Here is a 72,089-nt window from a genome sequence, read left to right as displayed (position 1 = left end):
TCCACTGTGAGCACCTTAAGTTTGAGAGATTTTCTTTTTCAGTTGCAGAGTATTTTAAGTTCATATGAAGAGTTATTTTGATAAACGCGGTTTTATACAGAGGTTGTTTCCTTTTAATGAATACAAGTTTAAGTCCATGTGATGTGTCTGTTTCCTTATTCTGTTGAATCAATATATGTGACTTCTGTGTTTTAAGGTGCTGCTGGTCTTAAATCTAATTAATGAATTATTTGTAAAGCATAAAAAGTCCTCACTTTAGATCAACTCACAAAACCATGAACAAGCAGCTTATAAGTCCTTTGTGGCTACCTTAATTAATCATAATTTGCTATGTAATAAGGTGTTCACTAACCCTTACTAAATGTTAGAATCATAACCTATAAATGTGTTTATAACTGCTTTATAATGACCATAATAGCTCATTTGTAATTGGTGAATCCATCATTTATAAAGTATGAACAAAGAGTTAGTTAACACATTATAGAGTCATATTCATGAATAATAAAACATTTATAACTGTGTTTGTACATGATATATAAATGAGTATTAATGTATGAACAATGCTTTACAGATGATGAGTTAAGTATTAATTAATGCTTAACTAATGCTTAAAAGTGTGTAGTTAATATAAAGTGTTACCGTCATGATAATCGTATGGTGCTATTTGTACTTTTCTTTTCTTCTCTTTTTGTTTGTGTTTTGGTTTCTCCTCTACCTTCTTATTTTGATCTTATTTTACCCTACTTTATCATTGTTTAATCTTGATTTTTTTTAGGGAGCCTTCTTAACATCTGGCAAGGGACTACGGATGTAAACTAGCCTTTTGGCAAACTCTGGCATATTTACAGAAGTGTTAATTAATATGCATGGTCCTTTTTAAATAATAAATAAATAAATAAATAAACGTAGCTTAATATAGATTATATAAATGCAGAAACTGTCATCACAGTGTGGGTCTCTGTTGCTTTATCTGCCTTCATCTTGTGGACATTACACTTTGGCTTCTGAGGTCACGTCCCACCTCTCCAGACTCATTCCCTCGTCTGACAGGAACAACAACTTCACGTTCAATCAATCAATCAATCAATCTTTATTTGTATAGCGTCAAATCACAACAAACGTTATCTCAAGACGCTTAGGGACATAGTTGAACAAGCAACTTTGGAAAATCTCTGCAAGTGCATGTATGAAAGAAAATGACCAAAGTTACATCTGATTTTGGATGTAGATTCAAGAAGGTTAACCTTCTGTTGGGTAAAAGGTATTGGTAGGTTCTTCCGTACGTCTTGTTGTGACTCATGCTTACTCTTTTTCATGGCTGGTAAAACATGCTAGGGGGGAACTTTGTTGAAATCTTTAGGGGTGGTATGAAACCATGTTTAAAAGAAACACTCCATGGTTAATGTTCACCTTTTCATAGTTTTCATGCTGTTTTCACTCCCTAAAATTTAAAAGGAATGGTAATATGATAGGAATGGAATAAAGACAGAAAGAGGACTCATTGAAGTAAACATAGTGGATCCAAGGTGTCTTTGCTTTTCTATCTCAAGCCTAACGTATGAAGACCTCATGACAGCTGCTTGGTATCAAATATTTGAAAAAGGTCAGATGAATATTGTAAGACTTAGATTCTTTTGATGCTAATGCCCATCTGTGAGTGTGTATCCTCCATGTTCCTCTCTGGCTGTCATGGATTCCTTCAAGGAAAAATGACTGTGGAGGTAAATGAGCTGTGAGGTATCAGCTTTGAAGCAGATTCTGCTCTGAATTGATGTGGTGTGACTCTCAAACCCACAGTGGGCTGTTATATGTTGGATCCTCTCCCACCTTTTGTCTCCGGAGTCTTTAGCCGGCTCTGTTACACATCAGGAGAACACGCCTGACACACACGCAAAGACACGCATACAAGGTGACCCGGCTCACCTTATACGAGTCCATCCAATCAGGCCACATTAGGATATTACTGCAGACTGTTAAAGGAAACGGCTGCAGTGATGAGACAGTTTAGCGGTGCTGTATACTGCGAGTCTTTATGTATCTCACAAACTAGGCCAGATGAATAAAAGATGAAGCCAAAGAGTCGTGGCTTCCTCTGCTGTCGGAGCATAAAAGTTTAATTGACAATTTAACTTTAAAGAACGCATTGAATGTAGTATAAAATAAGAACTTCTTCATCAGGTTTGGCACATTAAAAGTTTGGCTGCTGCTGACGTCAGACTGAACACCACTCTGTTTGAAATTGAAATCGCGTGGTGTGTCAGCATGAGCCCAGGCTTCTTTGGTGATGCACAGAGAAGCTTATTTTGTATTCTTTCCCAAAAACAGCTTGATCATATAGGGAAGCCATCTTTGAGCTTTCAAAATAAGCTTTACCATGAGGCTCTGTGAAGTCTTGCTGTTCCTGCAGTTGGCAGAGGAAGCTAGATGTTGTCTGACTTGAGTCACAAGCGATTATGACTGATCGAACGGGTTGGCTTTGTAGTATTGTTTGAGTTTGGCTTGAGCTTCCCCGTGAGATTGGAACCTGAACCTGTCACATCAAATACAGTGGTTCAGTGTCGGTCTCAGATAGTCAAATCTACCCTGATAAGACTAGGAAATGTGAAGCACATGTGAAGATACAACAGTGCGCTCTTTAATAATCGACAGAACTTCTTCAATGCAGACGCAGAAAGATGAAAACCAAATTCACCTTTCTGTTGAGCTGTGTTTCCAACAAGTGGTCTGGCTCAGTTCAGTGTTCAGGTATGATACGCAATCATTAGCCTTTCCACTGTCAAAGTTGTAAAAGTACCAAAAGAACCAATCTGCACTGTCCTGCCTTTTTGGCATCCTTCTGTTGGGGTACCAAGCATAACAATTCTAGGTTGACCAAAAGTAAAGTTAAGTCAGCATTTCCAATATGGCGGCCCCTGGTGCTTGGCGTTGAACCCCCTTCTCTTTAGAAACCAAACGTTGACATGATTTAGTCTTGGAGCATGTTTTATATAGCCTTTAAGTCTCACAACCATTCTGTGAAACTTGGTTTGTTAGCTCGTTAGCAGCTAGGAGCTAGGCTAAAGCCAACTGGAGCATCACTGGGAAACCAGTCATCTCCCAACCTTGGTATTGCCCTAAGGACTGGAGCAGATTAGGGAGGATTTTCTACTGTGAATCATTAACGTTACTACTTTAACCGTTAGCATTATCATTATCCTGCTAGCTTCTCGGGTTGCAGTAAAGTTGTTGCTTTTAAGGCTTTTTATTATGGTATGTATTTCTCTCCGGCACAGCGCTAACGGTGCTACTTAAATCAGACATCCAATCACCCAAACCAAAAAAATACAGTATATCATGTTTATTCAACAAGTATCAAAGTTCTGCAACATCTAGTTCAGTGGTTCCCAAAGTGGGGCTTGCGTGACACTGATAGAGGGTCGCAAGATAACTTCCTAAAAATCAATACAATTTAAATTGCATATTTTATGCATTGTTTTAAACATATCTCCAAAAAATAGCAAAGGTAATACATTTTCTTCTTTACTTTGTTGCCACCTGACCAGAAGAAATGATGCTGCTTCTAGTCTTTATTAAATTGCAAAGAAATACTGTATGTCGGTTATTGGACTGGCCTGCTAGCTCTTGCATGCAGCTGTGAGCAACATTTAACTAGCTCAGGACAATGGGGGTCCCCAATCTCTGGCACTGTTATTTTGGGGGTCATGAACTAAAAAGATTGGGAACCCCTGATCTAGTTGACTCTTGGCTTAAAACCAGTAATGTTCTGAAGGGACTCATTTCCTAGTCAGTTAAATGGGAATTTAAATTCTGACTAGCTGACCAGCCTAAATATACAAAAACACTTAAGGACCAGTCAATATTGAGAACAATCTATTTAACACACAGCAAAATGGGAACACAGCATCTGCAGTTAAACAATGCCAAATAGTTTTGCCTAACATTAGCAGAGCTAGCACCACCAGCCTTTGGTCCTCCTTGCAGATTCACATCCACATGCCTGTCCTGGTTTAGTAGTTGTATGTCAGTTTATCCAGACACTGCTTTCATCAAACAAAGTTCTATTTTCTTGATCAACATACCACCATACCGCCATGAGATGCCATCTGTCATCCATGCTTGTTTACATCCAGGTAGTAGAGCATTAAAGCACAATGGTGGCAACCATTAACCCGACCTACAGGGTAAAAAAAAAACACATTTTAAAGTTTTATTCAATGAAGGCATTATTTTTAATTCTATAAACTTAATAAGGAAATTTTGCTTACCTCATGGGCAGATTGTTATACTCATTCAAACAACTCAGGTCTTACTTTCTGCTTGTAATGTTCAAAATAAGACATGTATCTGGACTTGTCAGTGTCAGGTAGATGTGGCTTGTATTAAGTTAAATGAGACAGTATTGACTAAAATAATACAGAAACACTTGCTTAGTTTTGAGTTTTTGCAGTAAACTTGTTGGTACGAGTTGTCTGGGAAAATCTTTACTCAGGGGAATCCCATTTAGTGAACATTTGATTGTCACGTGTTTTTACAGCGTGTTTATCTGCCTGCACACACATTTTTGAGTCTGTCCATGAGCTGTTGAAATGTTTGTGGACTTCTTCCTGCTTTGAACCATCTATTAGTCTCACCCTCACTTTCACAGAACCCTCGTCTGAAAGGAGCGCTGTGATTAATGAGCACTCAGGGTCTAATGAAAGCGTGTTAAAGCAAAGGAAGTATTTCAACATGGCACAGCACAAGGTAGGAGCCTGGTGTAACACGGCCCCCCCTACATCACCCACGGGTCCATATTTCACTAATGTTTGACCTGCAGTTACTCATTAGCCCCTTTCAGCTCACTTTTGTGAGGCTGTTTGTCGTCCTTGGAGTCTATTATTCCACCATCATCGTCCCCAAAGGAAGACAAACACGGCCTGCGTTGCTACGTGCAGCAGAAGTAAACAACCATCCCGACAGAGAGCTGGTATTAGGTCTGTTTGACAAGGTTGATCCGTCATACTTTTCTTTTTTATCACTCTGGCTGTTTGCAATGTTACAGAGAGTAATTATGAGTAAACATGTCACTGGAGTTTCTAGCTTTGTGAGTTTTCTTCCATATTGCTTAAAAGAAGGAATCAGTAAAGCATTTATTGCCTAACATGAGGACGTGTGGAGTGTGTAGGGGTGTGTGTGTGCTTGGGACCTGAACATACGGGTGTACATGTGGTTTTGTTTGAATGTTAGTGAATTTTGAAAGTGTTCCCTTTGCCTTTTTGACGGTTTTAAGGTCATCTATTAACCAAAAATGTCAACATTTGCTTGATCCAGCTTTTCAAAAGCATTGTTAATCTGATTTTTATTCTCATTTCATCAGTTTGAACTGAAAATATATACATTTCTGACTTTTGTTTGGACAAAGAAAGATATGTAAAGATGTCAACATGGTCCCTAGGAAACTGTGATGAGCATATTCCACTCATTTTTCATGTTTTCATGATAAAAGATTTGCAGTAAGTATAAAATTCAGCTTGGTAGATGATGAAATTCAACTGTTTGTGTTTCTCTGAGTAAATATTTGAGTTAACATATCTGTATCAGTATTTTGGGAGACATGTGGTCACTGCAGTGCGAGTCTGTCCCGTCCCTGTTTCATGTGGCAGGCCATTAGTGCGGCACTCTGACCGAATAAACAGTCATCAGCAGCATGCTGCGGACCGGGTCATCTGCAGCTGTACTCGTCCACACAGCGAGCCAAGAATGTCCGATATAGCCGGTAGGCACCGTGAAGGCTGCAGCTGAAGTCTGCCTGGTCCTGGCTTTCGCCTGGCATGGAACAGCACGGCCCAGGCATGGAGGAGGGCTCTGATGTCACACCCCTGCTGCATGATGGATAGAAGAGAAGCCAATATGGAAACCTGGAAGCTCCGATATAGTGGACTCTGTGTTGTGGCCGCATGAGCTCAATGACGAAATTCTCCTTTTTTGGGAAACGTTGAAAATACATCCCAAAAAATGAAATGCATCCAAAAAAGAAATCCCAAATTACCATTTATTTGTCAGTCCATCATATATCCATCTATTTGGATATTCTAATGTTCTAATATTTAAAATTTTAATATTTTTTATTTTATATCTTGTCATCTTAATATTATGATGTCCTAACATTTTATTATCTACCTCTTTGGATCAGTAGTGGGGGCAAGGATGACATAAAAAATAAATAAGAGAAGGACTTTTTTTTTATTATTATGCACAAAAAGAAAAAGTGGAAATGTCAAGAATAAAGTCAAAATACATTTTCAGGAAAAATAAAAGTTGATTTTCAATTCTGAGAAAAAAATGGAAGTTTAATTTTGAGAAGAAGTCCAACTTCATTTTTGACAAAAAAAGTCAAAATACAATTATGAGGAAAAGGTTAATGGCTGGAAAATGGTGATGCAGCACTTGCACTTAAAATAGTTTACAAGTCAAAGCTGCAATCAATCAATCATCAATCAATCAATCAATCAATCAATCAATCAATCAATCAATCAATCAATCAATCAATCAATCAATCTTTATTTATATAGCACCAAATCACAACAAACCTTATCTCAAGACGCTTTTACAAACATAGCAGGTCTAGACCTTACCCTATGTTAAATTATGAGCAAAGACCCAACACTGAGACAGGTTAAGACTCAGTCTTACCCCACCTTAATCCACCATGAGCATTGCACCTCCCAGTATTTAGCAAGTTACAGTGGCGAGGAAAAACTTCCTTTAACAGGCAGAAACCTGGAGCAGAACCAGACTCATGTTAGACAGCCATCTGCCTCGACCAAAGCAAATAGATTTTCAATATGCTGTGGTGCTGTGTACATCGCTTTTTTAACAGATCAGAGTCTTATGAGTTCATAAGTGTTTTTTTCTGATATCCATGTGATGGGAAAGAGAAGAAGAGATTCCTTAAGTTGATCCTTTCGGTTACCTTCAAAAACAACTGAAAACAAAAACTTCTATAAAGTTCCTTGATGTTAGTTTGTGATATATCTTATACCACTAGGAGTACAGAATAATAATAATCTAGACATGTTAACATAACATCACAGATGGCCACAGTAAGATACACTTCTGAGGTATAAGTGATCACACAGTCTGTACACAGTTCTTCTTTCTCTGCTGGGGTGACTCACTGCATGCAGGTTACAGTACCAGCTATATCTGCAATATATACAGTATATGTGCAGCTGCTCAGTTTACAAAAAATGTGCTATGTGTTGAGATCAATAGACAACGTAGCCTGAAAGGGAGACTAAATAGTGGCAACTTTGTTTGACATGTGCATAAACAATCAGCATGGCAAGCTGAGTAGAGAAGTAATGGCATCATGTTGACTGTAATATTGGCAGTGATACTGAGAGGTGGTTAAAACCTCAAATTGCACCAGATAATACATTACGCATAATCAGAAGATTCTTAAAGTAATCGTGAAAGTGAAAATGTTTCTGTGTTTTCATGCTGAACATCAGAGCTGCCTTAAAGCTATCAAACACTTGTGGTAAAGTGAGTCAAAGATCCCTGAAGTTGAAGGTACAGACAGGTGGGGTCAGTGTGGTGTTAGAGCAGCTGAGTTAACACAGCACAGCGACAACCAGACACATGCATATTTCAGAAGAGGCCGGTATCAAAGCTGAGGGGAGAGGCCGGTAATCGGGACAGATTGTGTGCTTTGGCTGAGGTGCCGGGTGCTGCTGGGTAGGGAGAGGGGGAGCATATGGGCTGAATTCTGAGGGGTCTTGGCCCACCTTAGTATGGTGGGCACGCAAAGACGGCCCCCCGAAGACAGGCAGGCGATGCCAGGAATCTTAAGCCACGTAGTCGTGCCAACAGCTCGCTATTGAAATCCTCCCCGCTGCCTTGGCTACGACATAGCATCTTATCCCCTCACATCCACCTTCTCTCCAACCGTCCTTCCACCCCTCCATCCTGTCTCTGCGCACTTCTTCAAAGTGGACCCCTCTGGTGGTTAATCCATTTGAATAAGTATCTCTTTCCACAGGACAAGATGAGCTAAGTGGCCACAGGGGCGGAAGATGTGAGTGGAAAACTGAACCAGCCGCTTGTGATTGGTTGAAATAAAACATGGCACAGCCTACATTTGAAATCCTGGCCCGAGCTCCTTGTATCCACATGCAGAAAAACATCAAGGGAACCACTTTAATGAATTTGATTTGATGCTGCGGTTTGTGCTTGTTGACATCAGTGACCAGACACTACATAACTTTTCGCTCCACAGGACGCTGCATCTCTGTCTGCTGGTGGAGACGTCCACGGTGGGCCGTTGTGTTTCTGATCAGTGTTTGTATGTGTGCACACATGCTTTATTCATTTGCGTATTCTGTAATAGATATGTGTAATGATATGCTCAGTCAGCAGGCCTGGAGTCGAGACGGTCCGTCCAGCCGGTGACTCATCTGAAACTCTCGTGCCAATAGCCACAGCAAACACGTTTCATCATGCGTGTGATAAAAAACAGAGTCTAACATATAATAACCTCATAGGGCACCAACATTAATGTTCCTTTTATGCAGTGCGGTTTTTAAGCCTCAAAGACGAGATGCAGCCCGTCATCACATTTGCCATCCCTGCATGAATTAAAATTTCATGGAAATGGCTTCGAGACAGACTGGGAGTCGACGCTGACTTGACTGTGCGACTTTAAAGTGGTTTTAATGGTTTTCGGGGTCAAAAGAGCTCATCCAGGTTAACATGATAAAACATCCGTAGAGGCATTAGGGTGTTTTTATGGACCATGTTCAGGTCACAAGTTATCTTTGATTTAAAACGTAGGTGTGAAATAAATTCCAGGTGGTCCGGGTCTGCCATGCGTCGTGTAGTCAGTGCTTTAAGTGGACTTCTAAATTTGACCCTTTGGCACACTGGACCTTTTTTTGCACACTGAGACTTCTTCCCAGCTGCCAGTTCTCTTTCCTGTCCTCTCCATATTACAGTTTTTCTTGGCACCGAAAATACTTGCTGGTGTCCTTTTGCATCATCACACGACACTCATTTCTCTGTTTTGGAGAGTAGGTGCACCCTAGAGCAACCAAAGCTACTGTATTTCCTTTATATGGTTTGATGGAAAATTGGATATGATCAAGGTTATTTGATTGTAGCACATTTGCATGGATTATGCATGTTATTAAATCACCTTAACACACTCCTTAATGCGCATGTGGCATTCATCAAATTGAAACTGTCATGCAAATGCAACCAGGAGAGCTCAGTGAGTCACAATTGGAGCTTCTGTACAGCTCACAGAAAAAGGTGAGTCAGGTTTGAGGTAGCACTGTTTTGGTATTTCCTCCTGTGGTCAAGTGCTTTGGAAAGCATTTTGAGGGCTTAGGTTTGGATATTAAATGGATTATTTAACAACGATGTTTCTACAAAAGGTGCCAACCTTAAATTTTGCAACAGGGAGAAAATCCTGCTTGTATATTTGGCACAGGCAATCATTCAGAGATGGAAAAAGTTATCTTTGCAATTTTATCCAACACAGATAGTGCCGGTGAAAATGTAGATATAAATCAAAACATTTTACAAGTTACATTAAATAAAACTTTTATTTTACCAGATAAAACCTGTTGAGATAAGACATCTTTCACAAAGGTGACCCGGCCAAGAGGTCAGAGGTGCATGTCTTATTAAATAATACATGATACAAAACAGATTACAGTTAAAAAAACAAACACTAATTTAAAAAGTGCAACTAGTTTGCAAATAGTGCAAGTTGGGATCACAGATAACAATTTTAAAAACACAGGCAGTGTTCAATGGTCAAGCACTGTCTGTCTTTTAAGATAGAGCCAAAGGCTGAACTGAAATCTACACTGATCAGCCGTCACATTATGGCCACTGACAGTTGAAGTGTTTATGTTTATGTATTTGCACAATTAAAAGAAAATATATACAAAAAAATTTGCAAAGATAAATAATATAATGTGCAGGAAGAGGCAGAAAACTCAGAGAGCTTATATGAAGCCTCCACCCAAATAGTGTTCTAATATCAAAAATGAATTAAAAAAAATTATTAAATCGACACATATAAAGACAATAGTTGATACTTAAAATAAAGTAACATAAGAATATACAAAATTAACAATTAATATAAATACAGTTATTACATCAACAGAATTCAAAAGTGACTAACATACAGTAGATTATCACCTCACAGTAGCACCTGACAGTGGGTGGGATATGTTAGGTAGGAAGTGGATGCTCTTTCTTTGAAGTTGATGTGTTGGAAGCAGGAATAATGAGGATGTTAGCACCTTTGACGAAGGCCAAGCTATGTTGGTCAGAGGATCTCCAAGACTGCGTCTCTTGTGGGGTGTTCCTGGTTGGCCCCAAAAGTGGGCCAAGGAAGTCTCCCTGGGGACTCATCGTCAGGGTCATGGGCAGCCAAGGCTCACTGATGATGTGCTGAAGTGTGAAGAGCAACCGGAGCTCAAAGTGCTCAAAAGTCACAACACTTGGTTGTGCAGTTTGTTGCATATGGGGCTGTGTCCACACACCAGTTAGGGTGCCCATGCTAACCCCCGTCTAAAAGCGCCTTAAATGGGGATGTGAAGATCAGAGCAGGACCACAGTGGAATTGAAGAAGGTGGTCTGGAGGAGCATGACACAAGTCCAAGGTGTTAGTTCTGCCTCCAAATTTTCCAGATCTCAATCTAATCAAGCACCTGTGGGAAGGACTGGACAACCAAATCAGATCTATGGCGAGCTCACGCTGCAAAGTCCAGGACTTAAAGGATCTGCTGCAAACATCTTGATGCTAGATTCCACAGCCACAGTTTTGCCCACACTATTTGTCAGGTGGTCATACCGTTATGGCTGATGGATGTTATTTGGTCAAAGCCTCTGGTCTTCACGTGTCTGCGTACGTATAACTGGATCTCTTCAGTGACGATGCTCAAGCACTCTGGGATGACACGTGGCTGGTTGTACAAATATGATCCGGATAAAAGAAAGAAAGCAGACGAGTAAGAGGCCTGACACTGTATTAGAGATTTCCACTGAACACTTATATAAGTCTTTGCAAAGATTGTTTTAAAAGGAACACCCAAGAATTTTCAGGCGGGCTTCATTGCCCAGAGGAGCCGTGGGGTTTTGGCTGCTGTTTTCCTCTCCTCAAATCACTTACTGCGCCTGAACAGTGGTGTCTGGGCAGATCCGAGCTGGTTCCCATTTAGAGACAGCGGCTGGCTCCGGCCTGTAATTCGCAGAAGGGGAAACAAATTGCTCTCTGGTCTCTGTCTCTCCTCGAAGCCAGTTTATTTCATGCTACTTTGGTTTGCCATTCTATTCCTTGCGTGTGTCATCCTTCCAACTATTTCAGACACTTTTTAGGGGCCATTACCGAGGGCCTCTCAGGAGGGGTGCAGGGTGGGGCCCGGCTGGTTGCTTAGCTCGTCTGTTGGTAGAAAACATGTGTCTCAAGACATACACCACACCCTGCGCTCCAAGTTTTGCACGTCTCTGTTATGCCAGCTGAGTTGTCGCAGCACTCATCAGGAGATTTGTCTGAAACGGCTCGGTAGCTATTACTTAACCAGTGACATCATTATTAGCTCTTAAGCTAACTTCTGAGGAGAACGAGGAAACAGCTTAAGAAAGGACGGAGAACTAAGAGACATCATTGATCTCCGTCAGTCTGTCTACTTTGCTCTGTCATCCAGGCTCAGATCTTCTCTGGTCCAATGTCAGGAACCACAACAAGGACTGGAGCAGCAGAACTGAGGAGCCGTAACCCCGCCGGAGGCCTTTACTCTTGCAGAGGATCACTCAGCAAACATTTTTTTTCACTAGCATATCAAAGGCCAGACAGGATTAGGCTTAACCTTCACATTAGAATAAACGGACTGCTCCTCAGCTGCACTGGAGGCCTGGTGCCACTCAAACAGCCTCAGGGGACGTGAGATTTAGAAAAACTCTGAAATCTGTAGAGGGCTTTAGAGTCTCTTGAGGTTGAGCTGAGATGAAGAGGAAGTTCTGAAATGTGGATACTGGTGACAGAGACGTAGAAATGATCCACATTCACTTGTACTTTATAACTTCATATGGAAGTACAGACATAACTTTCTGTGTGTAAGTTTCTCTAAAGTTGTTACATATTCCAATTAGAAAATCAATTAAGCTCTTGTTGCATGGTGGAAATATAATTAAATATAACCCAGTAAGCATTTTTCCATTGAATGAATATGGCCTCCGCTGAAAAGATGTTGAGAACTGGTTTAAATATGAAAGTTTTCAAGCCTGTTTGAGGATGATAGACAGCAAAGTTCTGAATTTCTGTAAATTGTCTTTTCAGAAATGTGGTCATCATCAGGGGTGTGTCCAGAGGGGTGGTCAGGGGTGGCATGGACCCCCTTGAAACCTGATTGGCCATCCCATGTTTCTTTTGTTGGTACTTTTAGAAAAATACTTCACATCTATTGAATAAGACAAGTGCATAGAACAAGAGTCCGACATTAAAAAAATGGCAGGCGAATCCTGACTTAAAGTACAATCACTGTTGATGTGCTGGTACCAAACTTCAAAACCAAAGCTTGCATGCAATTTTTTTTGTATTATAAATTTTGTCTTTGGACAAACTTATCTTTTACAGTCCTAAAAGTACACATGGTTAGCAGAGACATGAATGGTTGATAAATCCAATTCATTTTTATGTTTGCGCCAAGCTGCAACTTCCGGCCGTGAGAATTGAAGCCAATGTGGAAGTGTTAAAAACTGCAGTTCCTTGAGTGCCCACTTGAGGCACGCTCCGGAAGTACCTGTAACCACATACACACCCATTAAAAAAAGCTGATCTTTACAGCAGAAATAAACATGTTTACAGCCTGGTGCAAAAGATGAGTTTTGTCTGAATAGCTTTCTCTTTCGGCACACACTGTACGGGGGTGAATTTTTTCTCAACGTAGCAGTTTCAAAGAAATTAAGTTTTCCATAATGAGAGGCACAGCTGACTTGATTGACAGGCGGGAACACTGTAGCTGTTGGCTAGGAGGCTCAAAGCCCTCCTCTTTACCTGACACTAGCTCGACAGAACTTAGGTTGAGTTCAGCGTTTCTCTTTTTTGCTAGATAGACTTCAAAACAGCACTTCAGAAACAGATAGGTGACGTCACGGTTACTACATCCATTTATTATACAGTCTATGGTTTGCACACATCCTTCATGCTACCCCAACATGAGTCAGTACCCAAGTTGGGCCACCCCAGTTAGAAAAGGCTGGAGGCGCCCCTGGTGATAGTAATATTTTCTCTTCTCTGTTAAAGCTCTGGTGAGGAGTTTTATAATTCTGGAGGGCGCCAAAATCAGCACAAACCAAAAGTTTGTCACAGGAGCTTTAAGCCGATGGAAAATTGGTTGGAAAAAATAATAAATTTCACCCTGTTTTCAATCAAATGTTAACATTAAAATCTCAAGTAGAGCTCTCTTTGACTATTAGTTTAGTGCTTCAAACAAACAAATAAAACACAACACTAAAATCCACGTTCATGCATAAGTGAGAGGCAGATTTAAAGAATCAAAGGAAACCACTTAAAAGACTGGATGATTAAATCGGCCAAATAAAACACAAAGGATAAAATGTTGAGATCAAACAGAAAGCATATCGTAAAAATAGGACTTCAAAAGTGACTTTAGAGAAGAGAGGGATGAAAGATGAAATAAAGGAACCATCAATGAATGCCACAAATACTTGTGCTGCTTATGCTTTCAAAGGTTCTTTTATTCTCAGCTGACACCACTGACACAAGAGTTTATTATGCATGAACTAAAAAATAAAAAGGGCATCAAAATGTTTCTTTTTATTAGTTTTGTTTGGGGGGGGGAGAGAAAACAATTGAGAGAGTACAGAAAGCTGGAGAAAGTGTGCAGGTACTCTCCATATATGTTTGTCCTCAAGCTATTTTTGAAGAGACATGGACTATCCTAAGTTCCAGCTAACCTGAACTCAAAACAAAACCATAAACCATCTCTTAACCCTCAATCAGGACCTAAAGAAAAGTCCTCATCCATCAAAACTCAAAGTCAAGTTGGTCTTCCCAAAGATAAAAGTACACACACACAGCATGTATAATCAGACCTGTCAGCCCATGTGCAGTAAACATATTACTGAAAGCACTTATCCACACACTCCTGTTTCATGTTCTCACATGTGTTCTGCATGTTCTGCATCTGGCTTGTGTTTATTTAGATGCCCCTGGCTGTCGAACCACCTCCAAACCCCCTTTCCGTCTCTCCTTCTATCTCTCTTTCTCTTTTCTCTTTCTGAGTGTATAGAAAGTGATTTCTGAGGCTTTCTGCATCCTGTTTGCCTGAGGGGGTGTGGAGCCTCTGGCTGATTAGAGGAAACCCCATATCAGATTGCCCACCAACCCCCCATTCTCTTCTGTGCTGCAGCCCTGGTTTAATACCTTTCATACCTCAGCCTCCTCATCACAGACCTGTGCTGCACGTCTGGGCTCTGTGCACTGAGACTGGCTGAGGGAGGCTGGAGCACACAAACGGATGGCAAACAAATAAATGTCAGGTCAGAGGTCAGATCACATAATCCAGAGATATATGATATTGGAAAAAAAAAATCAAAGGATATGATCAATATGATGAAAATTAATATGGTTTAAGACAGTTTGATAGGATTTAAAACACAATTATTTAATATGAGTGTACCATACAATATAGTATGAAACAATATGATCATAATTTATTCAGTACGACACTACAGATAACAAAATTGTAAAAGAGGCTACACTTTTGGTACAAGACAATCATGATATACCATATATACCATAATATATATATGTATCATCCTTAATAGAACAATAATTTGAAAAAGATACAATAGGGTAAAATACGATACGATACTATACAATACGACATGACACGATACATTATAATACGATACCATATGAAACGTACAATACAATACCATATGATAATGTACGATACCATATGATAACGTACGATACAATACCAAATGATAATGCATGATACATATGATAACATACGATACAATACAGTATACTAACGTGCCATACGATACCATATGATTATGTACTATATGATACCATATGATAACGTACGATACGATACAATACCGTATGATACCACATGATACAACATAATACCATATGATAATGTATGATAAGATACGATACCATATGATAACGTACGATACAATACCATATGATAACGTACGATACGATACAATACCATATGATAACGTACGATACGATACAATACCGTATGATACCACATGATACAACATGATACCATATGATAATGTACAATACAATACGATATGATAACGTACGATACAATACGATATGATAACGTACGATACAGTACCATATGATAACGTACGATACGCTACAGTACCACATGATAATGTACGATACAATACCACATGATAACGTACGATACGATACAATACCGTATGATAACGTACGATACGATACAGTACCATATGATAATGTACGATACGATACCATATGATAATCTACGATACAATACAATACCATATGATAACGTACGATACGATACAATACCATATGATAACATACGATACGATACAATACCATATGATAACGTACGATACGATACAATACCATATGATAACATACGATACGATACAATACCGTATGATAACGTACGATACGATACAATACCATATGATAACATACGATACGATACAATACCATATGATAATGTACGATACGATGCGATATGATAATGTATGATACGATACAATACCATATGATAATGTATGATACGATGCGATATGATAACGTACGATACGATACAATACCATATGATAACGTACGATACGATACAATACCATATGATAACATACGATACGATACAATACCATATGATAACGTACGATACGATACAATACCATATGATAACATACGATACGATACCATATGATAACGTACGATACGATACAATACCATATGCCAACGTACAATACCATATGCTAACATATGATACGATACCATTTGATAACGTACGATACGATACAATACCATATGATAACGTATGCTACAATACCGTATGGTACCACATGATACGACACAATACCCTATGATAATGTACTATACAATACAATACCATATGCCAACGTGCCATACGATACCATATGATAATGTACGATACGATTCAATACCATATGATAATGTACGATACCATATGATACTATAAGAAAACGTACAATAGATATATGATACTATACAACATAACATGTCTCCACAGTAGTACCAATAATAAAAGGTAAAATATGATAGTTTACTGCACATGCAACAGGATAAGATAGGACACAATACTGCATGGTATGATTCCATAGGGTACAATACAATATGATACAATCCCATACTTATGATACGATGTGATACCACACAACTGGACAGAATATACTTGTCTTGTCCTCAATGGGAAGAATGCTTTGGACTGTAATGTTGCGTACCTGTCTCCACAGTAGTATCAAAAAGAAAAGATAGGGCAGCACTTAGCATTCATGGTCATGTAGAAGACATGTTGCATATCTAAAAAATGCAATAAAAAAGTATGAAACGCTTTTAATATCTGGAGATACTTTTTATTTCATGAGACTGTTAAAATTGTTATGCATACTTTTGTGCAAAAACATACAAAAGTTCACTACTGTTTTTACAGATTTGTAAAATCAACCTTTTGTTCAGATGATACATTGATGTGCATCCCTCCACTATTAATCCACTTGTCACATTTCCCAGGATACACTCATCCACTCAAGCTCTACATGACAGATATGCTGAAACCCTATTCGTTTTTACTTCAACACCTCAGCAATCCACGGCTTATAAGATTCTACTTTACAATAAAGTATTGCACTATGATTAATTGGCCCTTGCAGACTCCCATTTCCCCCCTGTGCTTCCATTTACATGCTCTTCAACAGCTTTCCCTCCAACAAAAGCCCAAGCCAGAACTCAGTCATCAGATAGTGAGTAATACCGAGGGAGCTCTTTGTGCTGAACAAAAGCATCGCCCATGCTCTCTCCACGGACGTACAGTATATTTCCAACAGGAGCCTTTTTTCAACCAATAGGAAAATGTATACATGAATAATGTGTCTTTCAAGAGGACCTGAGGCCTGTATCCCAAAAATGGCTGTTGTACCAAAACCCACATGTTACTTTCAGAAGAGTTACATCTTCATCAAAGTACGATAAAAATGTATAGCCGAGGGGTATTTTCAGATCCTGACTCACTGAATGACTAAGACTTTCCATGTCTTCAGTAAGAACTTGCTGATCTGACCACCGTAACGTTTGGTTTGATGGCACTAAGTTCATTCCTGTTTTTTTTTAAACACAAGATTATGTGTTTAGTGATGTCTTGCTTCAGGGAGGGATGAGCGGCCGTCTAATTTTCTGAGTCCCTGATTAAATCTACTAATGTGGTTTGGTCTCTGTATTTGAGAGCTCTTAACATGATGTTGAGGAATCCACATGAAGGGCACATCCTGTTGTGCATGTTTGAAAAGCAATAAATAAGACACAACCTTTGCATCCTGTTGCTTCAGTTCTTCTCTGCATGGAGAAAAAAAAGCTGTGAAATAATTAAGACTTGAAGTGACGCACAAAGAAACCACATCCCAGACTGTTCATAAGAAGTGGAAGTGCTTTACAACTGCATTCTTAGTTATGGCCAACAGGGGGGCGATGTCACTGGTTGCACAAATGAGTCAAACCAGATAAGAAAATTAACCTACTTCTTACTTGTCTTACTACCTCAGTGGACCCTTTTCTAATGACTTCATGACCCCAATCACAAGTTTCAAGTTTCTTAAAGTGAAACTGACACAAGTTTTGTAAATAATGGTCCCACGTTTGGTGGTATAGAGGATAACATGGGGTATGCTGCAGGGTGTGGCTACCTGTGATTGGCACTTCCCATCCATTGTTACTTCTAAAACAGGAAGGAGGTGTTACTTTGTCCACCCTGTCTTCCAAATATGGTCACGTCTGGTTTCAAGACACAATACGGGGAATTTGGAAAATATGGGGAAGGCTTCAAAACAATTGTCCCTAAACCAAGCATCATGGAGGTGACAGGCTTTCCTTTGATACAACCTTTCATGCAAACACATCCTTAGAACAAAGTCACTTCTGGTAATATAAAGAGATAACAACTGCAAGGAAGTGTAAATTAAGGCTCCCAAACATGGTCCCTTCTGGTGCCAATATCAAGAAGATGGCAGCAAATATGGCCAAGGTTTTGAAACAGTAATGCACAAACTAAAGGTTGATGCCATTAAGGTGACAAACTCTTCTGTCATACAACCTATGATGCAAAGACATACTCAGAACATGGTCACTTCTAATTCCAAAAATCCAGATGGCGATGGCAAATATGGGAAGGCTTCAAAGCAGTGGTCCACAAATCAAAGGTTGGCATAATGGAGGCAAACAACTCTTCTTTCATACAACATATGATGAATGATACTATCTTCAGGTGGCCTCAGAAGTTTTCTCTACTTCATATTACATACAAATGTTTCTATCCCTTACCACAAAGGGTTAACCAACAATCAAAAATAAATCTGAAAAATCTGACCTAGATTAGAGGAAGCAAATCTAACTAATTAATCTTTCAAAAAGCTTCAGGCTGGGGAAGAAATAGGCCTACATGTTGCTACAAATTCTGTCTCCCACCTGCCATTTCAACATCTGTCTGTCAGTCAGTGCCAGGTAGCCTCCAGCTCCCTTGCTCCATGCAATTAAACAATTACCAGGTTTTTTACTTTCCCCCATGAACACAGGTGCTTATTTGTAGAATTTGGAAAGTATTCTTCCAAACCTCCAATTCCTGCTGTTTTTTCTCATCCCCAGGCAATCAGCAGAGTCAAGACATTGTTTTACTGTAAGGCATGTCTGAGCCAAGTGTGGCCAAAGCTTCAATTGAACTGTTTTGCTCCATTTGCAGTTAAATAAATGGTCTCCACTGAGCCAAAGTGGGTGTCAGCAGCACGCAGCATGGAGAAGCGTGCAGGCGTGGAGCATGTGATTGGAATATATGGCTCAGGCGGTGTGTGCCGGATGCTCGAGGTCTCATCAAGCTTGTGTAAATGTTTACCCAGCACACAGTTTCCATTTCAGCTTGTGGCCCAGCTTCACCTTACCACTTAGTGGTTCGTAGGTTTCAGTTCTGTCAGCGCTACTGTCTCACAGACGGAGCAAACTGGAGGTACAGTGACAGAAGCTGCTTTGTTGTCAGAGCCTCTTTGATATTAGCTTTGTGTTTGCCCTCACATCGATATTTACCTGGTCTCACTGTGTCACCTCATATATAAACAAATGGCCAGGTGTGGATAATCCACGGTGTACCAAAATCATCAGTAAAGTCTAATCAGGTAGAGCCAGGGTTTAATGAGGGAATTTCATATTGCAAGAGAGCCTCCAGGCTGCTGCTGTAGCACAATGATGAAAGATGTTCTGAAGTGACTAGTCGTGTAAATGGAATTTTAAAATTCTGACTGACCGACTAGTCTAAAGGTAAGAAAACACAATGTGTTTAACACTTTTAAAAGAATCTGTTGGTAAACTGTGTCAATTCTGGTTGGCAGTGTGTGGCTACCATTAGTAGAGCTAGCACCACCAGCCCTCGGTCCTCCTTGCAGGCTGGCATCCACATGCCTGTGATGGTTACACATTGCTCAAGTCAAGGGGTCATATACCAGTTTACCAAGATACAGAAATTGACTAAAATTGACTCTTTAATCCAAATATTATAAAGGTTAGACTAATTAACACAATTTTATTATTGTATTAGATGCTTTTTGCTCCTTTCGGCACATCATAGTTAATCTACCGCAGTGCCTTACTGTTTCCTGCTACCATGATGGATAATAGCAACACCACTCAGACCACTTTTTCAGTCTGACAGCATACAGGTGCAGCTAGTCAGACTGATCTCAGCAAGCAACAGCATCACGTAAGCCATCAAAGCACTATTTTGGCGAATTGCCTCAGACCTGTGCATGAAACCAAATCAAAGAAGTCAACTACAGTGCTTGCTAAATGGGTGGTGTAATGGAAAATTTGGTATAATTATTATGACCCTCGTCACCCTAGTTCGTAACTTCTTAAAAGTCATGGTTTCAGTACGAATGCTGCCTGTGTTCAACAGATACTGTGTAAATCATGAGACTATGTGAAACTATTAACTCCTTGTAATGTTTAATGTCAAAACCAGCAGACAAGGTCGCATATCCTGTCTTGCTGTTCACCCCTCCCTTCATCCTCTCTAGAATAGAATAGAATAGAATGCACTTCCTTTGGGACGGCAGTAGCTCATGCCATAGGGACTTGGCTTGGGAATCGAAGGGTCGCTGGTTAGAGTCCCAGTATGGATGAAGTTTGGCAAGTGGACTGGTGGCTGGAGAGGTGCTGGTTCACTTGCCTGGGCACTGCCGATGTGCCCTTGAGCAAGGCACCGAACCCCCAACTGCTTGGGGTGCGCTGGTTGATGGCAGCATCCTCAATCTGAAATATCTCCCTAAGTGCATGTCCACTGCATGTTTGTGCATGATTGTATATATATACCAAAAACTGTGTGTGTAGCATGTCCAAAAAAAAAAAAAAGAATAAATAACACGAGTGAAAAAATTGAATTTCCCCCATGGGGATTAATAAAGTACGTTTCTTCTTCTTTCTTTCCCTCCCTTGCTGGGCTTCTTTGCAGACTACTGTGATACTCTGTCATTATGAGTTTTATTCCTGCATGAAGGAGCAAACTATACAATTTCATTGCTCAGAGAGTCTTTATTGTTGATACAACTCAGTTGGTAATACAAATTTCCAGACAGTGGCAACTGACTGCAGGCCTGCCAGCATTGTGGAAGGCTTCATTGCATTCATTTGATTTACAAATCAAGACACTTGTAGGGATTGCTTTATATTGTAATATGGATTTAAAAAATGTGTTGAAATGGAAAATAATGGAGTTTCAAATATGCCATTAAAATGTGATAAAAGAAAATGAAATGGTTGAAAGCTCTTTATTAACAAGATGTTATATATTCAAAGAGTCCACTAATAGTTGCTGTACTCGTGGAGTTACATGAGGCCACAAAACAGGACTAAACTTAACGCTGACAGAAAATCAGGCTGGATTCATACAGTAAGAAAATGAAGACGAGTGAACCAACTCTGCATACTGAAGCGTCCTCTTCTAGTTTAATTCATGATCTACCCTCACTGTTTGTGTATCTGCTTCAAAGGCTTGCAGAAAGACAGAATTGGGCTAATGATGTCGTGACCATTTTAAAACTCATTGTCACATTTCTTACTTCTTCTTTTAAGTTCCTCTATTTTTGCTCCTGAAGAGCCGCAGTTTTAAATCCACTTATTTTCATCTCAACTCCACCATCACTTGCTCGTATGGATTCAGAGAGACAGTACAGTAGGTTTTGAAAAGCACAGCTTGTACTCGCAATCTGTATACAGTAAATCAAGAAGATTCAGAGGCCCTAAAAGACAAGAGCTGCAGTCTGTGATCCTTTAGCCACAGCTAAGGGCTTCAGCTCAAATGATTCATCACATGATGATTGGTTGCGGCCGGGCTGGTATCCTCTCTCCGCATACTCTGGGCCTGTTTGAGGCTATTTTGGAGATGAACAGTTGCTTGCCGCTAACCAGACTTCAGATGTGGGGAAGAGATAAGTGTTATGTCTCTTAACAATCTGACAAACCTGCAAACCATATGAGCTCCGCTGCAGATTTTGTTTCACTGCTGCATGTGCTGGTGTTCAGAAGTGTGTGCGTGTCTGTGTGTGTATGTGAGGGATTGGAAAGCAGGAGACATGGTCTGGTGGTGTTGGTGGAACATAGACTGTAAACTGTATATGATCCTACACACTATTGCAATTGTTTTTCATTGCAGCATTATGCTCGTTTAAATAAAAAAAAAAGTCTTTTAAGCTAACATCGAGCACAAAGAAGGGTTAGCTAAAGGGCGTGGCTACCTTTCAATCGCAAGCTACTTCAACTGTGACCTAAAAAAATAGCTCTGTTCAGCCTTAGTTAAGCTGAAATACACAACAAGGGATTGATTGTGTGCTTTATTACTTTTAAGTTTAATTTTGTTTGGAAACCACTCACATATTTTCTGGTTTTGTGTAAAATTGAAAACATTCTGGGATAGTGTTCTTCAGTGTTTGGAAGATATTCTATGTTACAAGATCCCCAGAGACCCCTGGATTGTGTATCTGGGCATGATCCCTAATGACTTGATCCCTAATGAGGATATCTACCTTTTTAAAATCTTGATTCTTGCCTGCAAAAAGGCCGTTACAAGGAACTGGTTAAAAAGTGATCCTCCAAGTCCAGCACAGTGGTTGGCCATAGTGGAAGATATATATTCCATGGTAAAACTGACACATTACCTGCGGACTAAATCACCCATGATCAACGCTGGAATAAATGGACCGAATACTAGAATAAAAAGACAGGTGGTGATACCTGCTGTGCCGAAAAGACCTCATAAAACAACAATATAGATATTGAGAAGGAGCCCCTTACTATATTCATGTTTGTTTGTGTATAATTTGTTGTGCTTTATGTTTGTCAATATTGGAAAAAAGCAAATGAAAAGTTAAAAAAAAGTATTTTAACCTGCTTATCAGACTACTAACACATTACTTTGACCCAATACAACATTTTTTTATATTGTATTTATCAGCAAGCTATTTTCTTATCACTTTTCATTACCAAAAAAAAACAACCAAAGCATTGTTTACTCAGAGAACAGTTTAGCAAAAGGATAGATTATTCTGAATGTGAATTTTATGAACCCTCCTTCTGTACCAGGCCTGTTCTGATACAGAACAGGCAGTGACTTTGTCATTTAATATCTCCAAACTTCTAATGTTTGGCTGGCTGTTTGTTGAACCTCAGCATCAAGATGAAGTACAGACCTTCTGCTCACGACCAATTCGCCTGGAGTCACGTCAATGGCTTGTCTTGAATTACAGGTCTTTTCAATCAAACCAGCACTCCAGAAGGTGTGTTTACTTAATAGTATAACACTGTTTTATTTAAATACATTATGACCTAAGGAGGGACTATGTTAATCAGCATGCTTTGTGCAACTAAGCGGCTGCTATACGCAATGAATGGGGGCAAATGTGCAGTGGGTGACTGCGTCGGTCAACAGCGATGTACGCTAACTTATGAAGCATAATTTTTTCCATTAAATATAGTTACACCTTTCTATTTAATATAATTTCTTTGAGTAAGTCACTTTGTACATCTGTGTTATGCTAATGTTGCCCTTTTATGTTTTCCTCTTGGTTTAAAGAGGGGAAAAACTCTCTCTGCATTTTATACTCATGTACTAGTTACATCGGACATGGGATCCCAAACTTTTCAGGCCACGACCCCCAAAATATAAGTGCCAAAGACTCACGACCCACACTGTCCCTCCATGTAATTAAATGTTGCTTCATATTTCATTTAGCTAGTCTGCAGAAGATTAGCCTAGCTACAAGCACATGTTGCTGTGTTTCCTGTGCTATTATGAATTAGCCTGCTGCTACTTGCTTTTGTTGATGTATATAAACAATGGGTAAAATATGCAATTTTAGATGACTTAAAACATTAAAAAAAATTATTGAAGACTTCCCGTGACCCCCCTTTATTGTCTCGCGACCCCCCAGGAGGTCCTGACACCCACTTTGGGAACCCCTGACATAGGAGACAGCCTACTGTATGAAAAAAAGCATCAAAGGTGCGTCTTTCTGGTGTCTGGTAGTAACTGATATTTACTTTTTCAGTTAGCACTTATAGTTTAAAAGCAACTTGCCAAGCCTTTGTGGTTTCTGACTACTGAAAGACAGTGATGGTGAAAGATCATGTCAAGTAATAGTACAACTTCCAGGAGTAAATACTTGAGGTTGCCCATTTTTCCACACTGTATTGTATTGGGTAGAACTTTGCGGTATTTCGCAGGGTGTTTTTCCCATCCTTGGATTTTTACATAGCCGCTCCAACAGTGAAATGGATGCACCCGTCAGGAATGCATGTAAACACTCCTGCCTGTTCAGTGATGGGCCTCACTGTCCTTGGGGCAGACAGAGAGACAACGTGCTGCCTGTGTGGGCTCCCTTTGTGCCTTGGCTCCTCTCTGTTGGTGGCAATGTTTTAACAGCCTCCTTCCCTTAAACTGTTACCCAGCAGCAAAGAAGGGCTGCTTCTGTAAACCCCTATGTTTAATTAATCTTGTTTTGCATGGTGTTTATATATCATAAATGCCTAGAGGGGAGCATGTTCGAAGCATGTTGTTTATCAACTGTCTGGCTTTTTAACAGCATGCTGTTTTATACAAGGTCTTTGCTGCTGCTGTGAAGGTGGAAATAAAACGCATGTCTCTAGAAGGGTTAAGGGTGCAAAGCCCAGTATGGGCCTGTGATAAAAAGGTTGTGGTTTTACTTGGACCGGTGTTGAGCAGGGAGGTGGTCATGCAGGGCTTGACACACTTTGACGAGACCACCAGAGGTAGCGGTCTGAGCGAGCAGGAGGTAACGGAAATGTGTCCCATCTGCAGGGAAGAGGAGATGGAAAAAGCAAGGAGTAATGAATCAAAACATTATATCGATATCCTGGATTTTGTCCTACTATAACAGAATAGAAATGAGGGAGAGAGAAAATGGAAATGAAAGAAATTGAAGTGAGAAAAAGGCAAATAAGACCATGCAGCAGGGTCAAAGTAGGACAAGAGCTAAACACCAGGGAAACAGTGAAAGGTAAGCAGACTTGGAGAAGCGGTGAATGATGATGGTGGGGGTGTGGCGTCTCTGTAATAACGTGCAATCAGACACATGGTACAGCAGTAACAGGAGCCACAGCTGTCCTGTCCCTCAGCGCCTTGTAATGAGAATAAAGCCAGGCTCTCCCAACTACCTCACCTTACTTCCTCTCCTTCTCTGTCACCCCTTCCTTTGTCATCACCCCTACTCTGCTCTTTTTTCTCCCTGTTATCACCCAAAAGGTCTCCTTTATCCTCTACAGCTATCTTTTATGTTCTTTCATCCATGAAGCGTTTTGTTACGTTTAATGTTTTTTTTTCTTGCAGTCAGAGACACTGGTCTCCGCATCCGCCCTCTGCCCATTCCCCTCTCATCCCTCCACCTCCACCCGCCTCTCTCCACCGTCTTAATGTATTGAAGCCAACAGATCAAACAAAATCCCCTCATAAATACCAGCCTAGTTCAGCTAATCAGCCAAATTGCAGCAGAACGCCGTGCCTGGGGGGAAGGTTTTCCCTTGCTGGGAAACATTACTTAATGGCATCAAATCAGCCATTGAGAGCACGCCGCTGTCTCATTGTTAAAAAATGAGTGGGTTTTTTTTCAACCTTGTAGCTTACAACACCTGAGCTTATGTAAGACATCAAAGTTTCTGTTGAATAAATCATTGAACGAGGTTGTAAATCCATTACAGAATATTAATTATCTTCTGTTGTCAATAATCTTGTCCAGATTTTAAGAAAGAAAATACGATCACTGTGACTGTAAGACAACCCCACTTTTCAAGATAAAATTCTGTAACATAATTTTGGGAGCCCAAGTCAAATTTTATATTAAAGTTAAATAATTGATAAAATTAGTAGTAGAAACACATTCAACCAATTCAAACTGACCGACTCGTCTAAAGGTAAGAAAAAACTCAGAACAGTCAACATCTAGCATAATTTATTAAATACAGCTAGCCACTGGAGCACAGGGTCTGCAGGTAAACAATGTTAAATTGGTTTTGCCGAGTGTGGCTAACATTAGCAGAGCTAGCACCACCAGCCTTCAGTCCACATTGCAGGTTAATGTCCACATGCCTGTGTTGGTTACATTGTTCCAGTTGAGAAGTTGTATGCTAGTTTAACAAGACACAGCCTACATACAACATTATAGCAAATTTTCAAAGCTTTAACCCATTGGCAATTCGGGTCTGCAGTTATGAAAATATTAATAATTTCTTCATCTGACTAATAATTCTGGTCTCAACCAAGCGGCAACCTCCGGTTTAAAAATATGAGTCAATGTGGAAGTGTTAAAAGCTGCAGTTCATCGAGGATCCGCTTGAGGCTGGCTCCGGAAGTACCGGAAGTCACATACACATGAATGGGGAAAAGACGATCTTTGCAGCATTAATAAACATGTTTACAGCCTGGTACAAAAGATGAGTGTAGTCTGAATAGCTAATTTCTCGACGTCCTCTCACTGTGAGGGGGGTGAATTTTTTTCTAATTCGGCAATTTCGAAGATATTGAGATTACCAGTCTTCCAATTAGAGGCACAGCTGCCTGTGGGAACACTGCAGCTGTTGGCTAGGAGGCTCAAAGCCCGCCTCTTTACGTCACACTGGCTCGACAGAAGCAATATGGCTGCCTGAGCCGATTGGTCTCAAAACAGCTCTTCAGAAACAGATGGGTGACGTCACGGATACTACGTCCATATTTTTTACAGTCTATGGTTTCAACTAGCAAGGGTGTTGACATTTAATCCTTTAGTTGACTTAGCGCAAACATCTCTAGTCTCTACCATTAATAGCATAAAAATGAAGATAACCTGGTTATTACTTATCAGGCCATCTGTCTCAGTTATAAAACAACCATGTGGATCCTCTCTGAAAATAGCCATGTCTTTCAGCTGCATGATGGTTCTGGTAATGGGCATAGCTTTGACCTGTTTTTTCGGTAGTAGTGTGAGAGGACCATGGTCAGTTTGGAATTTGAGTTAAGGTTAAAGGATGTTTATATTATTTATATGGTAACTATTTACATACAAGTTTATTTAAATTATTACTTGTGTATTTATGATGTTATAATTATTTCTACAGCATCTTCTAGTTGGGACCAAAACATGTTGAATGTACTTCTCTGGTTCTAATTACATTTACCTGGAGCTCGGTCATCCTAGCCTCTCATTGGTTGGTTCTGTGACATGTGATCGAGTGACAAGTGTTGTTATGCCGATCCAGTGTGGCTACAGTAAAGTGCTCTTGAGAAAGATATCTGTCTCCATCCTGCTGTTTCTTATTAATAGAGTGAGCCAACTACCACACATCGAGCCCTAACGTTACATAATCTTCAGATATTACACTGTGTGACAACATATTTCCTGGCTGCTTGACTCTGCTGCACTGAAAGCCATTATCTTAAAATGTGGCATTATAACACCACCTTAGTGATTTTCGTCACTTTGTTCGGGACAATCACTGTGTCTCTCCATCTTTCATCCCCCTGGCGCTGTAGTTGTGAGCGCCAGCTGGCCTCAATCACAAGGGGTCCACTCTCTTTACAGATAAGCGATGGCATCCATTTAAAAGTTCAGACCCTGGATACAAGATGATCCCACTTTCTTTCAGATTTGTTTTATGTAAAAAATGAGGATATACCTGTGTCAAACAAAATATAAATGTTAGAAAATGAGTGGACTCCGGCGGTACCTGTTTGCTTCCGGTCTGGGTCCTTGGCTTGTCCCCTGGCCTGGGTCTCCCGCAGCGGGTTGGGTCCTTCGGCCTGACTGCTCTCGCGGCCCGGGTGCTGGGCTGAACCGCTCGGCTGATCTGACCCAAGTGGTATCATCTGCACCAGTGGTGGTCTTGTTACACAAATAGAACACAGCACGGCGGACTAAACAGACTAAAGAAAAAAACAGCAGCACCTTTAAAGCACATAAGGGTGAGCTTCAGACTTAAATCAATTGCCACAAGAGAAGCCAATCTTCCTCCTCTCGCTCTACTATTCCAGCTTTCATTATTTCAGTGCCAAAATGAAAATTCAGTGAACCTTCATAAGAAAAAGGAGCAAATCTAAAATATATTCCAAGAAGCACGTATACAGTCTTTCTACCTGATCACTCTTTGCAAAACAGGATAGAAAAAAACAGGTCCTAAGCTTTTTCTCTGATTGCCTTTCTTGTTCCCTTCATTCTTTGGTACTGAATGCTCTTATTATAGACATGTCAATGTTAGCATCGGTCATTGTACTTTATCTCAGCCTTGATTGTTGGGCAGTAGTAAACCCAAGGACACACAGCGGCAGGACGTTATCAGAAGGGCTGATGTCCTCCAGTTCATAACCTTGGCTCATATCCGCTGCTGCTTCCCACTAACTGAATTGGCGTGGAAACCAGATTTTTCCATGTAAGATCTACGAGCTGGAGTAGCAGCAACAACATAACAATCAGGGAAGACAGATCCCAATCATGGAAGAATTCTGCTTTGGTTTTAACAATCTGTCTTTAAATGGTTTATTGTTTAGCCCAGACATCCTTCTGCTCCCCTTTTTAGGATTTTATTTCTGTCTGGAATATTGAAATAATGTGCAGATGCAACTCACTATCTCCACTTCAGGGATTTCTTTGTCTAACTTTGGCAATCACTTGACAGTATGTTCCATTTTAATCCCATGTTGCTCTGCTTCAGTTTGGCATATGCTCTCCGACTAAGATCCTAATTCGGTGGAAAATCACTTAATTACTTTGGCTTTCCTGGAAATCCACCTTCAGGAGTTCTGCCTGGTCCCCCCTCCCTCTGCAAACCAAGGGTGGAGGGTCTGTGTTATTATTAGCCTGGGTAGGCAATCAATCTAGAGATCTCAAGACTCCTCAAATGAGAAAAGCTTTGGTCAAGGTCTTGGCCGTACAGACAATTAGGAAGGGAAGCCATGTGAGAGAGAGCACGAGGCAGCTGTAAATCTTCACCACAGCCAAGTTTATGACAGTGGAGGATAATGCATGTCTTAAAGGAGGGTGAGGGAATTAATCTGACTGTTTCTCGGGGGCTTAGAACAGGCAGCCCTTCCTAAAGCCAACTCCAAATGCACTGCCTTGGGATTCTCTGCTGCTGATTGAAGCTGGAATGGAAGCTGCATGAATGGGTGACTCATTATTTGGAGTTTGAACCAAAAGAATAGATCATCATCAGCTCGTTTTTGTGAAATTTAAAGAATGTTTTATTTGCTCAAGAACACTAAGTATGGGACCATGTACCAAGCTATGTTAAGGACTTGATTCTGATTGGTCAAAACCCTTATGGCAACAATGATTAATTGGCATGGAATCAAAAAAATCAATGAAATCATTTTTATTCAGTATTTTGTGTCGACGTGTTTATGTCTGTCCTTGGTAGCTGGGTAATAAGCAGGATAATGTATAGTCCTGCTCACCCTGTCAGGATTCTAATTGGCATAAACTCAATATTCCCTCTACATTTTCCTCTACACGATCAGGTGGTTATGGCTGTATGAAATCCCAACAGTTTAATGAAAGACAGGTCTCAAAATAATCATTTCCTTCCTACTTTCAACACTAAAAGTAATGAGTTGTTGAAATTTGGAGACTAAATTATGTTTTCAGACACATAGTTGTTATAGTTTTATTTTTGCAGGTTGAAGAATGGTTGAAATGAATTCCAAGACTTCCAGATGTGATTTCAACCTTTTGTCAGCCAAATTTCAATGTGAAAATATCTGTTAGTGCCCACTGGGTGTACTTAATATGACTTAACTTTTTTTTCATTCTCTGCATTTTAGTAGACATCATTTTTCAAACGGTGGATTCATGAAAATTAAACTAAAAAGGGCCCCATTGGTGACTGATGCACATGGAAAAAGATGCCACCCTAATCCAGGAGTTCCCAATGTGGGGGTCTGGACCCCCTGGGGGTTGCAAGACACTAGCGAGGGGTCGGGAATCATAATCTAAAATGTAATATTTGACTCATTATGGTAAATATATTGACAAAAATAGTAGGTACTTTTAAAATAAAACCTTGCAAATACATTAGTTTTCTATTTTCCTTTGTTGTCAGATGAGACTTAAGGTTGGGTTGGAGTTAGTTAACAATGCTAAAAAAGCATCAGCAGCACCAGGTTAATTCAAAACAGCACAGGAAACACAGGAAACACAGACACATATGCATGTGGGTTGCTAATTTTCTGCAGACCAGCTAAATGAAGTATAGTCTTTGGCAAAAGTTTGGGAACCCCTGCTCTAATCGACTGGTGGCTTTCAGACCACTCAAGAGGTGACCATGTGACCTTTGGTTACAAGGACGCAGATGCAGACAAAGACCACTAGTACATCTTCAGGAAAAAAAGTTCCTACTCTTTATGTCTGTTAATACTCTGCTTTTCCTCGTCTGAATTTTCCTTTTTTTTCTGCTCAAGCAACATGCTGATTTTAAATCTACTGAACTTCCCTCTGCATACTGATATGAATATAGTTATTCCACCAAAGTCTTGGAACAGATCTGCCTCTCTAGCATTAGTCTGTTGGGGCTGCTCAAAGGCCCTTCGAATGCCCAATCAGAATCAAGTGTTCAACACAGTAAGTATCTCTGTTCTAGGGCTTCAAGTCAACCCAAGTCAAGTTGCAGAGTCGTGACACCTGCTTCTTTAGAGGCAGGGGCTTGAATATTCATCATTGTACTCAGCAAGGCCAGGGCGTCACTGTCAAAAGGTGTTGATGTCAGTGACGACAGAGTTTTCCTGTCAAGTGCCAAGCAAGGACAAGCCTTTAGGGAGTCACAGGTAAAGTAAGTTAGGTCCCAGTTTTGTCTCAATTACCGCTCTGATAGTCCCCATTTGGGTCAAACTAGAATGCTAGCGTCAAATTGAGTCATGAGCATGACCAAAGATCTCTTTTTAATGTGGTCTTGATCTCCTTGACTGTTTCCCTTCATGCCTGACTGGAGACCGCGGTACATTTAGGTGCACCTCAAGGCCATTTGCTGTTAGTATTGGTCTAGGTGTTATTACCGGTTCCCTCCCCCCCCAATCATATGTCGATGCCCTTGATCGACTCAACTATTACCCTTAAATATCCGCCTCACTCTGTGCTGCTCTTGCCCTGAGGGTTAACGACACATCCTCTGAGGCTTCCTTCAGATCCCAAGATCAAAAAATTCATCTTCAGCATCCCCTTTAGATCCACAGACATCTCCATAGCAACAGGCATATGTTTTGTGTACATACTGTGGTCGGGAAGAGGTAGGTGTTTCAGGGAAGGAGGAAATGAATCACCATGGGGAATTACAGGTCATCGTCCCCCCAGGGTCAAAGGTGAACAGAGACAAACCCACTGATTCCTAGAGAGACGACCCCCATTTTCCAGTCCCTCTCAACCTCTCGGCCTGAACTTCCTCTCCGGCTATGATTAGAAACCATAACCTCATGCTTCACTGTCACACTGTGTCCACATCCATTTTGTGAGGAGTGCTAAATGACTTGTTTGCCAGACTGAGATTTGGGCTTCTCATACCCTTCGGCTGTAGGTGAGTGGGGACTTGGGGATCTAATCACCTCTTAAAGTCTGATTATAGAGGCCCCCCATCTTCCTGTGACATGTTAATCAGGCCGGTGTTGTGGACTTACTTTTGTCCAACAGTGATTCCACGGCTTTGATGCCTCCTCCACTTCAGGCCTGGTCAGGGTCAGCACTGAAGACTTCTTTGATGTTACCTCGCAAGCTCCTCCGCAGGGTGAATATGTCAGCATCAATAAGAGTGTTAAGGGACAGTAATTGCCTTACACAGGGTCTTGATGGTATAAGTGGTGTGACTGCAACACGTTTATTTCAATGACTTGCTCTTTGATTTTCTACCTAAGGTGTTCCCCACACTATACCTCACTACAGTTCTGCCTAGACTTTATCTTAGAGTTATACTGTGTCATCAACCAAAGAGACACACAATGTTGCCAAAATCATGAAAACATCTGCATACTCTAATGGTGGCCATTCTGCTTAAATAGACGTACACCCAAGTGGCAACATTGGATGTTGGGAGAGTAAAGCCAATGCTGAAGTGCACAAAACTGCAGTTCCTCTAGTGTCCACTTGAGGCTGACTTCAAAAGCTAAGAAACTCTATTGGAGGTTATATTGAAATGCCCATTCTTCTTCAAAGCTTGATCCTGTACTTGGTAGAAATTCTTGAAGGCTGACTATGTGATTTAAACTAATTATGGACGATAAGCTTCTCCAGTTTGGACCAGACTGGGGACGGAGCTAGAAAATATAAGCCTCTAACAGTCGTTGGTGTGCTGAGGTAGTCGCATGGGGTTGTTGTAGTACAGTCATTAGCCTAATTCCTGACAGTTGTTTGGGTAAATGGTAATCTGTGCTTCCTTAGGGTCACACAATCTCTTCTTGATTTTGATTTGATTTGATGACTTTATTTCTTACAGCAGAAATAAACACGTTCACGGTGGGGCTGCAACTAATAAGTCTTTTTTATAGTCAACTAGTCATTCAAATTATTAAATTGGGGGTATGATGCTAATTTGTATCATATTGTCCTCATGATAGCTTACTAGCAGTACATGATTTACAGCTCAAATCTTCTGAAACTAGAAGTGGTCATGGACAAGTGTAAAAAAGACAAGCAGGGGGACTTCCTGGGAAGGGTGTCCGCCCTAAAGGCAGACCTCTGCAAGGTGTTGGCCCCTCTGCAATGGAGGTCTGGATCAACAATTACCCAAGCCTCCTGTTGATGCACATTAAAGAGACAGCGAACCACTGCCTCTTCAGCAAAGTCAGCATCCTGCCTTTTGACCTGTCTTAACCAATCAGGTCAAAGGGATGGTGTAGGATGGGCCATGACTTCAGTGCATTCCCTTGTGAGTCTTTTCAAAGTTAGAGCCATGTAATGCTTTATGCTAGTTTTGCTGTCTAGTTTTGAAAAATAACCAAAGTCCAGACCTGGGTGACCTCATAGCTGGTTACAGCCATGCTACCAGTACATCTGTTTTCCATGCAGTCTATGCACACAGCAGACGATGGAGCTCAACATTGTGGAACGATTTAGGGATGATCCATGTCAGTACCTGCTTAGCTTATGGTCTTGATGGCACAAGTTGTGTGACTTCATAGTGTATACCTTCTGGGTAGCTACACTACCCTGAGGTTTTGCCAAGACTTTCCAGACAATTTGTCCCTTATCTTGCAGTTTGGCATTCCCTTAACTCCTTCATTGATTTTTGGGGCACTGTCTCTCTTTTGAAAAATGAGACTCGGATCTGGCGATTTTAGATTAATTCTCTGCCCATTCTGAGGCTAAAGAACAACCAATGAGATATGAGTTTCAACGGTGACCTCATAAATAAGGCCATTACTGCAATAAAGGCTGGTATAAAAAAAAAAAAGCAGGATTCTGGTTTGAAGAAACATTGGGGGCAGGAAGCCTTTCATTAAGGACACAAATGAATCTTTGGTATGGGAGACTTTTGCGCAGGGCAAGTGATCCCCAGAGGATGGTAAATCAATCTGAATATCCGCCAGTGTCATCACACAGTTAATGGTTATGAAAGAGCCCTGTGAGAGCAAACGCAAACTTTCTTTTTTTCCCTCTCTGAGCCCGAGTTGAACCTTTTTACTTCCTCGGGTCGCTCTTTGAAAGAAAGATGGATTTGATAGAAGACACACATGGCATTGAGAAGAGAAAAAATACGTCTTGCCATCTGTCATTTCTACTCTCATCTTGTCATAGCAATATTTATTATCTTTAACCATAAGCACCCTTGCTTTAAACCGCCTGCCAGTGACCTCATCGCCCGTTACGGGCCTGTCATGCAAATCATTGTTATACGGTGGAAAAATGGGAGCAATAACTCATCCCTGTAAACCTAAAACAGTGCTCTTGTGTCCTCCCTTATACTGCACACCTGAACTTCATTGATACCAGGATTGGGCCTGGTGGAGGAGAATATTTCATCACTTTTTGAGATAAACCCTTCTCAAAGGAGCTAATAAATTTGAAATGCATCACAGGAGTACACCTTTAGAGATGAAAGAATCAGAGTTACTCTCAAGGAAAAAGAATACGTTCACCTTTACTTCACCTGAAACTTGATCTACTTGATATGTATATTTTCACTTTAGCGATACTTTTCATCATAAACCTTACCCTCAAAGAAATATGTTAATACCAAACTTTATAAGATTAGCATAAATGCTCTGAGGACAAATGGATTCCTGATTTGCATGCACTTTTAAGCTTGCTATTAGAATTTCTATCTCAAAGCAGGGACTTCAGTTTGCTAATAATTTGCAGAATTTTGAGTTCCTTCTAGCTTCAGTGGTTACTTTCAAAAAGGGGAACTCTTTTACATTTTGGAACACCAAATGTATGCAGATACCAAGAGGGGAAGGTTTTAGGTTAGGGCCCTTAGTTGGGGTGTAATGGGCATGTACAGTGGTAGATATTAGGTCAACAATTTGTGTTAATGACAATTTCCCTCAATAAGTCTCTGTGTTTGGTGGGCCAGAACTTGACTTGCCTGACCTCAACCATATTCAATGCCTTTGGGATGAAGACCATGTCCCCCTAACTACAGTTCTTGACCTTTTCGTTATCTTGAGCCTAAAAGGGAGCAATATTTGACAGCCAAGTCCAAAAATCTTGTGGGAAGCCTTCCCAGTGAGTGTTTTGCTGTTGAAATTATATTTAATAGACATCTGTGGTCGCAGTTTTTCCACTATTTGCAGGCATCCATTAAAAGTTCATGTTTAGACAGTATTTCATGGGGAAATCTGCTTCTGTCACAACATTTATAACAAGTTCACAGACATATTAATGGATATCTTGTAGTCGTAGCTCACATATATTGCTGCTATGTGATTGTTTAAGTGAGATGTGCGTCACTGTCACCAGCGGAAAGACACACTGACAAATCTCAAACACTCATCCCTGTCAGCCATTAAGATGTGTCGAGTTGGATCACATTAACTCTCTGTTAACTATGTCAAAATCAAGGGTCTCTGCCTTCATGGTCAGAGCTGCAGAGCCTAAGTACCTGTGCATGAGCAGGAAGTGTTAACGCTGCTCCCTTAATGAGGTTTCTGATCCTTCTTGAGGACATTACACAGCCCATAATGCACAGCAGTAAGTAGTAGTTAGTTTTGTTAGAATAATCAAATGTGTTGAAATGACTTCTTTGCATTGACCTCATGTCAACTAACACTGGAAGATTAAGCCATCACAATAATCACTTACACTTTTATCCAGTCCTCACCTATGGTCATGAGATATGGGTCCTGAACGAAAGAATAAGATCCAAGATCCAAGATCCAAGTGGCCGAAATGAGTTTCCTTCGAAGGGTGGCTGGGCTCAGCCTTAGAGATCGGGTCAGGAGCTTGGACATCAGGAAGGAGCTAACTGTTCCTTGGTATAGAAAGGAGTCAGCTGAGTTGGTTAGGGCATTTGATAAGGATGCCTCCTGGACGCTTCCCTTTGGAGGCATTCTGTGCGTGCCCCCCTGGATGGAGGCCTCAGACTCAGAACTCGGTGGAGGGACTGCATATCCCATCTGGCATGGGAACGCCTCAGGATTCCGCAGGATGTGTTGGAACGTTGCTGGGGAGAGGGATGTCTGGGTCAATTTGCTTAGACTTCTGTCTCTGCGACCAGATTTTGGATAAGCGGATAAAAATGGATGGATGGATGGATGGATGGATGGAAGTTGTAACCAACTTTAGAGTTTGACTGTCAGACCTGATTCCACCCTGTTTTCAACTACATGATACTGTTTAAATCCCAGTTACTGCTCAATAGGCCCCCTAGAGGTGGAGCATTTACAGCAACACATTATTATTTTGTAGGTCATTTCAAACTTATGTGTATGTCCTGACCCTCTTGCCAATGTGTAGGTCCACTACAGCTTTACTTGTTCTTTGTATGATACATTTCTGTGCACTAAAATTCCGGTTTAGAATGATCCCAAATATAAAGCATGGAGTCATCCATCTACCATCCTCTCCCCTACTTTCCCTCCTTTCTCTCATCTCTCTCTGTTGTCTGGAGTCCCTTTACCTGTATCCCTCCCTCCTGTTCTCCCACTCCTCTGCAGTCTCTCTCTTCTCTTGTACCTGTCATACTTGTTAGGACTCTTGGTGGGATGAGAGGAAAAGAAAAGTGTCTGCAGGCCTGGAGCTTGAAAGGACTCAGGGAAGAAGAGGAGGGGAGGGGAGAGAGGTGGAAGAGTAGGGGACCAACAGCTTCCTCTGAACATCTTAAACTCCTGTCCTTGCTTTCAAGTGCTCCTCTTCTTTTACCAATCTCTGCCAATCCCACAGGCCTGTATGCTCCAGAGGACAGTGAAAACAGACATCTCTCCCTTTGTCTCCTTCTCTTTTTATTCCTTGTCTTGAATCCTTTTCTACACGAGCTGGCTACTGTCCCTCCTTACTCATTCTGCATTATAAGTTGGGATGGGAGTGTGTGAATGTGAATGTGCATGAAAACAGTTTTGAATTGCTTTTTCTCCCCTATGGAGTTGTGTCTGAGCGTGCTCAGATCAGTCATTTTTGCATTACAGTAGACTACATTTGAATTAGTTGGCCAAGTTTTCTGCCCTTGTGAAAATTTGCACCCGAGTCACAAAGCTTGTTGGATGTGTTTGGGCGTTTCATTTAACGGTTTGCCACATATTCATGTTGTAATGTAATTTAAATGTGCATGCATGCTTGAATCTACTGTGAACTGGCTAAAGAATGAGACTTTTGGATTTTTGTGTTTGAATTTTGGTGTTTCATCAGAATCAGAAACACTTTATTTATCCCGGGGAGGGAAATTCGGTAAAGGGAGGGAAATTCGGTAAATGTCATAAGCCAGTCTGACAATATTTTGTGTCGTCAGAACAATGTTTATTATCTTCACTAAAGCTGTGCTGTTGTCCTTCCTCACAGCACATTCAAAAGCATAGGTAACAATAAATGCTGGATGGCTGTTTTAACACACTTATTATGAAATGAACAGAGGGTTTGAGGCACAGAGGCAGCTCACAGTTGCCAAACTCAATAACATTAGCAAGGCAATCATCACAGAGTGATGTGTGCACAGTTTGAGATATGATGAATAGTACTTCAAACAGTGACCAGCAGATAAGCCGAGTCTCTCAGTAAATGGTAAATGGACTTGTACTTCTATAGCGCTTTTCTAGTCTTTCTGACCAATCAAAGCACTTTTACACTACTTGTCACGTTCACCTATTCATACCCATTCACTCACTGATGGTAGAGGCTGCTATGTAGTGAGGGACCATCAGTATTAGTTGATCTCATTCGTTCACATTCACACACCTCTGAACAACAGAGGGAGCAATTCGGGGTTCAGTGTCTTGCTCAAGGACCCTTCGGCATGTGACTGCTGGAGCTGGCATCGAACCGCCAACCTTCCGATTGATAGACGACCGACTCTACCCACTGAGCCACAGCCACCCAAAAATGGGAGGAAGTTCACCACTCTGTGAGAGACTGCGTGAGCAAATTGTTCAACAGTTTCAGATTAATGTTCCTCAAAGAATTTGAATCTTTTAATGATATTTTGTACTGAAGGTGACAAAAATCACCAGATAATGTGGAGAAAACTTTGTACAAAAGGGACAAGGCCTGTAAGCAACACCGGATGTCCATAAACTTTGACCCTGTAGGCGGCACTGCATTAAGAACAAGAATGACTCTGTAGTGGAAACCACTGCATGGGCTCAAAATCACCAAAGACTATTGTCTGTGATCGCACTTTGTCGTTGCATCCATAAATGCTGGTTGACACTGTTCCATGCAAAGATGAAACCATATAGAAACATAATCTAGAAACACCTGTGACTATTCTGAGCCTGAGCCTGTTTGAGATGGATTGAGGGGAAGTGTAATAGTGTTCTGGGTCTGACAAATCAGAATCTGACATTCTTTTTGGAAATCATGGATGCTGTGTCTTTTGCTCTACAAAAAAAGAGAGGGGCCACCAAGCTTTTTACCTGCACACAATTCATGGTATTGAATGGAGGTTGCATAATACACCATTCATTCTGAACAATATATACAGATTTTGGAGCAACACATGGTGCCATCCAGACAAGACCTTCTTTAGGGAAGACACATTTCAGCAAGACAATGCCGAACCACATTCTGCACGTATTACTCCTTGTTTTATAAACATTTGCAGAGTGTTATGAAAAGAAGAAGTGATGGAGCACAATAGTAGATATGCCTCTGTCCCTACTTTTTTTTTTTTTAAGTTATATTTTTGGCCTTTTTGCCTTTATTGTATAGGACAGCTGAAGAGAGAGAGGAAGTGTGGGGAGTAGAGAGCGGGGGAAGACATGCAGGAGATGGTCAACCGGCCGGGAATTGAACCGGCGACCCCTGCGACGAGGACTGTAGCCTCTGCATGTGGGCGCTTAGACCGCTAGGCCACCAGCGCCCCTGTCCCTACTTTTTAAACATGTTCCTGGCACCAAATTTGAAATGAGCACATATGTTCATAAAACAATACATTTTTTCAGTTTCAACTTTTGATATAATGATTTTACATTATTTTCAATTAAATGTAAAATTAAAATGCTCTGCAAACCATCTGATTCTGGTTTTCTAAACATTTCACGAAGCATCCAAAGTTTCTTGGAATTGGAATTGGACAGTTTCTGTTTCCATTCTCTTTAAAATAATACGACCACATATTGTGCAACTGTGTTGATTGCAACGGAACTAAAATACTCTTCTGTGATTTATAAAATGTACAACTGAACAGAACCACAACAGCTGCTTAAATGAGGAGGAACTCCCTTTGAAACCCCGATAAGTCATATTTCTTTGGCAGCAACAGGAGCCGACTGAGTGATAGCACACTAAATTATACATTATTATACTGGTTGGTGACACACTGACCTGGCTTGACCTGCACTGGAACGACTGTAACGCTGTAAATCCTACAACGATATGAACACCCATTAAACCCCACAGGAGAGTCAGGAGGAATGTTGGATTCAAGTCTAATTTTGAAGAAAAGTCTGCTTTAGATGTTCTGCATTTACTTTTCCAAAGAGAAAATGCAGGATGTTCATCTCCCATGTCTCCCGCTGATGAATGCAGCCTCATGAGATATGACTCTAGGTAATAAGAGCTAAATCACATTACAGAGCAAAACCTCATAGGGCATCATTATGACTGGATGTCCCCTCTGAGACACAAAGCCAGACAATCCAGATAGCCTGGGTGCCTATAAAACCTCCCTCGCTGTTATTGGCTCCGCTCCTGATGGGGCTGGGGTCAGAGTTCAAGTGTTGGGGGACCAGTACTGTCCCCACAGGGAATGTTGGGTAATGGAATGGGAGATTCAGGTCAAATAGAATGATTTGGGTGCAACCTCTGGCACCGGGTTAGATTCGAGCCACAGTGAAGGTCTAATGCTCGATTTGGGACCAAAAGCGGCGGCAATAATGGCCATTAAAAGTCCATCGAGCGACAAAGAGAGCTGTAAATCTAATCCCTTATAGGACTGCACACATATGCTGGCTGTAATTCGGTTACACATAAATAACTTGATGTCTCTTTATATTTCATCGGCAATTATTCATCGTCACCGCCCGTCTGAGAAGCTCGTTTTAGTGGAGAACAAAAGATTTACGCTGCTGCGCTCATAAATATTACAACTTAAACTAATATTTAGCTCCTTCTCTTGTGGGCTTTGTGTTTGGCTTTTTCTTCTGTGAGAAAGCAAACATGAGCCAAAAGCTTATTCCAGCATCAAAGGTATACACACACTTTCAGTCCTTGCTTAGATCTGACAGCATCAGCAGCATCACTGCAGTGGGTGTGTTTTACCCCAGCAGGGTAGAAGGCGATCAAAAGATGATAGGCTGCTTTGCTTGTGTGTGTGTGAGTGTGTGTGTGTGTGTGTGTTTGTATCTGGGTTTTTGTGAGTGTGCTTGCATGCTGAGCTCCTGAGATGTATATGGAGTTGTAGTATATCACTATTTACTTGTGTATATTAAAGTAGCGAAGTTTTATCGTAACTTGATCTGTACTGAATGGCAGAACTTTACATTATGGGGTTCAGACACAATTTGCAGTTGAGTCCACTGTTTGTCACTTTTATTCTGCAACATCAAGTGAGTGTAGAGACAGAGTGAACTTCTCTCAAATCAAAAGGTTCTACATTTCTGATTTTCAGGACTCATGGTCTCGCACTGATGAGTCAGACTTTGAAGTTGCAGAAGAGGACTCAGACTTATTTTGGAGACCACAATAAAGCCCACTTTATTGTTTTTGTTGGTTTCTTTATACAATGCACTAGTCATTTACTCAAATTCTAAGAAGGGCTGGCAACTGCAGCACCTTCTTGTGATCCCACTTTAGTAGAAACAATGATCTCCCCATTAAGAGGAGGGCATTTAAGCATTTTAGTTTCATCTGTAGTTTTAATCTGTGGACATGCTGACAGGATCAGTCAGAATCATGCATGAACTGTACGTCAGGAGCATTACCTCAAGGCCTGGGGGGTCTATTTGGCCCCCTGTGAGCAGCCAGTGCCAACAGTGAGAATGAGTGAGTAGACCTCTCTGAATGCATGCATCATCATATGTGAGTGCGCCTCTTACAGTTGGTTTATTGTGCCTATCCAGTTGCAGTGTCCTGTCTGCAAAGCAGGGTATCATTGCATCTGTTGCATATTTTTGTATGATATGAAGTATGTGACAGAAGAGGTTTCACTTGGCTTCTGAAGCTCTGTCTTATTTCTTTGCTGCAGCTACTCCTAGAAAGTTTCTGCTTGATCCCTTGAAGTATTATAGAGACAAGTCCCTACCCGGGCAAAAAACAGCCCAGCCCAGAAATTTCAAACTTTATTTCACATTCTGATTTTTGTACAGATAAAGTAAGAGAGATTCTTGTAAGGTGTAGAGGTGCTGTTGGATGGTATTTTTTACTTCAAAAAGCAAGGCTCAACGAAGCTTGTGACGTGTGGAGTCCCCCAAGGCTCGATTCTTGGGCCACCAGATATCAAGGGTTCTGCCGTTATGCAGATGACACTCAGATTTACTCAGCATCTTCCCCAAATGACTTTTGTAACTCAGAATCACTCCATCTATTGTGGGAAGGAATAAATGGCTGGACCTAATTATGTTCTTTCATTTAAAAAAAGACAGAAATCATTGAATTTGGCAACAAGGAGGAAGAATTTAACTTTTGCCCGCATTGCTTCAAAACTTTAGGAAATGAAAACCCAGAGCAGGAAACCTTGGCGCCACATCCAGGGGATAAAAAGCAAATCTGCATCTAATCAACTCAAAAATAAAGCAAGAAGTAGAAGTCCAAAGTGGGTTAGGAAAAAAGTATGTTACATGAGACCACCCAGCAGAGTTCGTCCAGAAGGATTGGACTTAGTAACTATCCCTCATCTGGTGTTTCCACTGTCATTTACCTCCTTTTCACACAGAATGTTCCCCAGCTGTGTCTCTGTGCTTCTAGTTTATCTTACAGGCTAAGCTCACTTTCTATTGTCTCCCTTTTCATATGTAGCACACAGACATGAAAGAGGTATTCTTCTTCTCATCTTACTTTGCGTATTTCCAAAAATGTCTGACATTTACTTGAAAGCACTGACAATTTTAGAAGCCACAAAACAAACAACAACTCCCACGTCAAGCAAGGAGAAGCAGTGAGGACACCTGTGAGTGTGAAGGTTATAAAAAATACCCAATTTTGGGATGAAATGCTGGAGGGGAAATGCAGTCCTAGCAGGTGGATTTTCATCCTGGGAAGAAACTTAGCGGCTCTTAGTGAGGTGGAAAGACCATTAAAGCAATAAGGCTTTTGGAGGAAGAAGACTTGGCAGAGACTTAGCCATGCTGCATTCAAAACCCCAAATATCCACTTTTTACCATTTCTGACATTTAGATTGATGCCCCTGCAGCTTAAGAGGTCATAAAACAGGTCTCCAAGGGAGTCCCCTAGACCCCAAAATGACCTTCTAATGTTGTCCCAGTGGTGTTAAACAAAGCCCACTGTATGTGTTTGTAAGACAACACACATTGAGACCCACACACTGAACCACACTTGGATACATATGCACATTTGAGTGTCTGTGACACTCGCTCTCTGGCTTGCATCACCTGTCACCTGTCAGTCTGTCAGCGCCAATGACGGGCAGCCCCCCTCCTTTCCCTCAACCTGCCAGCGTGGGGGCATGGCAGGGGACAAAGCCGGAGTGACAGACAGTGACAGGGTGGTGATCCCCTCTGTACGCCATGGGCAGGGTGCTGCCTCTCCATGTGTCAGCGTGAGTGACAGAGTGGAGTCCTGCGCTCGAGGTGGAATGATGCAGCTACAAGATAGAGCGGTCCGGTCCATGATGCAAGGCTGTATCTCTGTTTCACACACACATGCATACAAATGATTGTAGGGGCAAATGTGAATGCTGAAATGCATGCTTGTAACATTTTGAAAGACATTGACACATGCATTTGCCTATAAACTGCTCCAAGCTAAATGGAGTGCAGAATGGTCACATCGTAAAATAAACTCAGTTTAGCTAATCTAATCAATGCTACTGAGCATATAGGTCTGTCCAATGATTACCTTTTTCAACTGTGATTCATCGCCAAATCTTGTGAGTTCATTTTGAGTAATGGCATTTTAAATTATATTATTTTGCATTCCAGAACCGTTTTTAAGTAAATATTCTGTTTGACCCAATGTTCATATTACTGCTTGTCAAGTGAGCTGTCTGGAAGTTTTTTTGAAGGTGGAATGGACCATTTAAAAGGTGTCTTTATTTTCAATCACCATGGCAGAAAAAGGCAAAAGGATGTGAGCTGAAAGGGACAAAGCAGCCTTAATTCCATTGCCATTAACATGTCAAAACTGACAAGCCTGAATCAAATAGAAAATTAGATTTTACAAGACCAAAAGTTGTATTTTGGATCAATCAATTGTGTAGAAACCAAATCAAAAACACACAAAAATTCTTCACTGCTTACGGTCTCTCTGGGAGTCTAAGCTAACCCAGAGAACCTTTTTCTGTTGAATAGATGTTGAAAAGGATGAATGTGGTCACTGATAAAACTTGTTCAAAAATAGTTGAAATTACATTTTTTCACTGACTATTTGTAGACGTTGATTTCATATGTATGTTTAGACCAGATTTCACCAGGGGAATGTATTTCTGCCAACAAAACTTGTCACACATTAACCCACTAACACATTAACAGGGATTTTCAAGTAGCATTTTATAGTATATAACCTCTAGAATAACTGTTTAACAGTGCATCATAGTCACCAATAAGCTGAAATGGGAGCAGTGGGGAACTAACATGTACCAACCTGCATAGCTTACCAACAACAGTCACCAAACTCTTGGTGGCATCCAATTGTCAGGTATGAATCATCATCATCATCTTGGGATCTTTACACTTTTTGTAGTCATCTTTTTTTCTTGTATGTGGGAAATGTTTAAAACCAGTCCTTTTATGTATCTGAACCTTCTTAACCCCACTCACCTCATAATGATAGATAGATAGATCTTAATTTGTCCTTAATAAGGAAATGTGTTGTCACCGCCTGTACAAAAAATACATATATAAAACACAAATAAACAATCTATCTATCTAATGAGCCACTTTTATAATTGTGTGTGAAAAAGGAAATACGTTGAAGTTACTTCTTTGTGTGGACAGGATTCAGATTGCTGCTGGGAAATTAATTTTGAAGAAATACAGTCACAATCTTCTTTTAAATCACAGCTGAAAACACATTTTTATCGAAAGGCCTTCCTGTAATATTGTTTTATCCAAGAGGCTACATTTATTTTTAATCTATTTTTTAATTCACTCATCGTTTTATTGTTTTACTGATTTTATTTGTTTTACTGATTTTATTTGTTTTACTGATTTTAATTGTTTTATTGTTTTAGTTGCTTTTAGTAGTTTCTCTTTTAGTTTTTCCTCTTGCACTCAAGGACACCGCACAGATACATATATATATATATATATATATACATACACAAATTTACATTAGAGGAAACAAAATCGAAGTCAAAATGAAAACAATATAAACTAACAAAGTGGTAAGAAAAAGAATAGAAACAAAAATGACAGTGCAATTGGAGTCAGACGGAGTAGGCGGTTTTGAACAGATATGTTTTGAGTTGTGATTTGAAATGGGGGAAAGAATCTGTGTTTCTGAGTTGAGGTGGCAATGAGTTCCAGAGATGGGTAGCAGAGCGTCTTGCTAGCCCATATACCCCCCTTTGCTTTGTTCTCTTATTGTGGGTTTTAATGATGTTAAGCACTTTGTAACGTCTGTTTTGATAAGTGCTTTATAAATAAACTTTATTATTATTATTATTATTATTATTATAATAATCATTTCTGTGCTCTCAACCCTAAAAAAAATGCTTCAATATTATAAAACAAAAATATATTCACTGACACAAAGTTGTAACTGAATTTTACCCAATTAAAAACAAGAAATTCTGACCTGATTTCAGCCTGTTTGAAACCAAATTGTCAAGTTGAAACCCCAGTTAGTTCTCTATTAGATGGGCTAAGCTCTAAGAGTTGAACCAATAATAATAAATATAAAACATCCCCTGTCTTTACAGCCGTCTCCTTTCCTCTTCAATAATTGTTACATGTTTAAATTGCTTTAAAATGCCAGATTTAACCAGTTCTGTTACATGCTGTCGAGTATATGAGTGAGTTGTAAATTAGATTTAATACAGTTGTAAAAAATATAAACCAAGCTGCAATAAAAAGAAAGCTTGATTGGATTTTAGATCAATCAGATTTGGACACACCACATCAAAACACAAACAAATTCTGCCCTCAGCAGGGTTAGATTTGATTGGCTTTTTCATTACTCTTTACTGCAAACACTCAACACACACACACAGCTGCATGGCAGAGCTGTTGCCGTTGTTGCATTTGAAATTGAAAGCACTCTGTGTGTGCTGTTCATAAAGATGCTAGAGGTCATTAAAACAATATAAAGACCAGATTAAAAACATTACAAATGAAAATACAGCATGTTCCTTTATGCAGCTGCCGCCGTAAATCTCCGCCCCACAGCCATCTGCATGAAACCAGTTATCCGAACATCAAGGGAGTAATGGCTTCCCAGTAGCTCCAGTAGCCAAAGCATTTTGATATATCTTTTCTATCTGGCCTCAGCTCCCCCCCAAGGCATCACTAAACCCAATCAGGCCTGCAGTGAGTAGCGTCATCACTGGATGAGCTATCTCCCCCCAGAGACCTCCAGTGTCTGATCTCTGTGGGCCGAGGGTGTAGAGGAGGAGAAGCAGAATCCACATGAAGGGCTCTGTGTTGAGAGAGGAGGGTCACTAGGAAAACTCCATTACAACATCAGCACCAATATTTATGCTAGGGGAGTTCACAAGGAGGATATTGTCATCCCTGCCTTGCAGTCACAACCTCCTGGATACCAAAAGTTCAACTTCAAAGGTTCATTCTCTCTTTCTTTATTTCCACCCCTTTTTTTTTACTTAAATAAACTGCAAAAAGCTTTAATGAAAGGCAGAATGCTCAGAGACAAAGAAGACTACTGATCAGTGTATATGAATTAGTAAACAAATGATAAAAACTCAAGTGAAAACAGGAGATAACATTTTTCTTTTTGCAGATTTGATACTGGTACTGAATCTGATACCAACAACAATTCTGAAACCAATACAGATACTCTCACAAATACCAATATTGATTCTGATACAAATACTGATACTGATACCTGTACCAATACTCTTGCCAATACTGATAATGATACCAATACTGACACTGATGTTGATACCAATACTGATACCAATACGGATACTGATGAGATCACTGATACGAATGCCAATACTAATACTGATACTGATACAATGCTGATATTGATACTAATACTGATATGATACTGATACCAAGGCAAGGCAAGGCAAGGCAAGGCAAGGCAAGGCAAGGCAAGGCAAGGCAAGGCAAGGCAAGGCAAGGCAAGGCAAGGCAAGGCAAGGCAAGGCAAGGCAAGGCAAGGCAAGGCAAGGCAAGGCAAGGCAAGGCAAGGCAAGTTTATTTATAAAGCACCATTCATACAAAGAGCAAATCCGGGTGCTTTATAGAGTTAAAAACAAAACAAAAACCAGAACAGTAACAATCAACAAGAAACATACAGCAAACACTTTACACTTTTACACGCATTACATTATGTTTGTTTGTTTGATCTACTCTCTCTCTCTCTCTCTCTCTCTCTCTCTCTCTCTCTCTCTCTCTCTCTCTCTCTCTCTCTCTCCCTTCTCTCTCTCTCTCTCCCTTCTCTCTCCCTTCTCTCTCTATCCCCCTCTCTCTCTCTCTAGTGTTGTGTCTTATTATTCATTTAAATTAGGAGGGATTATTACTAAATAATCAGCCCCCTTCACTGCTCTGAAGTCCGTAACTTTCAAAGTTACTGTTCTGCCGAACACAGAATCACAACTGATCTTGTCTTGACTGAAATTCACCTTTGAACACTAGATGGGCCATAACGGCCACAATACCAATACTGATACACATACTAATACAATGCTGATAATGATACCAATACTGACACTGATATTGATACTGATACTGCCGCTGATACCTACGCCAATATTGACACTTATACCAATACTGTTTCTGCTAATGATACCAATACTGACACTGATACTAATACCACTACTGATACTAATATTCATACTGATATCAATACTAATACTGATATTGATGTCAATACTGATACCAACACTGATACTGACACCAATACTTATTCTGATATTGACACCAATACTGATACTGATACTGGTACCAATAAGGAAACTAGGACAGTGAGTATTTGCTGATACAGAATAACCCTTTTTAACTACTGACAAATTAGGGACATGTTCAAAGACCATTGTTCTTTTCCCAATACTGATAACAATCTTGATTCAAACAAACATACCAGGATGTAAATATTGGCTGATTCCAATTAATTGAAACTCGATATGAGAAGTGGATAAACATAGATTGTTGACATTTTGTAAATTTAGACTAATATTACACACCACTAGCTGCACACTGTTGTTGTTTATGACTGGCTTATATGTCAATACCCAGCACCCAAGGCTACAATTTAGATAGTATTTGAGTTTGATACAAATACTGGTATCTGTATCAGAACTACTCTTATAACAACACAATAAAAAACAAGTGAAGTGGAATAAAACTTTAGAGTAAAGCCAACTTATTTTCAAGAAAGTAACCAGGCAATTAAAAGATAAGTTTACAGCACAATTAAATGGGTTTTTATAAAGCCTCTCTAACTTGTTCTTTATCAGGTTTGCATTAATTGTGAGGCGCTTGCTGGATTAAAAGGTCAAGAGATATGCGTTGGGGTCAAACCATGCTGGATGGTGGATTGAAGCAGTTAAATGTTGGGTTACCTCCAGGAATCTGATTGTGACTGACAAGCCTGGCCTCCTCTGTATAGCTGAGGAAGCATACCAGAGCGTTAGAGGGAACAGACAGGCGAACACAGATAAGCATCTCAACCTGATCCAGACAATTAGCCGGTGTTTACTTCAGGAAGCTAGCAGTGACAGATCAAAGAGACCTCAGGGCTGTATCGATGGCTCCGGAGGTTGTCTCGCTGTCTCAGTCGTTCATTCTGATCCTCCCAGACCCCTCCCTCCCTTTCTCTCTGTTTGTCAGTTTAGCTGTAAATGACCTCAGGAGGACTCTGACCCGCAGCCTCAGGCCATGCTCCCTCTTAGCCACCGTTTCACACCACCCAGCTACTCTCTCCCTCTATCTGTGCTGCTCGTCTTTTAGGATTTATGCAGTCAGTAGCCAGATGTGGCAGAACAGGCGGCATGGGATGAATTTCTTGCATTGATGGATGGAATGGTATGAATGTATGTGGTATAGTAAACAGCCCAGACAGGCGACATAAAAGCCTCTTTTCCTGTGAGGGGTTATCAGTACAGGCGACCCCAGTGGTTTGACATGAGCATGCAGGAGCAGAACGAGGGGTGCTGATGCTAGGTGGCTTATCTGCTGCCTCCCTGGTCCCAGAGGTCTGCGGAGAACCAGGCACTCCCCCACCCCCTTTCACTCTATGCTCAGAAAAGCTTACTCAGACTGTCACTGACTATCTCTGGTATTCACCCCAGTCCCATGTCTGCATGAGCAATTTGACATTTAAGCATATATGCTCACAGACACCACCCCTACCCTGTCTTTGTTACCATCCCCCTCACATACAAACACAACAGCAGATAGACTCAACCTCTGCTTTTATAATCAAGCAATAATATTAATGAATATCCAGTCCACTGATAAATTGGTTGACTGTTTCATCACCTGTAAAGGGTTCTGACTTCTTTGTATAATGCCACTTAATTACACAAAAGAGGCGGAATGGAAACCACCTTAATTATCTCATTTGCTATTTTATTAGCTTTATTGCCTTGATGCTATTTCACACACTCTCCCCAAAGCACCTCCAGCTCTGCCCAGCCACTCCCACCCAGACATCTTCAATATGTGCCCCCCTTGCCTGCAGGCTACAGCAGTCAATAGAGAACCCAAGAGATGGAGACAGCAAGGCCATAAACGTGAACTCACAGAACATATAAAAAAACATTAAAAGGTTTCTCCTTTTCTTTTTCTGCTCTCTGTGATGAATGTGAGGTAGCAGGTGAGTGGTAGGAGAATCTTTGATTGTTTGAGCCTCATTTGTACAGTTTGTACAGAGAGTGGGATTGCTGACCTTGGAGGGGTGACTTAATGGCATGTTTCTGTCACGACACAGATAAAACACAACTTTGAACGTTATTAGAAATATATGATGACATGCAAGTAAGTTAATTGTGTTTATTAGTTACGTTTGAATAGTAATATCACTCCATCCTTGTTTTGCCTTTCCTTCATTTGACTGAAAGCGTTGGTTTTTCTTCAATAATATACAATGAGATGAGATGAATTGCATTCCCAGTAGGTGTTTAAGTGCTTGTATGTGTAGACTTTATTTGTGTTTTTCTCACATTCTTAGTTACATATTATACTCAATTGAGTGGTCGTGTAACAATTGGACACCCCCCACCCTCCCTAGTCCCCCCCACATCAGGATGTAAAGTCAGGGTTCACGATATATCACTGAAATAAAAAACAACAGTACCAACCTATTTTTTAACCTTTATTTAACCAGGTAAAACCCAATGAGATCAGGATCTCTTTCACGAGGGTGACCTGGCCAAGAGGTCAGCAGCACATGTCACAAAACAGTCACACGAAAATGACAGCACAAATTAAAACATACAATTTATAAATACATAGTGTCTTACAGTATGAATAAGAGGAGTGGAAGCTGTAACAAAACAACAAACAATAATTTAAGGTTTAAAACACAGGCACTGTTCAGTGCTCTCACGCTGTCTGTCCCTCAGGATAGAACGGAAGGCTCCAAGAATCATAAGTTCAGAGAGTTTCAATGTAGTCTGTAGAGCATTCCATGCCATAGGGGCAGCAAAGCTGAAAGCTCTTTTTCCGAATTCAGTCCTTACCCGAGGAACAGATAAAACAAGAGGAATGTTGGAACGCAGGGTATAGGAACTGATTTTTCTCTGCACTAAAGCGCACAAATATTGAGGAATCAAGCCTAAAAGAGCCTTATAGATTAGGGTCAGCCAGTGTTTATACCTACGTGCACTCAGAGAAGGCAAATTTGATTTCACATACAAATCACAATGGTGGGTGAGACGACTACAGCCAGTGACAAATCTCAGTGCCGAATGAAAAACGGTGTCCAAAGACTGGAGACATTTGGATGACGCACTCAGATAAAGCATGTCCCCGTAGTCAAGAATGGGTAAGAAGGTCGCTGTCACTAGTTTCTTTCTGACCCTGAGAGAGAAGCAGGTTCTGTTTCTAAAAAAGAACCCAAGCTTCACACGAAGTTTAGTATGCAAATTATTAATATGGGCTTTAAATGAAATCTCCTGATCTAGGATAAAACCCAAGTACTTGTAATTTAAAACCTGCCCTATAGGATTTCCTTTGGATGTAACAATGTTTGTAGTGGTCTGTGGTAGCGCCTTTGAGTGAGAGAAAACCATGAACTGTGTTTTATCTGTATTTAAAACCAGTTTTAGATCATTCAGAGAAGACTGGATAACATTAAAAGCAGCCTGTAAAGACAACCATTGAAGAGAAAAAAGAAAATAATGCATAGCTGACCAAAACCTCATCTGGAAATAAGTAGTTCATTATCTATACCCACATAGATCTGCCTGCACGGACATGTATAAGCACAGGCATGCCTGCATAAGTGCATACATACAAATACCCATAGAAATACATAAGCATACATATGTATACATCTATACGGGTGCATACATGGACACACGTCAAAATATACACCAATAATACAAAATTGATTAAATACAATTGGTGGTGTTTAAGTGCTTAGTCATTTCTGTCCCAAATCAACAGGATTGGGAGCTGTGATGAAGATGATGCAACGCTGAGTTTGGGACTGCACAATTGTCTAGCTGTGTGAGGATGAGGAAGCAAACAGGATTAGACATCTTTCTCAAGCCTTTCTTTTGCTGTCTTAACACAGTTACTTGTGTTTTTCGTGTGTGTCCAAATGTGTGAAACATGATGAATGAGCGTTAGAAAAATTGACCTAAAGTCTGTCGTATTGTTTCTATCTTTAACCTCTCTGGGAAGTGTAGCCAGTGGTTGACAAACACCATGTACATGCTAGTTTGTTTGAAGCGCGCCCTTTACTAGATTGTTCCTTTCATTTGTGTTTAAACCCCAAAACTGACTGATTGACCTCTCCACTGTGTTTTCCCAGCAGCCAATCAACCACAAACCCTTAAACAGATCAGGCATCGTGGACGGAAAAAACAACAGATGGATGGATTTATACCACAGTTGGACTACTGGTAAATGTCCAAACAGTTTCCCAAAATTCCATGTTGAGATATGATCAAAGGCCAGTGTTAGAGGCTGACCAACAGACAAACCAAAGTTCCCATGTTCCCCCATCTGCTCTTGTCCAGACAATAGTTTCCTCATGGCCACTCTTCACATCTCACCTCACGCCCAGTCCTGCGGCTTTGCGAACATCACATTCCACCTTGTTCACATCCTCTACTTCCTGCAGAAATGGGGGGGAAAAAATGGTGAAGGAATGGCGGACATAAATCTAGGTCAGCTCTCAGCCCAATTTCTGCCACTAAGTGAGTTATTTGTGAGTGCAGCTGAATCATTTATTATAATGGGAAGTTGGTGTGCAAAAGGTAAGGCTTGGTTATTGTCTGAGAGAGATGGGAATGTGAAGAGATGGCGCTTAGAAAAGCCTAGTTTTCCTGTTTCTGAGATTTTTTCATTTCCTGGATTAAATTGAGTCATTTCCACAGAGCAAATATCATCCAATTCATACTGAAAACACGGACTTTAAACAACAGTCCGGACTCTAAATGGAGTGAGAGGGTAAGAGAAAGTAAACCACATGAAATTCAATGTAAATTCAAATGATCTAAAGAGAGTTCTTAGCTGCCTTGCAGAAAAAAAGTACTTCTTTACATGTTTTTTGTCTCATTTATGTTGGAGACTACAATCGACCAAGGCCAATCAATCAATATGTTGTTAAGAACAGGGTCAACCATCCCATCTGATTAAAAACCTGATGCTGTCAAGTCTAATTTCCCATCCAGCAAGCCCTGACTTCATGATCCATTTCAAAACCACGAATGTCAACTAATGTTGGCAGACTCAGAGAATCGCCTGGTACCCCGAGGTCCTCAGGTCTCTGGCCTTTGGCGAAACAAGTGGCCCAGCCTTAATGACCCCTTAAACAAACACCAGAGGGGTCAGAACAGGGTTAAAGCTTGGGCTAAAGAAAGGGCAAAGAACAGCGAGGGGTTTGCTAAGTCCAACCTGAACCTCTGCTTCTTTGTAAGACCTCAGTCAAAAGCAACCAGATGTATCAGGCTTCAAAGCATCTTTAGAGGACAGGGTCAACGTTGGGGTCTACGGAGAGGTGGGCTGAAACCTGAGCTTTTAATCTATCTTCATCCGTTGACACCTCTGACTTGGTAGTATTTTAATGAAAAAGCTACCCATGGATGTTACAAACTTGCACCATTACCAACTCTTTGACATGTGCAAACACCCAAATTTTTCCAAGTAGCCTCATGGCCAAGCAGAAGTCTGGCATATTGGGCCTACACCCTCCAAATGTTGGAGCTCCCTCCAAATATCTGACAGTGATGAGAAATACGTCCCTGTTCGCTGGCTGACCCCAGATCAGCCTCGGCCAGCAGGCGCTTCATCCCCCACCAGCTTCTTTACACTCCATCATGTGCTGCACGTCAGACCGAGCCGGTCCCCCGCTGAGTCGCCATTACCTGATGAGGAGTGGCAGTAATCAGCCAGATAACTCGCCATTCCTGTCCAATTAGTGGGAACGTTACCTGGCTTTGGCTCACCGAGGCTGTGCGCTGTGGCCTCTGGAAAATAAAGCCATGGAGAAATGTGCACCACGTGGATCATATGATAGTGTCAACTCTTGTGTTAATCCACTGTAGGGGAAAAAGAGGCGGAATGTAATCCTGAGCATGAAAACAGGGAGACGTCTGATTTAGTGTAATGAGTGTTTGTCCCAGCTTGAACCCTTTGGTGGTAAATGGACACATTAGCATAATACTCAGAGGTAATAGCCTTCATGTTATAGATGTCTTTATTTTATTATCTTTCTGTTTTTCCTTAGGTATGGAATATGTAAATGTTATGGACTGCGCCTCCCTTTGTGCACCTACACCTCTTGTCATGAATAATTTCAGGCCATCTTTTTTTCACCCACGTTCGCCTGTCAGTGACTTTAAAGGTTTTTGGCTAATAAGTCTCATTTCACTTCATTAACTTCTGGCTTGGGGGTCTATTCAAGCTGAGATGATATATTACCCGGCGACACACACACACACACACACACACACACACACACACACAAAAAAGAGCATGTGTTTGCATGCACACACTCTCCTGGGTAGCCCGAGGTGCAGTTGTGCACCCAGCTTGTACGAATACGAGGAGACACACGCACACAGGAAGAGACTGAGGGTCTGGGTAATGTGCAGTAATGGTGGTAATTGATGCAGGTACTCCAGGACTTTCTTTTCAGGCTCACTCTGTGGTTTTGCTGCATTCTTTCTCACAAGCTGAGGGCCCTGCCTTCAGCTACAACACAGCATGGCTTCAAGCTTACAGCAAACCCTTGTATTACTCACATTAACTAAAGTTCAACACCTGATCTGCCTCAGAATTAAGCTGAGAGTCATAACAGGCGGTGTAATCTGTTAGTATTTTAGGAAAGTCGCCCAGAATAACTGAAGCAGTTTATTGCAGTAGCACAGCTCCCTGCAGGGTGCAATGAGCTTCCCTTGTGTTGTTTGCGCTTTTAAGCTCCGGTTGTTATTGTTAGTCTTTTATCACCTTTTATGACTCGCAGCATATTTTCCTTTGGATGGAAGGGATGTTGTGAACCGCACTGATCTGTAATCACCAAACGAGATCTCCATTAAACCCACTTGTTTCCTCGATGAACGTGGACGAGGAAATGGAGCCGTGGTTGTTTTGAGAGGTTTTTCTTTGTTTGTTTTAGTTGGCAGCGTTTAAGGGGAGTCACCCTGAAGCTGACAAGATGGAAGTTTAAGTGGACGCTCTGCTCATTAGATACGAATATTAGGACGAGTGCCAAAGATGGTACGACTCATTAATCTGCTTAATGACGACTTATGGCGTTCGTGTCAACCGCATTGTTGGATCTGAACAATGTGCATTAAGGGATATGACAGGCAATTAAAAGAGGTGGTGACACATCTTTAACACAGCTTATTTCCATATTAGCAACATTGTAGTGCTGTTTATTATTGATCAAATTGTAATCAAAAATATCTGCAACATATCTCATGAAACAACATCATCATCATGGACAGGATACAGGAGAGCGAGACTGAACTAACTGGTGAAGAAGGCCAGCTCAGCCCTGGACCCTGTGGAGGTGGTGGCTGACAGGAGAATAATGGCCAAGCTGTTGTCTCTGATGGACATTTCTTTCCTATATCTATTCTTGTTAAATTCTTATCTTTAAACGGAGAGAAGTCAGACGAAATTTCATTGTACTTGTACAACGACAATAAAGCTGATTAACTTCCAATAATCAAAGCACTGTTCAATACAAGAGGTCTTTGGTGTATGAAGACAATCCTATGACTTTCACAAGTTACTTAACCTTTATGGATTCTATCTCCATGCAGGGACGTGTCCAGAGGGATGGCCTTGACCAAATCTGATTGGCCACTATAAGCCCCGCCCCAAAATCCTTTACTAAAATGAGGTAGGTGCGTTTGAATTAAGCTTGTTTTCTTCAATTGTGAATAACAATTACACAGGTGCTTGAAAGATGAATTAGTCCTTTAAAAACTGAGACCACACGGTGAACACAGTCTGTACTGAAACGTTGATGATTAATCTATTTTTTATTTTTTATAAAGTTATATTTTTGGGGCTTTAACAGCTTCATTTAAAGAGGAGAGGACAGTGGATAGAGCAGGAAACTCGGAGACAGAGAGTGGGGGAATGACATGCAGGAAAGGGCCCGCAGGCTGGAATCAAACGTTGGCACATGACTTAACCATTAGGCTAAATCTGTGCCTTGATACATGTATTTTTGACAGTGGAAAGGAGTTATCCTGCAAGCTTGGCCTTGTTACTTTGGAAAAATATATATTTGAGTCCTTATAAAGTAAGTTTAAAAGATGTATATGTTGCCACTCTGTAGTTTTACTGTCTTAAATTAAAAAATGCAGGGATTTAACATCTATATGGTAAGCTAATGTACGTTTTTAAGGTAGATATGATTTGTGGAGACAGACAGAGTAACTTTAGATTTATTCCAATGTATGTTTGTGTTCTCATGCCAAAGTCTGGACGCGCTGTCTACGTTTCAGAGGAGTATAAGCAGCAGAGATGAAGAAATGAATGCAAGAGGAGGGAGATTCAAGAAATGTCGACCTTCAATTTCGTGAAAAATGTTGATGATTGCTAAGACATTCTGAATGTAATGGTTTCTGGGTCCAAACGCTTCTTAACTCACTCGTAAACATTTATTCTTTCATGCTCTTTGTGTCGTTCAACTTCTTAATAAAAAGCCAATCCATGGGTTGCTAGTTAGCTTAGCAGTTCCAGCATGTGCCCCATGTAAAGAGGCTACACTGCCCCCACTCTCAACTCAACTTTATTTATATAGCACCTTTCATACATACAAGTATGCAACCCCAAACTGCTTCACAAAAGAGCAGACAGACAGAAAATAAAAATGTTCATCTCTGGGCCAAACACTCCTCTGTACCTCATGACCCCGCCATTACAGCAATACCATATTTCTTCATGGTATCTCTGTCCGATTCTCTCCTCTCAAACAGGGTCAAAATATTTAGCCGTGTCTCATCATCTACAGGGTTCCCACTCTTTTCTAGAGATCATTTTCCAGGACATTTCCAGGACATTTACAGTGATGATCAAGCTGGTATGACAGTCTAAATTTAGTTCCTAATTTAGTTCCTAAATAGTCTAATATGTTCCTCTCAGTGGAAGTCTACATTGAAAGACGTGCAGTCTATGGCTATCCATTAAATCGTATTTACATGCTTAAAAAGTATGGCAAATTAATTATAGAACAATGCAACCACAGATGTACAGCACTTAATTAGTGCAACCAAGTAACAATGATGGCCAACTCTCATCTCAGCTTTCTCTTTTCTCAAAAAATATAAAATTAGCAAATTAAAGAACAAAAGAGCCAGCAAAGGAATCTGGAAGCTGCCTTACTGAAATAAAGAAGTATTAATAATCAGAGGATCAGTGCATAAATTGACCTAATTAGAACTAAATGACAAAAATAGCCACAAATGTTGAATGGGGATGTTTTTTTTTTAACCATATCAGGTCGCACGCAGTCATGTTGGAATAATTTTCCAGGACAATCTTGGATTTTCCAGGATATTTTACTTTTTCTCCCATTTTCCAGGTGCTTTCCAGTACTGGAAAACTGGTCAACTGTTTTCCAGGTTTTCCAGGTTTTCCAGGATGCGTGGGAACCCTGATCTATTTCCTCCTGTAAGACGTGCATGTCATATCTTCGGTCCTCTCCTGGCCTGGCAACACACCCCAGGGGCCTGAGTGGCAGCTGAGCTCAGTCAGGACATTGTTTCCTGAAGGAAATAGGGCCATGCCAAAATTCTCCAGATGCTCCGGTTGCATTTATATCATCCGCTATGGAATATGAAATATGAGACAGCCATCGAAGACAGCTTTATTATGCCAGTTATAAACATCATCTTGGGTTCAGTGGAGGCTAAATGAGCACTTACACCCCTCATAACACAATAAACGGACAATGAAGCTTTAACATACAACTCCAATATTATTTCAGATACGCTGTGTATAAAATATTTATGGCAAGAAAGTAGTTCTTTAACTTTTGCTGTCTTGTAAAGAATCTATGAAATCAAAGTAAGTGATGTGGTCGCAGCAACAGAAAACCACAAACCTCTTATGCTCTCAAAAAGCTCTCAAGTTTATAGCTGGAGAGGAAAAATGAGTCATTAAAGCACTCTGAGATAAAGCATTAAAGCATCAGATACAGTTTCAAAGGTTATTACTCTGTTAAGTTCACACTTCAAGTTAAAGAAAGGAAACTTTTCCTTTTTTACAAGCCTTTAAAATGAAACAGTAAAAGCTGTTTGTATTTATTGCATTCTCCGCCCGTAAATTAACTCCCCACACTTCGACTTTGTACGTTTGCAGCAGTGAGTTAGCTGCCGCCTCGTGCTGCACGCCGTTTTACTGCGATTTGTAAATATTCAAGTGTTCTTTAACGGGCTAAGTGGGTTCAAACGTGCCAACAGCTCACTCAATGGGCTCCTCGATGGTCTCATTCTCCTCTCCTCCTTCAGCCGCTTTGAAGATCAGAGTGTGGAGTGTTAGTCTGTTATTAGTACGTCTAAAAAAAGTACCTAACCTTCATACTGTGTGTGTGTGTGTGTGTGTGTGAGTGGCCGTGTAATTCTGTGTGTATATGCGTGCTATTGCTTCCAGAAATCTGAGAAATCCTTTCAAGTAGGAGGGGAAAATGTGATTTTACAAGGGGAGGAGAGGGAGTTCCCCGCCTCCCTCACCTACATACCCATCCTCTCGAGGGGGAAGGAGAGAAAAGACGAGTGCTGCAGGGAGTCTGGGAGGAAATTCACTTGTTTTTGAACATTCATAAACAAAATATGCATATGAGTGGTTGCTATACAACAGCTGAAAGGGATTTCAGTCTGAACAGCGTGTGTTGAAGCAGTTTGGAGCGCCAGCTTCTTAACCTTCATTTGTGCGAGTATCCATCAAGTCACATTGTGTATTTTGAAATACAAATTAAACAGAGAGATGGCCCTGCGTCAAAACTTCCAATGAAAGAGCGCTGTTCTCTCTACATCTGAGTGGTTTCTGTCGTCCCATCCAGGGGTTCAAATCGAGCCAAACTTGGTGCTCTTGTTTAGTCTGAAATGTCGACGGTGCGAGGGCAAAGAGAACGTTTTGTAAGAAATTCTTGAATGATTTGGGGATTCTGGGAAATGGAGGTGCGGTGTTTTAGACAGAAACGTGGAAAATGGTTGTAAATGTAGAAACTCCGCTTAAGAGTTCCATGAGGCTCCACTGAGCAGCCCACTGTTTAAGTGAAGATGTATGTGGTGCAGCTAGAGTGGCTATACAAGGCCTATGAACCAAGCGAGCATCAGCCACACAGTCCATATGACTGAATCTGTTTCTGCTGGAAAGTCAGCAAGGGTCAAGAGTCAGGGAGTCCTGTTTGAAGCTGAAATTCTGTTGCATGCCCTGCTTCTGTTTTTCCTTTCACTGGCATTAAAAGTGCTAAAACATGATTTCAAAGTTACCTCAAAAAAACCTTCATATTTTCCTGTATGAAGCTCATGAGAGCGACAGCTGGAGGAGAATGTTTGAAGTTTCTTGTAAGAAAATAAGTTCTTGTGTGTTTTCTCTCTGGAAACTAATACAACCTGATTCCTATCATTTAGATGCAATTCATTTTTGGTAAACTTGAAAAGAAAATACAGAAAATCGTCCAATACCACTGCCTAAAATCTATGTTGCCTTTTATATGTTGAAACAAAAGAAAAGAATGGGGTGCTGGTGGTCTAGCGGTCTAAGCGCCCCACATATTGAGGCTACAGTCCTCGTTGCAGAGGTCGCTTGTTCGACTCCTGGCCGGTCGACCATTTGCTGCATGTCTTCCCCCGCTCTCTGCTCCCCACATTTCCTGCCTCTCTTCAGCTGTCCTGTCAAATAAAGGCAAAAAAGCCCCAAAAAATATAACTTGAGATTATGTGCTTTTTAAGTTCTTTCGTCTAATCACATGTCACATTTCGAGCTCATATTAACTTATAACATGATTAATCTGCATGACTTGGCAGAAAATCAAATTTTATTAACAATTAAGGACATAAAACTGAGAATGTTTTGCTGTAGGATGATATTTGGATGCTGTGTTGCTGTAAGGACATTTTAGTTAATTTTATAGGTAATTTGATAGGGACAAAAAGAAAGGGGCACCTTTTCAATTTCATTGTACTTGTTGCAATGACAATAAAGGCATTCTTCTTCTTCTTCTTCTTCTTCTTCTTCTTCTTCTTCTTCTTCTTCTTCGTCTTCGTCTTCGTCTTCGTCTTCGTCTTCGTCTTCGTCTCTTCTTCAGTGCAAATAACATAGTACAACTTCTTCCTCTTACAAACAGCTGTAGAAACTGATGCTTCACATAAAGAGATTATAGCTCTTGCTAGTTTCCGGTCCTGTCCCTAGTTTGGCTTTTAGTTTGATAAAAGAAGAAAGAAAGATATCAAGGTAACATAGAATAACATGCATGCTATAACAGCTGTGGTAAAAAATAAAAGTAGACCAGAGGGTGAATATTTACATCAAGGTTTCATCAAATACAACAAACTGTCATAAATCATTATAGAAGAGTTCAAAATGCTCACATCTCTGATTTTTGCTTTAGCGTCCTTATATCTTGGACTCAGTTCCACATTTGAGAGCCTTTCATGGAAAAAGCCAACTGCACCAGGGAGGTCTTGCGGTGTGCAATTTTAAAATTGCCACTAGTTTTTTCCCTCATGTTCCTACCACTATTTTGCCTGATGAAAGATTTGCCTAAAATCTCAGGTGAGAAGTTTTGCAAACATTTAAATACACGCGAATTTAATAAAATTATCAAACTTGAGCACATTATACTGCTTCCATGTGTAACAGTGATGCCATCTCCATCATCCAAGGCTGCAGGAAACACATGCTGCAGGACAAGATTTGGTTGCTGCCACATTTCAAAGTCCTGATTTATTATCACCTCTCCCCAAAAAAAACCTCCTCCCCCTTCGTGTAATCCTGCAGGTCTGCTGGCCGTAACCAGAGGTTCATGCAGTGTGACATATGCTTGCAGTTTTGGAAAGTCTGGATTAGGCCGAATGTTTAATTTCACAGGGTTAAAACAACCGTGTCTTTTTAACCCTGACCTTCCGCCGTGCAGTAATGTGCAGCCACACACACGCTCAGCCAGGACTGACCGACCCCTTTGACTTCACACACTTGCAATCCGGTCCCGACTGTGGCACATGCATGCCTACACTCTTTTCAACCTGTTCTAGTTTAACCCTTTGACTCTCCACCTGCCTTCTTTCCCTCCACACCCAGAAAGACTTCACGGAACAACCTGCTGCACATACTCTGCACTCCTGACATGCTTGACCCTTGGGTGCCCGTTATCCCCGGGTCAGGTGAGGGCACGCACAGGCACAGCCATATGGACAAACAATAAACAGACACTCCCGGGTCAGGGCAGAGCACACAGGACCTAATCCCTGAGACGGCCTTTGAGAATTTAGAGCAAACTTTAGCTATGTTTGTTATAAAGGCTAACCTCAAAGTAGACAGATAAATAGCAGTGGCCTTCAGAGGTAAAGATGTTGAAATTAGGATGAAATGTGAAAGAAGCTCTCCTTGACTTTGTCTGTTATCAGTTTTAAAAGAAGTTGTGCAACTGGACCATTGCATTCTTACATTTTTGGGGCTTTTTTACCTCATTCTTTAAGGGAATGTTGGAAACCCAAAGTTTGCCCAAATATTTGCACATTTAACTCTGAAAATTCACGTAACTCGTCTCCATTTTTGAGGCCTTCCCTTCTGTTTACAAGCCCTCCATGTGTCTGCCATTGTGTGGAAGCTGGCAGCCCGTCCTCATGGTAGTGTTTTGTTAAGAGTAGCGTGTTCTGCGGTTCGTCTGACTTAACCACATGTTATGTCTCAAACAACCTTTCTGAGACCAGAAGAGAAAAAACTAAAAGTGTTCTGAGGAAACAAAACATACACTGTGGAGGGAAAGCAGACCTGATCACGCCTGTATACTTTCATGTGTGGGAAAAGTCAATCAGTCTGTTCTGTGCAGCTTCTTATCCACAATACAACTAGCCTGTCCGGGTTATGGTTAACCTTAATTCTGACAATAATGTAATCCTTTAAAGTACTTGTACTCAGGGTTTTCAGATGTTGAATTTACTGTAAGTTATTACCAAGGTTGCAGGAATGACATTGTTTAAAATACATGAGAACAAACTCTTTTATTTTTACTTAGAAAGTGCTGTCTGAAAAATAACCTCTGCAGTTATATTTCCTAATGTAAAACATGAAGATGTCCTCAGATCTAACATCTCCTATGAGTCCTATCTTACAGACGGGACTCATTCAAGAGTCTGGTTCTGCTGGAGGTTTCTGCCTGTTAAAGGAAGTTTGTCCTTGCCATTGTAACTTGCTGAATGCTGCAAAGTGCTCTGCTCATAGTGGATTATGATGAGATCAGACTGAGTCCGGTCTGTAAAATGGGACTGGATCTGATCCTGTCTTGATGTTGGGCCTTTGTTAATAATATAACATAGAGTACGGTCTAGACCTGCTCTGTTTGAGACTTGAGATAATGTTTGTTGTGATTTGGTGCTATACAAATAAAGATTGATTGATTGATTGAAGCTGATCTCATCTTAATCCACCATGAGCAGAACCCTTTGCAGCACTTAGCAAGTTACAGCAAAAAGGACAAACTTCTTTTAACAGGCAGAAACCTCCAGCAGGACCAGACACATAGTGACATAGCTTTCAAAAATCAACCTTCACTACGTTTATTTGTCTATTTGTTTTATTTCGATAGATTTTTCTATGTTTACGTCATTTCAACCTGGCATTCAAACATGTAAGTGTAATTTCTCAGATGGAAGGATAGCACTTCTGGATATCACGGCTGTGTGCAGCAATGAACAGCTTAAACTACATTTTCAAGTACAGACCTGATCAAGCCTCCGGAGCAGCGGGTGCAGATTCTTCCCTTGTCTGAACATTTCCATCACCGAGAGGATTCTTCTGCTGTTATATCTCTAAAGTTATTTTTACGTACGCAACAACACTTCACTCATCAAATGACAAACTGAGGCCTGGGAATTTAGAGGCAATCGAACAATCAGAGGGTCACGTATTCAGAGCTACTGGGAACGGAAACAAAAGATGACCTGAATTGTGTGTTTTGATTGTCCATCGTAGTTTTCTGAGAAATTTCCTGCTTGAACTTTGACCCAGTGTGCTTATCATACTTTTATGTTTTAGTCTTGAGAGAGCTCCTACAGTAGCTGAGTAAGACCAAAAAAATACCAAGATCAACATTTCTTCACAAACTGTTACTATAGAAGTGATTTCTGTTTATCTGTTGTATGAACATCTGCAACCCGCAAAACAATTCTAGTGTTATTGAATTATTAACAAGTCTCCCATTCACATCCATGGTACACTGTTTTGCTGTGCTACTGAGGTAAGATGTGTAGTGTGCTTTCTTTTGGTTTGCTATAAATCAATATGGATAATGATGGCTTAAGTCAAAATATGACACAAATTTTGAATAAACTAAAATATGCAGAAATAACATTAAAACAGAGGTTGCATTATACTTTCTTGCTGTCTGTCATGACAGAAAAGGTGAAATAAATTAAATCATAATGTGTTTCTACCATAGACTGTAAAAAATATGGACGTAGTATCCGTGACGTCACCCATCTGTTTCTGAAGAGCTGTTTTGAGACCAATCGGCTGCGGCAGCCATATTGGTTCTGTCGAGCCAGTGTGACGTAAAGAGGCGGGCTTTGAGCCTCCTAGCCAACAGCTGCAGTGTTCCCACAGGCAGCTGTGCCTCTCATTGGAAGACTGGTAATCTCAATATCTTCGAAATTGCCGAATTAGAAAAAAATTCACCCCCCTCACATTGAGAGGACATCAAGAAATTAGCTATTCAGACTACACTCATCTTTTGTACCAGGCTGTAAACATGTTTATTAATGCTGCAAAGATCGTCTTTTCCCCATTCATGTGTATGTGACTTCCGGTACTTCCGGAGCCAGCCTCAAGCGGATCCTCGATGAACTGCAGCTTTTAACACTTCCGCATTGACTCATATTTTTAGACCGGAGGTTGCCGCTTGGTTTCTACCTGTCATTTTAATCTAAATGTATTCGAATAATTACAAGATAGAGTCTATAGCTATATCTGGATCGACTTCTAAGTATGCTAGTTTAAGCTCACACAACTGCTGAGTCATAATGTGAGTATGTTAGCTTTAGCAAGCATTAGCTCAATAAAGTTACTGAGCAGTTGAGACATAAAAGCCTCAGACAAACAGCAGCAGTTTCCCAAAATCAGATTAAAAGACACCGAAAGTTAGACCTTGCCTGCTGTTGATTTGACGAGGGATGTGTTTGTTTTTTCAACCAAACAATTCAATGTCTAAACCCTTTCTTGTCTGTACCAGAATTCCTAGTTGGATAATTGAACTAGTAACATTTTTATTGTTGTAGGTCTCAACACCAGTCGTATGTTGTGTCTACACCATAGAGCAGCGACCTTCCACTAGCTATGGCTGTAGTTCTGGTTAAGCTATGCCATGCTACCATAATGCTCTACTACCTAGATGTAAACAAGCACAGGTGACTGATAGTATTTGGTAGCATGGCTTGGTTTGTTAGTATTTTAAATTTGAAAATGAAGATGAAGTTGTATGTAGGCTGTGTTTGTGTAAACTGGCATAGAACCACTCGACAGGAGCAATGTGGACGTTAACCTTTAAGGAGGACTGAAGGCTTGAGGTGCTCGCTTTGCTAATATGTGCCACACTTGTACGCTAGTTTTTCTCTAGAATGATGGCAAACCAATTCAACACTGTTTACCTGTAGACTCTATGATCCCTTGTTTAGCCTTGTCCAATATGTTGTGCTCAACTTTGACTGTTTTCTGACAGTTTCCTTATATTAAATTTAGTTGGCTAATCAAAATTTCTGTTAAAACAATTCGGAAATGACTCGCTTTGGAACATCTGTAGTTTTGAGCGTAATTACAGCCAAACAAAGTTTAGCCATGAAAGTTGTATGAGTTGGGTAGCAGTGGTCCTGTCAGACAGTTGCCCCCCCCACCTGTCCTAATGCATGTGTGCGGGGAGGGGGGGTGAGAGAGCTGGTGTGCCAGTGATCCAGGCAGTACACAACTGTGCAAACATGTGCTGTGGGTCATACAGTGACATTGTAAACACTACTGTAAACTTGTGAGGTTTTTACACACATTGATAGTGCTGTATGAAAGTTACTGAATAGTATGACTGATCGCTGTAAGTATTGTACTTTTGTAATCTGTCAAAATGATGGACAGCCTTCAGATTATTTTGTCATTGTTAATAAATACTCAAAGAGGGAAAATATTTGGTTAACGTGACCTCTTATATCAAATGTTTATCACATTTAAGCTGACTCCTGCTGGTGTTTTCGCAGGCCATTAAAAGCAGGGTTCTCTCTCCACGCTTCATTCACAAATTTGGCATTTTTTTATTTTCTCATGGTTTAAAAAATCCCAATAAATAAGAGCCTGAAGGAAAGAATGTTCTAGTGGAATAACAGAGATGTCTGTCTATCCCTCACTTTTAGCACTCTGCCCATTTTCTCCACATTTAACGGGCGCTTACAGATTGTATGGGATGCCTTGGAATGCAAAAAAAAAAAAAAAAGAGTGAAAGGAAGCCTCTTCCTTACAGCGGGGGTCCCCAAAAGGATACACGCATAAACTTAAGTGGAGGGTAAAGCCCTTTACTACGTCTCCATCACACACACACATGCAAAGACTCCAGCTCTCACTGCCTCTCACATTATCACACATTTATTAACCTCTTTCTTCCTCTCTTTTTCCTGCCCCCTCCTCTATTTCACACACAGACTCAGACTCAGACACACAAACACACACACACACACACACACACACACACACACACACACACACCCCAAATTGAAACGGCGCCTCTGCACCGTGGAAAGAGGAGAAAATAGTGGGTGGAATTAAAAGTGCTGAATGAAAGAGAGAGGAGGAATGGGGGGAAGAAACAACAACAACAATACAAACTGGGAAAGGAAGTGAGGCTGAAAAGAGGGAGATGTGTTTGAAAGGAGAGAACAAGGTTAGGAGGGAAGAGCACAGAGAATGAGAAAAGGCAGCAAAGGAAGAGGCTGAAAATAGAGAAGATTTTTATTTGTCTTGTGATGGGAGCGGTTTGATTCTCTTGTGTGCCCATCAGTGCGGTGAATGTGCGCACTGATGCATTGTGGGGTTTCTTTGAGTTCCTGTTGTGTCTCTGCTGCTCTCCATACTTCACTGTGGAGATGATAACTCTAAACTGATTGTTTCAGTCTGCTTCTATCCTGCTAGATGTTCCTTGTAAGATGAACTCATCCATGAGTAACACAGATGAACACTTCTGCTTTAAACTGTTGCATGTTTAACTAAGAACTTGCATGAGTCACTACTTCCTCTTAAAAGCAATGACCGTAACTAATAAATTCTTGGTCATCAATTTTTTTTAACTTTAAAACAGGAGCAGCACAGGCTTCTTCATTGTCATTGTCAGTTTTATTTTTAATTGTTGTTTTTAAAATATTTCTTATCAAGATTTTTGATTTAATGCATGATCGATCTCTATCAAGGCAGATGTGTGTCTAACATGAGTCTGGTCCTGCTCAAGTTTTCTGCCTGTTAAAAAGAAGTTTGTCCTTGCCACTGTATCTTGCTAAATGCTGCAAAGTGCTCTGCTCATGGTGGATTAAGATGAGATCAGACTGAGTCTTATCCTGTCTTGATGTTGGGTCTTTGTTAATAATCTAACAAAGAGTACGGTCTAGACTCGCTCTGTTTGCAAAAGCGTTTTGAGATCACATTTGTTGTGATTTGGCGCTACATAAATGAAGACTGATTGATTGATAAAATAAAACAAATCCCAAAATGTAAATATAAATATATACATTTGTTGTATATAACTGTGTCCTTGAAAGTCAGCTTATACAGGGGCATAGTCCATAGTCCATCAGTCCATAGAGACTTGGCTTGGGAACCGAAGGGTCGCCGGTTCGAGTCCCAGTATGGACGAAGTTTGGCAAGTGGACTGGTGGCTGGAGAGGTGCTGGTTCACTTGCCTGGGCACTGCCAAGGTGCCCTTGAGCAAGGCACCGAACCCCCAACTGCTCGGGATGCGCTGGTTGATGGCAGTATCCTCACTCTGACAACTCTCCCTAAGCATGTTCACTGCATGTGTGTGCATGATTGTATGTATATACCAAAAAACTGTATGTGTAGCATGTCCAAAAATAGCACGAGTGAAAAAATTGAATTTCCCCCCTGGGGATTAATAAAGTACCTTTCTTCTTAATAGATATATTTTGCTCTTCTTGGTTTTGGATTGTGCCTATAAAGTGTTATTATTAAAATGATTGTTTTTAAGTTTTGCCTTCAAATTTTCATTATGTAATCTGTGTGGATTATAAAGTCATGTTGGCATGAATGACCCTGGGAAGAGTAGCGGTGACCAAGGTAGTTGCTAAAGAGAATCTATAAAATAAAATAACAATAATAACAATAATAATAATAATAGTAAATAAGTAAATTAGTTAGTTAGTAAGTAGATAAATAAATAAATCAAATCCGCTGAACACACAAAAAAAATTCCTGAAATGCAAACAATATTCACAAAACGCAACAATCCATTATCTATACCACTTATATCCAACATGAAAACATTTGACACGCAAAACAATTTATTTACACCTGGAGAACTTCTTATTTTCTGCAAAAAGCAAAGATCAATCTCTTCTTTCCTGTCAACAAACTCTTGTGTATTCTTGATTTTTGTGTCTCTAAACTTTCAGTCAAGAACTCTAATTTCACGCATGGACAGAAACTTGCTTTTTATTGCTTATTTATCTTATCAAACAAAATACAAGGACCAGAGAAATGTTGCTTTTGCTGCCTTTTTTTGGAAAAAGAAAAGAAAAAGCAACCCACTTCTTCTTCTACAAGCGATGAAAAAACGTATCATGACCGTCATTAAATCTTAATTGCTGTTCCTTACATTTATTATCAAGATCTTTGATTTTCTGCAAGAACACAAACATGTTCTTTATCTTCTGCGAGTATAATAAGTGATGCATCGCTGAGAAGGCTTGCCCATGGGCCAGGGCGCTTTGTGAGGCCTTGTGAAAGGCTCCCTGAAAGGAGCCGCCAGTCCATGCCCGGCGGATTTAGGGGAGTGAGTTTAGGGGGTCAACTCGGTCACCCAGGGGATAAATGCCTCCCATTGTGTGTTCTAAGGAGATGCTCTCAGTAGGGAGTCTATAAAGCCCCAGTGGCAACACTAACACCCAGAGCTCTGGGGCTCCCGAGGGGAACACCCCGGGACCCCCAGTCGGGGACGGGCTCACAGTCTGTGGGGGAAGAAACAGCTGACAGGAGCCACGTATGGTTTGGTTGTCTGATAGGTTTGTTTTCAGCCTGGGAGGTGTGACAGGGTTGGGTTCGTTGGGTTTTCTCATATATCACTATACACTTGAGCTCCTCCTGAAGATATGAAGCATAAAGAATGGGCCAACAAATAGGTATATAGATCGTAACCGCTCTGGAAAATCCTGTGAAGAAACTTAAAACAGAAACAGAATGAAGCCTTTGTTTGAAGTGAGTCGACACAAGCTTCCCTTTCAAAGAGTTTTAGGTAAGCATCAGGGAAATGTAGATGTTTTGTAGCATATGTTCATGTCTTCACTCATATTTACCTCTACATATGTGTGTGTGTATGTGAGGGTGTGTGTGATTATGTATATGTGTGTGCAGGAAGCAGAGGGGGCTGCATCTCATGGGGTCTTTTGTGGAATGTCTCTGCTTGCCCCCCGTCTCAGAGCCATGAGATGGGCAAACATGAAATCAAAGTGGAAAAGACCCACAAAGGGGTGGAAGGAGGATGACTAGGGTCTGGATGGGGGAAGGAGGATGAAGGGTGGGAGTTGGGGGATGTTGGGGAGGGCGGGTGGGGAGGGCCTTGTCCCTGCACCCCAGGCCCAAGAAAGCACCAGGCCTCACAGTTTCATGAAAAGAGCCCTTATGAGGACCTGGCTGTTCTGCCTGTGTCGGATTAAGACCCCAAATCCACAGGCTGCCAAAACGGTGTATCTGTGTCCCTTTCTAGCACCCTGTGTGAGAGCGCAACCATTGAACACAACACTGGTTCTCTTTGGTCAGATATGTGCTGGTTTTCTATAGCATATTAATGATGCATCATGTGTACCATCCTGCTTATAAGCATACATCCTTCTCAGACCACAGCAGATCTGCTCTGAGACTGATTGGTCTTAAAGTCAGTACATTTCCCCAAGTTTGCAGGAAAAGTTATTAAATTTCAGTTTCAGCTTTCCAGGAAATGACAAGCACTAGAAATTCTACAGAACTCAATTTTGTCATAGTTTGGTCAGATACTGGCATACAGATTAAGATCAACACAAGACAGATGTAAGGAAGCATTGTGAACTTTTATCTGTATTAAGGCTGCTTTCATGAATACTTATATTTATTGGCAGAGATCCTTTCACCATGTGTGAAGTTACCAGAGTTCCTTGCAGCAATAAATCTGAAAAAAATAAAATATATATATATAACTGTGAGTTGGGCCCAGAACTTTATGGTTCTTTTAGTATCCTCCAGACTTTTGTTTTGGCTCCTTTACTGATTTGATTCACTCTCAAAGTGATCTGTGTTCAGTTATCTGTGTTTGTTTCGTTGTTGATTTGTTTTGGTGTCATGTAAACAGAGAAGTTTCTGCTTTCTCAGCATCTTTACCCAGGGTGTAGAGATGTGTCATATGGAATTGATCACTGGGATCTTTAACTGTAGTTTTAAAATTTTGAGTCCTCATTACTGACTAATAATGAGTGTAATTTGTTTAACCAGATCAGTTGATACAGTATGATACTCTACTCAACTCAACTCAACTTTATTTATATAACACCTTTCATACATAAAAACATGCAGCCTAAAGTGCTTCACAGAATAACAGTCAGAAAACAACAGCAATGGTGAAATTGTAAAAGGCATGATTATAAATAAAATACTTCAAAATAAAATAAAATCAATAAAGTAAAATTAATAAAATAAGTAATAGTGGAAAGAAAAGTAAAAAAATAAGGTAGCGTTAACAAGATCAGATTAATACAAGAAATAAATAGATAAATAAATTATATGTTACGGCATGATATCATATGGACCAGTACGATACAATATGGCACAATACGATATGGTACAGTATGATACGATATGATACGGCACGATAAGGTAAGTTACGATACTGTACACTAAAATACTGTATGCTAAGTTACGCTAAGTTACCATACATTACGATACGATAAAGTATGATATGTTATGCTAATACAATACTGTGCGATAAGTTACGATATGATATGATATTGTGCAATACAATACTGTACGCTAAGTTACAGTAAGTTACCATACGTTACGATACGATAGAGCATGATACGTTGTGCTAATGTATGATATGTTACGATACTGTATGATACAATACTGCACGATAAGTTACGATATGATATTGTACGATACAATACTGTACACTAAGTTACCATACGTTACGATGCGATAAAGTATGATGCGTTGTGCTAATGTATGATATGTTACGATATTGTATGATACAATACTGCACGCTTAAGGCTGATTTATACTTCTGCGTTGAATCAACGCCGTACCCTACGCCGGGGGTCCGCGTAGCTCCCGTACCTACGCCGAGGCCTACGCACGTAGCTGACGTGCACCTCCTCCAAAATGTAACTCCCCGTAGAGCCGACGCGGACCGCAAGCCCTGTGATTGGTCCGCTCGGCGGCTTTGTATTTCCCGCATTTACAGCACCGTGTATTTCATCTCCTCCTCTCTATTCTTCATGTAATCATGTCTGTATGATAAACAGCAACATGTATCAGCTGTAGATTAACATAACACGCTCTGAAACTCTGTGGAAAAGTAAACAGAGATCGTAGCGGGACCGGAAGCAGGCGGCCGGCTATCAGAGAGACCACACTGCCCTCAAGCGTTTCGGCTGAGAATTGCTGCGCGACATGGACACACCGACGCACAAGTATGTGGTGCTCATGTCTGCGTCAGCCCCTGCTGCGTAGGGGAGACGCAGAAGTATAAATCAGCCTTTAGTTACGGTAAGTTACCATACCTTACGATACGATAAAGTATGATGCATTGTTCTAATGTGTGATACAGTACTGTACAATATGTTCTGATACTGTACAATACAATAATGCATGATTTGTTACAATACTGAATTAAACAATACTGTACGATAAGTTTCGATATGATATTGTACGATAAAATAAGCTATGATTCATTATGTTACAATACTGTATAATATGATATGTTGCAATACTCTACGATACGAAGCAGTACAATATTATACGGTATGATACGAAACAATTAGCTACATTAGGTATGATATGATGCTGTACAATAAAATTCGGTACATTATAGTATGACACGATTCGTTAAAATACAATAAGACTTGATACACAGGGGCGGCTGTGGCTCAGTGGGTAGAGTTGGTCGTCTATCAATCGGAAGGTTGGCGGTTCGATCCCAGCTCCGGCAGTCACATGCCGAAGTGTCATTGAGCAAGACACTGAACCCCAAATTGCTCCCTCTGTTGTTCAGCGGTGTGTGAATGTGTACGAATGAGATTAGCTAATACTGATGGTCCCTTACATTAGCAGCCTCTACCATCAGTGAGTGAATGGGTATAAATGGGTGAATACGACGAGTAGTGTGTAAAAGCGCTTTGAGTGGTCAGACAGACTAGAAAAGCGCTATATAAGTACAAGTCCATTTACCATTTACCATACAGTACGGTCCAAAACTATATGGTATGCCATACAATGTGATCCGATATGATCAGTTACAATACAGTACAATTTGATACATTACTGTTGTAGTATAACACAGTAGTCCAAATAAGAAAAGGAGATATATAAAGAAATTCTGCTGTAGTTTAACCCAGTTAGATAGGCTATAAAGAGTTACTGATATGGTATTTGCATCGTCTCTGTACTTTGTCCTTCAGTTTACTTCACTGTAGTCTTTTTCTGGGCTTTACTTCTCACAGATGCACTTATTTAAAATGTTTCGGCTAGAGAAATGCGGTATGAAAATGAGAGATTTCCATACACGTAAACATTCTTGAGTAAAAGTCCATGCGTAATTGACATGTCTGTTCTGCAAACTAAATGATAACCAATTTGACACACGGAGAAAGAAAGGCTACAAAGGTTCTGTGTTCTGGGTATCTTAGCAATTATACTGTAAAATCTCTATCACCTCGCTGAAAGGCCTTTTGTGGTTTCATCCCGCAGGGCAATGTTCTTTATCATTGTTCACTCCTGGAGAATTACAGATGTCTTCCTGTCATTTTCATTTAGCATGCCCTTAAGTAATCCTCAATACAGTATGCATATATTTAACTCGTCTTCAGCCCCTCTTTTTATCCTTCCACTTACAAATACACTGAATCCTCTTTTTCTGTCACATAATGTACACATACAATCCAGATCCCTGAACGTCCTCCAACAAAGGGGTGTCATGCACCAAATAGGATCTCCCATACTTCCAGTGGTAATGATGTATAGTTCATAATGAGAGTAGCGAACTGAGTGGCTGTATTTTGGGAGATTGATGCCATAGGTAATTGGACTGTTATGAACAAGAGAAACCAGAAAAAAAGGGAGTTCAAGAAAAGGAGAGTAAGAATAATCTATATATTACAAAAAAAAAGAGAGAAAATCCTCTTAAATGAATTTTTCCAATTACTGTTGTTGGGACGGTACATTTACTTGCCCAGGTGTGTATCTTCCCTGAAGATGTGTATCTTGGTTCCTGTGTACTACAGCATTGGTTTTGGGACTAAGGATAGTGGGTCCAGCAAAGCCTTCGTAGCTTTGCAGCTCCCTGTATCACCCGAGCTGGGACCCTTGTTTCAAAGGAAGACGGTCTGCTGGGGATTAAGATGTGCACGGCGAGGTGCATGTCTGCTTCCTAAATCTTGAATCCCATAACTGCTATGAAATAATCCCCAGCAGTCGGGGGTCCTTTATGTCGGGGAGGAGGGGTGCAACCGATTCTTGCTTTGTTGAACACAGCCCTCACCACACCGACCCTTTGACACCCTGTGTGTTAACATGTATGTGTGTGTGTGTATGTGTGTGTGTGTGTTTGTTTTGTATAAATAAATTATTTGGAGTAGCCCAGTGCAGAGGTACAAAATACATTTAACAGTCTTGTTAATTCTAATACACCCTGATCTCTTTGTGAGTATAAATGATAGTTAATCAGCTATTTTTTCCAAGTCCAGAAAGTGCAAACTTAATCAAGGAGTCTGTCACATGCCACATAAATAGCAAAGGAATTGTTTGACACTTAGGAATAGGCTTTTAGAGAAATTGAAAAGCCAAGTTTTGCTCAACTTTGACGCTTCTTGTGGACAAAGCAGCACATTTTTTAGTTTAAATGTATTTACTTATTAGGATAGACCCTTTGAGGTGTACCTCGTCTTCAAGTGGGTCCCGAGGTCTTATCTCTTTGCTAATCTTGTCCTGTATGGGTTGGAAATATTTGGAGACACTGAAAATAACTGTACTGAAATTCTCAGTCTTGTTGCAGATAATTCTCTACTGCAGCCATCT

Source organism: Notolabrus celidotus, chromosome 18 (assembly GCF_009762535.1).
Source record: "Notolabrus celidotus isolate fNotCel1 chromosome 18, fNotCel1.pri, whole genome shotgun sequence".
Taxonomy (NCBI): domain Eukaryota; kingdom Metazoa; phylum Chordata; class Actinopteri; order Labriformes; family Labridae; genus Notolabrus; species Notolabrus celidotus.
The sequence above is the reverse complement of the archived record's forward strand: the minus strand, read 5'-3'. Positions refer to the sequence as shown.